Source organism: Vanacampus margaritifer, chromosome 7 (genome assembly GCF_051991255.1).
Source record: "Vanacampus margaritifer isolate UIUO_Vmar chromosome 7, RoL_Vmar_1.0, whole genome shotgun sequence".
NCBI classification, from domain to species: Eukaryota; Metazoa; Chordata; class Actinopteri; order Syngnathiformes; family Syngnathidae; genus Vanacampus; species Vanacampus margaritifer.
In genome coordinates this window covers 19,963,917-20,036,005 of record NC_135438.1, presented here as the reverse complement: position 1 = coordinate 20,036,005, position 72,089 = coordinate 19,963,917, and positions in this window count along the sequence as shown.

Here is a 72,089-nt window from a genome sequence, read left to right as displayed (position 1 = left end):
AAAACGTGTTTGTGGTGCTCAATGAGGAATCAAAGCATATGGACCCGAAGTGAGAGAAGCCTAGTTTGTCTGATTAGGTCCCTCCAGGGAATTCGGAGAAGCTAGTGGGAGGTATGCCACTGCTGTGGCTGTTAAAACAGTCTTTTACACACAGGCGCACACTCACGCTCAAACTAAGAGTAGACATATTTATATATGCACATAAATGCACACGCTCAGTTGAATTTGAATGTCTATGATGTAATTTATTTTGTAGATCAACTGTGCTTTCTCATAGAATGGTCTCAGAGCACCCCGATGTTAATTGCCACAAGAACTTGCTCTACTTGTTTGTTTCTGACAAGTTTAAATTGCTGAGTTACATTAACAATGTTGTAAACACACACACACACACAGGGAAAATAAATCTTGGAGACTTGCAGCAGGAGTAGCAGCAGTGAATGGAATCTGCATTTTTTTTTACAGACAAATTCACACTCCAGTTTTACGAACTGAATATATGTGTAGTGTGCAACATATTGCATTTTGTTATACGACACACTGCATCCATCAAGTCGTTTATCCCGTGTAGTCACAGTGCAATAACAATTCCAATGGAGGACATGAGCCCTGTTGTAATATTATGTCTTTCTTACATGTACAAACAGTGCCTTAGAGGCCGTTCCCACACTTTACATTGTGTACATGTACAATAAATATTTTTTCAGTTCTTTTTGTGCCCTTTCATGCTAATGCATTCCTTTTCACAGCATGTGTTATTTATCAGTTATCCGTTATTCAGATAATGTGACCTGCCAGCTCTCCCTCAATCTGCTGATGGTGTTTTTATCTTTAACCTGTTCTTATATTCTGTTTGGGCGTGGGCTGCTTTGTCGTCTTTCAGGACAAGGCCCAGCATAAATAACTTTGTGACTCCATAAATAACATGTTTTTATTTATTTATTTTTGTTTGTCATTTCAGAAAGATAGAGAGATTGTTTTTGTTTTTATTTTGTTTTTTCCAAACACAACTTTGCTCATCCAAATACCTACCAGTCGAGATGATTCTTTAGATCAGGGATTGGTAACTGGTGGCCTCCGACCACACTCTCAGTATCCCCTTTATTAATTAAAAAAGAAAAGAAAAAATAATACATTTCAACAAAACAGTTATTTTTACAAAACCAAATAATTATCTCTTTGACTGCCAAAAACGTTAAATAACGTTTAGTAAAATCCTATGGAGGAGTGCCAAAGACGTTAAAAGACGTTTGTTTCAAAACACAGGTGAAACTAACCATTTTCTATTGTTGATTACTGAAAAACGGAATAAGGTAGAAACAAACTTTTTTTTCTGATGAAAGATGAGAGTCCAATCTTTCATTTGGTAGTATGTGTGTTTCCATAGTCCAAACACATAATTTTCTGTGGACCTTGAAAGATCAGTCAAAATGCTTAAATCGACTGGCACCCACGGCATCCCTTTTCTGAAAACGTCTGGCAGTCAAAGAGTTAAAAATAACTATAAACAAATATAATAGTAAACATCATTATATGGTTTTCACACAGGAGTATTTGGAAAAGGAATCTCTGAAACAAACAGAAAATAACCAAAATGTATATTACAAAAAAAAAAAAACCTTTAGAATATGCTGTGTGTGCCAAACAGCAAGTATGCAGGGATCGACTGATGTTTTAAGTTGTCAAACCACCATACACCACTAGGTGGCAGACCTGGCTTAATCCCATTTACACTGCCCTGTTACAACCTGAGTAGGCTCAATAATTGTTTTGTGTGGATTTGGAATGATATGCAGGACAATATTAGAATTTTGACTGACTTGTTGATTTTTGTGAAAAAAATGCACAAAATGATTTGGTTTGTTGTTCAGCAGTTTTTTTCAAAAAAAGAAAAAGAAAAAGAGAGAGAGAGAGAAAAAGAAGGGGGAAAAATAGCAAGAAAAAACAGAACAAAAATGAAATTGGACTCCCCGTATTCCCGTGTTTGTGAGAGTTTTCTGTATTCTCTTTTCCTCTGGTTCGTTATAAGTGTGAATGGTATCTGTGCCCTGTGATTGGCTTGCAACAAGTCCTATTTGCTCCCTGCCTCTCGCCTGAAGTCAGCTGGCATAGGCTCCAGTGCACCCAATACCCTAGTTAGGGTAGGTATACTACAGTATAATATGCATAGATAAGTATAGAGTACAGTAATGGATGGAGTGATGAACAGCTGGATGGCTGAGATTCTATATTTAATGTCATGCATGTACAGCTCTTTCCAAAACTTAACACCAACTGATATGTCTTTCTCTGGCCCATCGAGAGTTCAGAGAAGCATATCTAGTTCGAAGTAAAATATTTAGATGAGCTTTTGTTACCTTGCCTGCCAATATGTAAATAACATGTGTTAATATTGTGAATGAATATGAGGGAATATTGGTTAAGGGCATAGCAATAATTTGATTCAGACAAAGTGTATAACACTTGTTTGAAACACCTCATCTTTCCTCTTTTGCAGAAATACAATAACATTAAAGGGGCAGCCTACAATAAATAAGCTCGCACAGTTCTGTCTTGACTTGGCAGACTGCTTTGTTCCACTCATGACAGAGAGCTAGTGTAATGATAAGAAACTACACTCATTTACTTAAATGACTCCAAAGCTCTTGACATGACAGGAAAAAAAGGAATAATAGATGAGCCTCACTGCAATATAACATTTAACTATGTGAAAGAGAATATGCCCGTATCAGCTACCATCAATCTTTGACAGCCTTGTACTGCAATTTGAGTATATACTTTGTTACTATATTTAAGCTATTTTTTTGATTATCCTACTTTCTTATTTTAATTTCTGGCTACTATTAACTATTTTTAGTCTCATATAGGTTGGAAGTAAAATGTATACTTTTACTATAACTATTTTACTAGCAAAATTTTCCTGTGCCAATGGCCATGTTTTTGCCTTTCTCTGAACCAGAGCCTCATCCAGATGATGTGAGAATTAGGGTTATAATATCTGGATTTTAACCTCTGTTGACTTTACAAGTACATTGTAATCTGCTGTTGTTGATATTAATCCCTAACTTTTCCACCTTTCTCTAGTCTACGATGGTAGCAGTAGGATTAATGTTGAGATTATGAATGATTGCCGGTGACGCACTACTGTGAATGCTTTTGATTTAAACATCACTCAAAATGTTTTTCATCTGTCGTTGCCTTAGGATCACTCCTACGCATTGCCTTCTGCTGCTCTTCTCAACCAAAGATTAAGCCCTAGCAAGAGGAGAGAGTCTGGAACAAGAGAGCAGGAATTCAAAGATCAGGGGAAACAGATCCAAGAAAACAGTGTGCTTTCTTATCGACAAACTGAGAGGAGAAGGACCTCATCATTGTAGAAACAAGACAGGCATAATTTTACTCAGGTATATATATGCAGTAAGCATATATTTTATCTGGGTGCTCCAAAATAGTTAGATTGGAACAGATTGCAAATAATGGCAATATTTCAATTTCCTGGTGGATGCCGAACATTCAGCATCTCTGCACTTGAGTTTACCTAAGCTTTAAAGCGACTTATAACTCATTTTCCAGTATTGGATTAGTCATTGTCTATAAAGAATAAGAGTGCAAATATCTCTGGCATCTTATTCCCTGAATTTTATTTTAAACCGGTTATGTATCAAAGTAAGAACATACCGTGGTGAATGCCATTATCCTGGTCACGTGATTGTGATGACGTATCCCGTGCGTAAACATAAAAAAAACTTGGTTCATTTCAATGGGAGTTTGCTGACATAATGGGCAAGAAAAAGGCCATCTTCTAACCCAATTACTTTTAAAATCATTTTAATTTGTCACTAGTCTATTCTATCCTATTTTTAAACATAAATGAGAGACTTTATCCACATTTAGACATCATTTTGACATGAATTCAAAGAAAGCAATCAAAGACATATGCGCCTTTGTGACGCAATGCTGAAGCTCTCTGATGTTACTCTCACGTGACATTGCGCAAACTAGCTTTAGAAAACAAACAAACAAGCAAGCAAGAATTCGACGTATTCAGAATTGACTATTTAATGTCAATCACCATGAAATCGCTGTGACTGGTTCATGCATCGTATGAGTACTTTTTATGCGCATTGTGATTGGCCATGACAGACAAAGGAAGGCTAGGGGATTGGACCACATAAGGGGTCAATCACTTCCCACGTGCTAACTGTTTTCTTTTTTCTTCCTTTAAACTGGGTTGCAGAGTGCTAGTCCATGTGTGCTAACTCAAACGGGCATAAGAATTAGTGAATCTTGTGCGTATTTGGCAGGTTGCAGCAACCAAAAATGTGGCTTTAAAATATTGGGAGGGCTGTAGGCGGAGGTGTTTGTTTTCAAATAGTGAGTTACAATGGCAACCAGCCACGTCGATGTTTTTAGGATCTGATTGGCTTTTCGAAACGTTCATCACCAAAAACTTTCGCTATGACTGGCTCAAGCAACGACGGGAGGTGTGGAAGGAGGATGGATCATTTGACGCACAAAGACGGCCATTGGGTTGCGTGGGTCTTGTGACTGATAAAACATCTTTCTTTTGGACTAACCAAAGTATGATTCGGAAGCCCCTGAGAGTTTGTTGACGAAGCCTTCCGAGGCTAATTCGTGCAGGCAATGTGAAGTGACAAGTAATCCTGGGTCGATGTCGTGCGTATTTTGGAACGTGCAGCACCAAATAGCGGGGCTATATGGATGTAAAGGGTCAGTGTAGGCGAAACAATTTTCCCGGAATACTTTCATTAGACTCTTTTCGAAGTAATTTCGTAGTAAGTGGGACATCTGGTTGGGAATAGCGGTGGCTATACAGGGTAAATTGGATGTTTTCTTTTATTCTAATGTACCACGCAATCGATGAAGACTTTGATAGACGTGCCACACCTGAAAATATTGTAAACATGCTGCCTTCTTGTTGTGACTGTAATTTAAGGTGTGATCAGCCACTGTTTTAATTGGTAGCCATTGTCACCTAGCACCCATCCAATCAAGGCATTGCCTTGAAAGACTGGAGGGATTACAAAACTGGTCATAATGAAAGAATCATGGGAAATTGGCATACAAGTCACCTAGCAGTTTATTCATACATTTTCCAAACTGCTTATCCTTGACATCACTTGGATCTTAATGGAGTGGACCCCCCCACACACGATTCATAAAAGTGGCATCTTGGGAATTTAATGTGCAATTGTATGTGTGTACAATCAGTCACACCCAAAACACTGGGGAATCCATATTCTTCTAGGAAACCATGTTTAGTTCTCAACTGGCTCTCAGGTGACATCGGGAATTGTATGTGTCCATTTGCATGTCGGACTAGTTTGGAGGAAAATGTATGTACAGCCGCACAGCCTGATTTAGCCCTATTACCAAGGCCAAGTAAAAAAAGCCACCGGGAGAGCGCAGGGACATGGGCGGTGCAGGTGGTCGGCGGCCATTACAGTATGTGGCAGATTTGTTGCACCACATCCCTTGACAGGTGCAGTTTATTTATGTGACAGTTCAAGGAGGAGATTAAGTAAGTGAATGGCATAAATAAACAATATGAACACTCTGACAGTTATTTACTTTCCCACCTGCAGCAATGTGCTGACATCCCCAAAAAGGACATATACCGATGGTAAACCAGCTCCCTGTATTGCCGCCGTACTCTCCGAGCAAATATATATCCGTGACTGTAAGAAAACAGAACAAACCCAAATGATCTCATCAGTCGTCTTGAAATACATCATTATGTAATGGCAAAGGGGGCAGCACAGTGGAAGACTGGTTACCACGTGCGCCTCCCAGTGCAGAGGACGTTAGATCGAGTTTGGGCTTCGGCCTTCCTGGGTGGAGTTTGCATGTTCTCCCCGTGCGTGCGTGGGTTTTCTCCGTGTGCTCCGGTTTCCTCCCACATTCCAAAGACATGCATGGCAGGTTAATTGAACACTCCAAATTGTCCATAGGTGTGCATGGATGTTTGTCTCTGTGTGCCCTGCGATTGGCTGGCAACCAGTTCAGTGTACCACGCCTAATGCCCGAAGTCAGCTGGGATAAGGTCCAGTGCCCACCGTGACCCTTTTGAGGACAAGCGGTTAAGAAAATGGATGGATAATGGCAAAGGCAGCATGACTACCTTGTTACTATGGAGGACCAAAATCCTAACCCTATTTTTTTTTCACTTTTGTTTATTTATTTTTTGATTTATTCATTTATTTAGTTTTAATTTGGCCAGTTCTGGTCCTCCATACCAGGTACCAAGATGTAAATGTACAGAACACACTTGACCCTCTCCTCTTCAACTCCAATGACCAGATTGTTTATTAATGTTATTGACAAGTGGTATACAAATGATAACAAAAAATATATATATTCTCATTCATTTTAACCACTCAAAACATCACTTAAGAAGTGATGCAAGTAACAAGCTTGTTTAACTGCCAGCTAAATAGAAGCATCTGTGGCTAAAGCCAAACTCTGGCAGGGTTTTTACTTCCTGGATCTGAATTTTACATCTCTATTGAGGGGTTGGTTTCGGTGGTAGGGAGGTTTTCAATGGGGCAGAGCCCAACCCTTCTCCTTTACCTTAGCTTGTGACTAACATGACCAAGACTGGCTTGACAGAGGTAGAGCCACTGCTTGTTACAGATATATACCAAGACTTTGCAACCAAGTTATTGGTTAGCAAATACTGTATTCTCCAGCAAATCGCTAATCAGAATGGGATATGTGGAACAAAATGAATGGACAAGCCTTACTGATACACTGAAAGTTGTAATTTACAAAAGCTGTAAGAAAGTGAACAAATTGTCAAGACACAGGAATAATGTGTTTTGCTAATTTGTTTGAAAATAAAAGCATGCAGTTAGGGCAGATAAAGGACAAAACACCTGCGCTGCAATCATGTCCTGACCCCTCCCAATGTTTCTGCAGTCAATCTGTTGTAATTACCAACTACGGTATTGATCATAGATTTTTATCTTATCTGAGTGAACGATTTGATAGTAGAGTTTATCAGTGAAAATGACTGGTCAGATATTTACTACATGAAGGATAAACAAGGGTATAAGAGTTTGGGATTTCACAAGATTTGTGGCGAGCCAAACATTCATTCATTTGCCACCGCTTATCATGTTCAGGGTCCTGGAACAAGTGATACATCTTCAGAAACTCCAAGGTTAACAACCACACTAAAACATACAAGCTAAGGCTGTCTATGGGGGGAATCCACCATAATATGAGATATTAAAAGATTAATAGTAGGAAATTTAAACGATACGAAATAATGCTATACACAGCAAAGTTCTGATTCCAAAATGCTTAGGCGTTTCTCCAAAAAATATTGAAGCTGTTCGAGTGATTTGCAGCTGATGCTAAGTTCTTTGCGTTGTGTGTTGTCGTCATCAGTCACTTTTGTCTTAGGTGAGTATACTTGTAGCAATCATGACATGGGCATGTATTTTGAAAAAATTGTCACAATCTTACGTCACAACGCCGTTGAATTAAAATCTTCTCGTGCCTACATGCTTTTGCTTTTGTTGTTTTTTTTACAATGTTTTTTTTTTTTATGTCTGTATATTGGTCACCAACGTGCTTGGTGTGGTTTAGCATCCTCTCTTGACCACTATTGAAGACTTCCAATTACAAAAAAAAAAAAGGTATTTTTTGCCTTGCTGTCTGTTATAACTTTGCATTACATAATAGGTTTACATAATACTTTTACATTTTTTCTAGTCAAAAGTACTCAAAAACGGGGTGTTTTCCTCCCTTCATCATGGCAGTGCCATTCCCAGCGTGCATTTGCATACAAATGTTTTTATATTATAGCCTAATTAATTTTAGAGTTTAGCTTTTAAACCAAGTGATCAAATCTAAAAATGAGCCAATATCTCAAAAGACCAAGTAAAATAATTTTTGTCAGTGATTCGAGTCGACTATTGCCCAACTCTTAATGACTTCAGTCCCCATTCCTGTCCTGCATTAGCTGTCGTGCATTGAAGTAACTGAAGTTACTCGTAATTATTTTTACCACCAAAAGAAGTAGATCTTATATCTTAAATTCTGAAAGGGTATAGGCCTACTATCATTCACAGAAGTAAGTTAATAGTTTTTCAAGGGCAGCATAATTAAATTTGTAGTAACCGCTCCAAACTCTGCATCAGGGGTCACCAATCTTTTTGAAAGTGAGAGCTACTACTTGGGTACTAATTACTGCGAAGGGTTACCAATTTCATAAGCACTTCTGAAATGCCTTAAATTATAATTATGCACTATTAATAATATTATTCATTTATGTGAGAACAGAATGATGTGACACCTTAAGTTAATCTACTACTATTTACTACCAATACTTTCAATATTATTTTTTTAGCATCATATAGAAGAGTGTGAATTTGAGAAAATGGTGATAATTACTGCGGTAAGGAAAGTCCTTTTCTTGAAGAATAATCGCCAACAAGTCCAAAGCCTTCAACACCTTTTTACAGTAGTTAGTAATAACATTAGTCAATATTTGACATTAGCCATTTATATATTCACATGTTGTTGATGAAAAGCCTCACTCTTCAATTTATACATTTTGTATTATAAAATACCAAATATTTAAGCTATATTTTTTTTCAAGTTCTGTTTATTACAACATTTGCCTATAAATGTCTGTACAAGTAGTCAATTTGGGCCAATTCACAACATATAAAGTGGCATACAATTGTTTCTCCCTAATCGATTCATACAAACTTGGGCTCATTTTATCCATACTAACAACTCTGTATCCAATGACATTGTCTATTTTATTTTATTTCTTTTTCTTTATATATAAAACACACTTACATGAAGTAACTTGCTATGATCTCCGCTTTAGGACAGGTGTGATACTGGTTTAGCCGCCGTGTACATGTCTGATGTTGCTCACTGTGGTCCAAGGAATTTACAGAGAGTAAAGGAGGGGACTTTGTTGTCAATTACTTGTGGATTTTCTCTGTATAGTCATGGTCATATGTCAAACTCTAGTACGTGAAAGAATTAATATTTAATACCATATAAGTAGTTGATCATTAGAACGTTTTTTTTTTTAAAATTAATGTTTAATTGATGACAAAGAATGATATTAAATTTTGATCAGGGACATTCTTATATCAAAATTCAGGGTGCCTCATCATTCTGTCATACCCCAAACTTAACCAAATAGCTGAATATTTTCCCGTTTTGGAAGCTCTTAGCAGCTGTTCAATGAACAGAATGTCCTCCTAATTATGATTAATTGCATTATAATGTGAAGGAAATGGCCCCTTTATTTGCTCATTAATATATGTCACATAGTGAGTCCTCATGGTTTGGTTACTTAATAAGTTTTTTAGCCCACACCGTCTTCACATTTGTCTTTTTAATACACTCTTAATTTAAACTACTATTGTGGGATGTGTTTGCATTGAAATGAAACGTCAGTACCATAAATAAAAATCATTGCTGTCGCAACATCCAGTCTTCAGGGAGCACATACTGTACATTAACATTAATAACACTAACATTAAGTGTTATACTGTAACAAGATTTTTGGCGAGGTTACAATATGTGCAAAGATTAACCGCTTCCTGCTGAACCATATGTATGCATAAATACCGGTAAGCGTAATGTGATTGTGATAATGAATGTGTTTATCTAGTGCAACCTGGGCTGGACTGACCATATGGCATATAGGGCAGATGCCCGGTGGGCCAACATCTTTTGGGGTAGATGCAATGCTACTAATTATAATTTTTCCTCCATTTTACCCCAGGAGACCGGCTCACAATTTAGGGTAGCAGCCTATTAATCCATTTTCAATGTAGACAGGAAACTGAACCAATCGTCATCGGTGGGAGATTTATGTGGTAGCTAGAGATAGATTGGGGTCATATTTGAATACAAATTTTATAAGAATCTGTCTCTAGAAAAGAAGAAAATATTTCTTACAATCAATGTAAATTATTTTTATCCATTACGTTCACACCCGACCAGAAGAAATGTCCACCTTTATCCTATAACCCCTCATAGCCTTGCACTATATAGTTGCCCAATATACCATGTTAGGATATAGCAGCATGTAGGATCCCTGACTATTTATTATTAATAAAAATCTGTTTAAACTGTACTTTATTTCCTTTCCTTATATGGGTAATGTATCGCTCCAAAAATCGCGTTTACGCTGTCGCTCTTGCTTTTTTTGTTATTTTTACTCACAATGCAATGTGATCTATATTAACAGGTTGAGTGACCATCGATGTTCACCACTTTTCCAAGTGCATTGTGTATTTTTTTCAAAAATATATATACTATTGGTGAGTCCATAAATGTGTTATTTTTATAAATAATTGACCAATCTAAAGTATTGAAAAATGGCTTGCTCTCTCTGATGATGCAATTGCAATGGTTGAACAAACATGCCATTTTTGTGGTCTCCTGATGTGACCATTTTGAATGTACAAAGCTTCAGCCTGACACCACCAATATATTCGTTCACTGCTAAAATTGATTTAGTAGTTTAACCAAAGAGGCTGTTATTGCTATACAATCAAGTTACCGTATTGTTTGACCAATATATTCATAAGTATTGAGGCATAGTCTCATTTTTTAGCTAGTTTAGCTATTTTAGGCTGCAGAAATTGCACAGCATTGTTTTAACAGTGTGAGGAACGGCAGAACGTGCCGCCTACAGTAGCTCGTCTGTATAAACATCAACATAAGATACGGAATGTATCTATGGTCTTAAGATCGTATAATCTTTTTGGCACTGATATAAAAGTACAAATGTGCTGCGTTATCTATTTAGAGGGGATTTATTGCATCTTACTTGTACCTGAGGGAACATTCTGTATCTGTGAAAGCTGATCTCTTATCGACTTTCTTAATTATCTGCTCTCATTGAAAAACAAGGAAAAGTACAATGAGAGTCGGGGTCATTTCCTCGTGCCAATGGATACTAATCGGTTCTGTTTCGGATAATCTCTATCTAATCAAATGCTTGGCCTTCTTCAATATGTTCTCAGGTGATTTTTGCTGCCTTGCAAAAAATGCATCTTGACTGCTCGCATTACTTATCTGATCTATTTACAAGCGCAATATATATATAATATATATTACGTAATCAGAATATACTTTTTCCCTTATTATTCAGAGAAACTGAATCACTGGCTTGTACAAAATGTATCAGTCCAAATCTTGGTGCTGCTCCCCAAGAAAAAATGAAGTGATTGCAGTATGTATTCATATAATTAGAGGAGAACCAGAAGGGCCCCCTGAGGCCTTTTAGATATTCCAAATGTCTATGAATTAATCATAGTATATTCTTTCCTCTGTACTTTAAGTGTTTCTAATTAAATCTGCAATTTGAAGTTTATCATCTCTGCTATATTCAAATATCTAGAATGTACTGTAAACTTTTTAGGGATTGTGTTAACGCTGATGATTCTTTGTTTTCATTCAATTCCCACATTGTATGGTGAAAACTTTAAATGCAAAATGCAGCCAGTGTTTCTTGCTGAATTTAAACAACTACCCCCCCCCCCCCCCACACACACACACACACCACATATAATGTATATATATATATATATATATATATATAGATATATATATATACATACACATATATATCGGTATCAGGTCGATACCAGACATATTTCATGGTGTCTGTACTCGCGATAGATATCGATACTGGTATCGGTCCCGCTCTTCCGGCCGTTTTTCGGTTAGGAACTAACGGCTTAAAAGGTTATTTTATATTTATTGATCACCACAGGTACCTCGAGTACGAACATTTCAAGGTTTTTTTTTCTGCCTAGAGTACTCGTATGAAGCCAAACCTTTTAAATATGCAGGTGGAGAAGAATAGAGTTGTGGAATACTGCATGTTCAAGATTTTAAAAAATGGTGAGATTAAAAAGGGAAGATTAACAAAGGTGAGACAGTACATGACAAAGTGGTATACAGTGGCAGATTTATCAAATAAATAAAGTAGACAACTGGATGTGATTAAAAGACAAAGACAAAAATTACTGGAGATGAAAGATGATACAGAATAGAAGTAAACAGACTGAAGGACTAAACACTAGATCTCACATTCTTTAGGAATGGAGTAACTTCAGCTCAACCCAGTAAAATCCCATTTGTGGTTATTATATGCAGTCACGTTGTTGCATTTTGGGAATATTACTCAAATCTGATGGAGCAATCACTTTATTTTTCATTTATACACTCACTGGACACTGTGGTACAACAGCACATCATGTTTGTCTGGCCAAGATGCCTATAAGGATGTAAATGCACAATTTTAAATTCAGGTAAACTCAGGCGGTCTGAGGCTGTTGGTGAATGGATTCTGCACCGATTGACCGGGTCAGATCCTGAGAAGAAAAACGTTCTCGCAGGTGTCTACCTGTGGTGCTTTATCTCACTAAATGGACTCTTATGCTGTTTTAACTAGCACTGTACAGCACTATATTATGTAATAAATGTTTCAAGTGTCTGTGATTGGCTGGCAACCTTTTCAGGGTGTACCCAGGATGTATGGTTTCTTGGCACTATGTGTTTATTTTAGTTGGTTTTATTTTAGATGTTTTTTTAGATATATTTAATTCATATCTTTTATATAATGTATTTTATAGTTTTATATGACGTGAATGTTTTTAGCACTGACTGGTTTGGCACTTGAATTTTCATTGTACATGTTACAATGACATTAAAGATTATTTCTACCTACATTTTATTTCTTTGCTTTTGAATGTCTGTTTTGTTTGTTTAAAATGACTGAATGGTTTGGAGTCTTGCATACATTAGAGAACTGCTGATTAAACATAAACCCAGTGGGGCTCTGGTCGATTAGTGGAACCCACAGTTCAAAGTAAACATGGTGAACCTGTATTTAGCTGTTATGCTGCACACAAATGGAATAAGCTGCCAACAGAAGTGAACTCAGCCCGAGTGTAAATGCTTATAAATTCAGGTTAAAAAACATAGCTTTTTTCCTACAGTATACCTTTGATTAGAGTCTACTAAGCTTTTTTAAATCATGCTTTTATCCTTTTCATTATTCTTTAGAAAACTACTCTTTATTTCTTTACTCTTAAATGTTTTTGTGTGTTTGAACGTTGCAAATGTATGTTCTTTTTGTACTACTACTACTACTTTTATTTTCTCTGTTTTTCTCGTTAATGCCGTTAACTGCTGTGTTTGTTGATGCTTGTAGTAGGTGTTTTGTCTGCTTGTGTGAAGCACAATGAGAAGCTGTGTGTATGAAATGTGCGTATAATGAAGTTGTGTTGCCTTGGCCTTTCCCACTCCCCATCGTTTTCAGCCTGGTCATCCTGGAGAAAGAGGGATTCCTCCATCTGTAATAGGTTTCTGTTAATAGATGTCCCACTTAAATCTCACAAGCAGAGATAGGCTGTGGTGCCATAATGCAACCACTTGCATCCGGTTGCCTTCAGTGTCAAAGCAGTCTTCTTTATCTGACACCTAAAGCTGAGCCCATGGTAGCGTCGTTACCTTTAGCTCAGACAGAAATCTGCTGTGGGACTGCTGTGGAACAGTGCGGTATATCAAGAAAGCATCTGCAATGGCTTCATTATCTGACTGTTCGAACACATTTTCAGTCCCACAAGTAACATTTTGGAACAGTGAACGAACCTCCGATAAAAAACAACTATTTGTCTCCAGTTTAACGGCAGAGCATTGCTAAGGACACAGAGCGACGAAGCCTGTGTGATAGATTTGTAAGATCTTTTTTTTTTTATCATTCAGATTTTTTTCTGTACATTTAGAACAGATATACAATATGTGATTAATTGTGAGTTAACTAGGGAAGTAATTTCGATTAATTACGATAAAAAAATTTAAGCACCTGACACCCCTAATTTTTTTAATAATCTTTTCTTTATAAAAAAAAAATGTAATTCTTTTTTTCCAATTTTTAATAATCTTTTTCTTCTTCTTCTTTTTTAAAGAAAAGATTATTAAAAATTAGGGGCGTCAGGCAATTACTATTTTTAATCGTAATTAATCACATGACTTCACTAGTTAACTCACGATTAATCACACATTTTATATCTGTTCTAATACAATAAAAAAATCTGGGTTTCATACTCTTGTTAACAGAAGTGGGAAAAATGTTAAACTAATAGAAATAGTTAAAATGAATTTTTGACATCTATAGCCGTCAATAGCAGTGAATGGGTTAAAATGCAACAAAGTGCTGAGTGATTAAAACATCCATAATACCATAAAAACCCAAACCTCGCTACAACATCCCCATGATTCGAGAGAGAGGGAGAGAGAGAGAGAGAGAAAAAAACTGTTGCATTCTTAATTTGAAATGCTTTTCCAGGCCTTTACTTCAGCCTCTTTCTGTTCTTGTTTGTTTCTGGGGTTTTCTATCTTCAGACTCTTCCTAAAATACATCTCTTTTGGTTTAAGGTCCAGTGATCGATTTGGCCAGTTGAAGACCTTTCACTTTACCCCACTTTGTTGGGCTGGCAGTGTGTTTTGGTTTATTGTCTTGTTAAAGAATGCAGCTTCTCCTATGAACTTGAATGCATTTTTCTGTAAATTGCCATTCTGAAAATTACTTACATCATGGTTCACAGATGAGCTTGTGTGTTTTGGATCATAAGCAGACCTTTTCATTCTTAATACTTTGGCCTTTCCACCGTTCCTGAGACCAAGATTAATCTACCAAAGTGATGTAGCGAATATCATGAAATAAAAGTCAAGGCAAATTTAGCATTTATATCCCCTGATCTTAACCAAAAGAGGGCAAGGAAAAAATAAAAAAAAACACAAAAAACAATGTTAACTAGAATAATGCGAGAGTCCATTCTTCAATAAGTTGAAGCACTGCAAAAAGACGCCATCAGAGAAATGGGTCCTCATCCAAACCAGGTAGAGTTGGTCAATGCAGAAATCTCCATAACAACAACAACTCCAAGGTGGTGGCCTGCTTCAGATCTTGTGCCTGGTCAAGTCTTAAGGTGAGATTTAAGCATTTCTACAGAGGTAGCGGCTCTTATTTCCGAGGGTAGGGCATTCCAGAGCACTGGAGCCTAAATTGAAAATGCTCTTAAACCCGCAAACTTCTTTTTGGCTTTTGGGATCACCAAAAGACCAGCAAGTTGTGAGCAGAGGTTTCGGGTCAGACACAATACGATTAATCAAATGAGAAAGGAAGGCCCTGAGCCGTAGATATCTGATATGTAACAAAACCTTCACATCTCAAGCGGACCGGCAGCCAATACAACTTGGCTAGTATCGGGTTGAACTTTCTTGTCCTTGTCAGAGGTCTAGCTGCAGCATTGTCTACTAACTGCAGACTTAATATTAGACATAGGAAGACCAGAGAGTATTCGAGGTGAGACGTAACAAACGCATGAATTATAATCTCTGCGTCACTACTAGCAGATAGAATAGGTTGAAACTTATTGCGTAGGTGAAAAAAAAGAAGAAGAAGCAGTTATAGAAATATTTAAATGCACATTTGAAAAGAGAGAGTTGAGTTGAATATAACACAAATATTTTTTTACTGAGTCATTATGTTTAACTCTTTCACTGCCACTGACGTTAAAAGACGTCAAGTAAAAACCTACGGAGGGCCGCCAATGACGTTAAAAGACTTCATCCAATTTTTTTTAAAAAAAAATTTGAAATGGGTGGAGTAAAGCCTTGACCAGCTGTGGTGAAAGTTTCAAGCAGGTCTAGTGAGCCTAATGACTATTTTTGGCCCCTAGATGGCAGCAATGACTCTCTTTTGACAAGATTGGGTAGGCGTCAGCAGAAGACGTGAGGCGGGGCTAGAGTGTTGAAGGGACAATGGCTGAAGAAGCCATAATGGCGATCAGTTTGCAAGCAGCTCACGGTCGAGCCATTTTTTTCAAAGGCGAAAAGCATCGACCAACGCTAAAGAGCACATTGATGACGACGATGATCATCATCGATGATGATGATCATCATCGATGATTATGATGGTGACTCCGAGGTTGACGGCGAAGTTGGAAGCATTGACGCGGCGGCTATGACGACGTCATAAAAGGTTCACGGGTTAGCGATGCCAACACCGGAAAACGCGGAGCACAACCGAGCACGCTTAGGCGGACGTTCAATCGGATGACGAAGAGTGCCCCGAGTCCAATGCATATTCATCGGAGGAGTGTGTACAGTCTGCTACTTGCTATTCCCCGGAAAAAAAGGCCGTCTGCACGCGAAACGGACAATGGAAAGTGAAAGTAATCTGTTGTGCAAACCCTGCTCCCTCTCCTTGCACGCAGGAGAGCGTTACAAAAAGAAAAACTGTATTTGAAACATCCACATAATTGTAAATAGTACCACAGTTGCACACATTTGTAAATAGTTTGCAAAATTGTTTTGTCAAATTGTTACAGTTGAATGGAAATAAACGTATTTTGCAAACTAAAAACACTTTTTCATTGTTGGTGGTGGTGTATTACAGAAGTAAAGCACTATTTATGTGTTTGTGGCATCATTCATGGACAAAAAGAAGTGTAGAATTCACTAGAGTGCATGAAATAACATCGTTTCACAAAAAGCTCTTTTTCTCCGCTTTTTGCTTCTAAACAGAGCATTTCGGTGAAAGTAACCATTTTCTATTGTTGATTACTGAAAAACGGAATAAGGTAGAAACAAGCTTTTTTCTGATGAAAGATGAGAGTCCAATCTTTCATTTGGTAGTATGTGTGTTTCCATAGTCCAAACACAACATTTTCTGTGGACCTTGAAAGATCAGTCAAAATGCTTAAATCGGCTGGCACTGGCGACAACCCGTTTCTGAAAATGTCTGGCAGTGAAAGAGTTAATAGCACAGCTCTTGAGATTTAGAGTGGTGTACGCGTTCATCTTTTGATCTGAAACCTAAATGTCTTCAATATACCAAAACAAAGGATTTGACCTTCCAAGGCTGCACCATGTTATGTGATTCTAATAGCACATAGCACCAAATGAGTAAATGTGTTAAATAAATCTGTCTATGATTAAGCAGAAGCATATAAATTCTAGCGACAGATAATGGCAAACACACCGTAGTGCAGAACAAATCCTCTGGTTCCGAAACCCATCTGACCACAGTCCGCTGCACATAAGTGTGTAAATGTATAGAGTTCCTGTTTTGGTTTTTGGTTTTATTGAACATATAAACATAAAAGAGAATAGGAAGAAAGAAAATAGTTTATATGTTCAAAAGGAGAAGGAGGAAGTTAAAAACGTATCTAGTCCTACGCCTTATTCGTTTTATGTTGATAAAATAAGGTAATGTATTTCAACAAAAGGAAATGTATAAACCTGGTCTTATATACAAGTGCACTTTAACATATCATCATCACATATACAATTTGCATTACACTTATACCGATACATCCAAAGAAATTACAGCATATATACATTTTTAACAGCTCATGTCTGATTCAAGTAATTTTTTTGAACTTTGCATTTAAACCATTTTTTAAATTCAGCAAGTGACTGACATCTTTTCAGGTCAGTTCCAAAATCATTCCACAAATTAACACCTTTTACAGAAACACACCTTTGCTTAATATTTGTTCTTGTTTTATTTTTTTTGTAAACACTTGTACCCCTTATGTAATAAAGACTCTCTCTAATTTCAAACAGCTTCTGTTGTGTACTTTATACATTATTTGTGCTATTTTAAATTTAACTATGTCGTAAAATTTAATTGTATTTGATTTTATAAATTGAGAATAAGTTGGTTCTGTATATTTGATAGATGTACAAATCTTATGTCTCTTTTTTGCAGTTTGAAAACAGGATCGGTATTTGTTTTATATGCGTTTTCCAGATTTCCACACAATAGGTCAGATATGGTAATAATAATGAACAATATAATGTGTATAAAGATTTCTTATTCAGGACATTCTTAATTTTAGAGAGTATCCCTATAATTGTTGACATTTTCCTTTTGACATTATCTATGTGGCAGCACGGTGGCTGACTGGTTAGCACGTCCGCCTCCCAGTGCAGAGGACGTGAGATCGAGTCCGGGCTTCGGCCTTCCTGGGTGGAGTTTGCATGTTCTCCCCGTGCTTGCGTGGGTTTTCACCGGGTACTCCGGTTTCCTCCCACATTCCAAAAACATGCATGGCAGGTTAATTGAACTCTCCAAATTGTCCCTAGGTGTGAATGTGAGTGTGGTTGTTCGTCTCTGTGTGCCCTGCGATTGGCTGGCAACCAGTTCAGGGTGTACCCCGCCTACTGCCCGAAGCCAGCTGGGATAGGCTCCAGCACCCCCGCGACCCTAGTGAGGAAAAGCGGCCAAGAAAATGGATGGATGGATGGATGGATTATCTATGTGAGACTTCCAACATAATTTTTCATCAATAACTTCTCCAAGAAATTTATTTTCATACACTTTTTCTATTTCAATTGAATTTACCATAATTTTAACCTGTTGTGTGGTTTGTCTAGGACCAAAAACTATAAACTTGGTTTTGTTTAAGTTTAATGCAAATTTGTTTAAGTCAAACCAGTTTTTTAATGTGTTCAATTCATTCTCCACAGTAGTCAGAAGCTGCCTCAGGTTTTCTCCTGAACAGTAGAGAGTGTCATCGGCAAATAAGACACTTTTGAATATTTTTGAGACACAACATATATCATTTATACACAATATAAATAATTTGGGACTTAGCACAGACCTTGGGGGACTCCATGAGTAATCTTCACGTGTTTTGATTTTATATTGTTAAACTGTAAGTACTGATATCTATTATACAAATAACTTTTCATCCATTTATATGCCAAACCTCTTATGCCATATCTTTCTAATATATTTTTTATTATCTATATTAGTAGATATTGCTTCTTCGAGTTCCATGACTGCCATTGAGGTGGTCCGTTTTTCTCTAAACCCATATTGATTTTTACTTAAAAGCTTATGTTTTTCAATAAAGTTGTCCAGTCGAAGTGTGGCAGCAGTGATATTGGTTTATAATCAGTGAATATATGTCATTCTCTATTTTTATGAATAGGAATAACTTTTGCTATTTTCATTTTTGATGGAAATATACCGACTTCAAACGACAAATAACATATATATGTGAAAGGTTGCACAACATATTCTATAATACTTTTTACTAATGTCATATCAATGTTTTGCTATGCAGTGTGTATGTATTAGCATAACAATATTAGCAATAACATCAGCAGCTAATAAGATGTGTTAATGTGGTCTCACCACAGTTTTTTTTCATGGTGGTCGACTGCTTAACACATTCACCTCACAATACAGAGGTTGTGGGTTCAAATCGGTTCCGGCCTTCCTGTGTTGAGTTTGCATGATGTCACTCTGGCGGCGTGGGTTTTCTTTGGGTAGTCCCAGTTCCTTTCAAATTCCAAAACATGCATGGTTAGTTTAGTTGATTGAAACATGTTAAATTGTCCATAAGTGCGAGTCAATGCTTGTTTGTCTATTTGTGGTCTGTGTTTGCCTGGCGACCATTCCAGGGTGTATGCCTTCTGTCACCAAAAGACAGCTGGAACAGGTTAAACCATAACCTGTGACCTTAGTGAAGATAATGAAAGAATGGATGTAAGTATACAGATTAAACCACAGAGAGGAGTTCATCGTTTTACTGCACAAACGAGGATAATGTGTTTAAAGTTGCGCTATTAACTTGCACTCTTTTTTTGCTGAGGTCTTGTAGCCTCCTAGACGATTATGAGAGCCATCAATGAACACCATATTTTCTTAATTTTGCATTGTTTTATTTATTCACTGGACACAGAACAATTTCTTCTTGTTTATTAAAGCCTTATGACCAATAAGAAAACAATGTCACATGGTTTGTACGACACATTATTATTATTTTTTACTTAAAAACATAAATAACTGCTTGGTCTGAAATCATTATCTGCCAATTGCCCTAAAACATTTTAAATCCCGCTTCTTACTAATATAGTGGGGTCGGAGGTTGACAAAGTGGTCAAGCTCTTATGCTTATCAGTAATCATTACTGGTAATACAGTTGGCTGTGTTTTGTTGACTCCCGCTAGTATTTATTAATGCTTTAACAAATATATCAGTCACAACATTATTTACGTAGCACTAGTGACATTTTAACAGCGTACATTGTACACACATATTTTAAAATAAACACAGGACCCCGAACATTTTAGTTAATAGCCGCTGGCCATTTTGTAGACATTCTAAAGGTCAATAACAAACAAAAGATTAAATATATGACTCACCATACCATAGCTGAACTTCAACGAGTCGTGGCCGTTTATATTCAATGCCGTCGTAGCAATTACTATCCATCCATCCATTTTCTGAGCCACTTATCCTCACTAGCATTAGCTATTTAGTTAAGCAATTTTTTTTCCAGTCGCCAAGCTTGACCAATGGCTAGCTGTTTACTTTTTTTCCCTTTTACTCAAACTCACAAACTCACAAACGCGTTCTCTCAATCGCTAAGCGATCCGGCAGGCCTGCAGGAGGGCAGACGACCGCATCACCTTGCCAACTAGAGCCCAGGCTCACTTTTACTTATGAAGTCCCATACAACGGCACCATTCTGCCTCCGTGATCATGCAGCGGAGGCTTGAGCTCTTAAAGTGACAGTAACCAGAGCAACGTTTGTGTATTTCATATGGCTTTCAATATCGGTCTAATTCTGACCGGTAGAAATGACGTAATTTTCCCCCAATATCGGCTCAATAACTATCGGTCCCATAATTAGCGTGCATCCCTATTATTAATTTAGATTATTATAAATTTTGTTTGGTCCAAAAGGAACTTACATCTCAGTGCATTTGTATTTTTAAAAAATGTATACAAGCAACATTACTGTAAAAAAAATTGTTCCGAATAAAGGGTAGGACTAAATAAGTTTTTAACTTCCTCCTATCACTTTTGAACATATTAACTCTTTTCTTTCTTCCTATTCTTGTTTTTCTTTGTTGCTTCAACTTATATTTTATAATTGTAATGTGTTTTGTTTTCTTTATGTTTATATGTTCAATACAACCATAAACTAAAAAATATTTAGCACATGGTCATTCTATTGAATCATTTTGTTTAATTGTTACTTTGAGGCCGTCTTCACTGTTTGCTGTCATTTATTTTGTGTTGACCTTTGTGTGTGTGTGTGTGTGTGTGTGTGTGTGTGTGTGTGTGTGTGTGCGTGTGTGTGCGTGTGCGCATGCAAGCGCGCACGCGTGTGCGTGCGCATTCGTTTGTGTTGATTAGGGGCAGATATTTTTCTTCTTTCTGTCCCCTTTCATTTATTTTTCTTTTAAAGAATGAATTATATTTTTTCGTGATTATTATTTTTTCCATAATCGAGCAGCCCTACTTTAAAGCCACCAACTTATCTGGACCAGAGAAAGAAAACGACAGGCATGAGGGCACCCTTACTCAAATAATCACTCAGGAGTCTGGGTAGACCCCACAAGTATCTTTCACCTATGAATCTTAAGTTTCTGCATTGAGACGATTTGGACAATTGTATGCTGCATACTTTGTGGCAAAGCCCTTTAATGTTGCATTCCACTGTGCCCCAGTGCACAAAGGACGATACAGAAAGGAATGTGTGGATGAAATTGGTGTGGAATAACTTGTTTTGAATGCCCTGACCATGACCCCCTACCCATGAAACACATTTTATTTGAACTAGAAAAGAGATTGTGCCAAGCTTTTTTGCCCAACATAAGAGACCACTTTGGTTGCCTGAGCAATTTTTATTGATTCATTCTTTACCATAAAAAGTAGAATGCATGTGTTACCTTTCCTTGGATCAGATGCTGCTGAAACATTAAGTGTGGGAGGATACTGTATAATCAGGGTTCTAAATTAGCATCCGCCAACCCACCAAAATTCGTTAAAATCATTTAGCCAGTATGACCTTTGATGTATGAGGCAATCATGCCGGTTAATCGCGTCTCAAGAATCCTAACAATCCGATTTTCCTGGAATCATTCGCATTTTAATGTTTTATTATTTTGTTTCTTTTTTTTTATATGGTACATGTCAGCACCATCCGAAAGAAGCTGGCACGACGTGTGGAAGTTAACAGTATTCTTGTCTGACGAGCTTGGGCTCTCTCCCACTACTACAATATTTTTCAATATTTTAGCGTTGCCTGTGGCCCTATTGAATGATGATTGATTGGATGAAAACAAGGAAGTGAGAGATGAGAATAAACATCTTTGTTTCTCTTGACTTGTCACTCCGTGCAGACGGCAACGATCGTAATAAAATGCAGACAGATGACACGGGCTATGTCAAATGTTATTTTAGTCTGCGCTGTGAGCCGCTAAAAATGAATATCTGTAGTTTTGACTACCAGAAAATAATCAAAATGGTTTGCAACTGTAATTGTTGAAATTCAATCGATGCCCAACCCGAGATATGTTTTGTTCTCGGTCATTTGTACCCCTGGCATTGACTCCGACTTTTCCAATAAACACTCTGCTCTGGACTAATGCTACGTAATGACATTTAATATGCCCATTGGCTGTGTGTGTGTTGGTATTTCACGCTACAGTCTAGAATCCTGTGTGAGAAATGAACATAGATAGAGGTAGATAATACAGCGGAGCTGAAGGTTTTTTTGTTTGTTTTTTTTTTCTTGTTTTTTTTTAATGGCTGTTGGAAATTCTGATTGGCTGGTAACATTAGAGAGTCACAAGCCACATTGGCTGGTGATCAAAAAAGTTAATTTAGAACAACTCAATCTTTAATTTTGCCCTCAGTTTTCTAATGTAGCTCTTTGTCAGGAAAAGCCTTTGAAAAAAAGTGTTTGGGGGTAACTATGAGTCCATATGCTATTACCAGCTGTCTAGAAAATGATTAACCTGTCAGTTCATATTTGGGGTTTAACTTTTTGTTCATGGTTTCAGCCATCTGCTCACACTCAAACATGGTGTGTCTTGCACTCCAGTGGGAAGTGTTCCAGAAATTCCATCTCACAACATGCCCCTCTCACTAAATGAGCATTTGTTGCTCTCTTTGCGATCAGAAAATGTTTAATTGAAAGTGTTCTTGGAAAATGAAGAACTGGTATGTCTGCGGCCTGTTGTGTAAAAGTGGTTTGGATAGATGCACGTGGATGTAGTTGCACTACACTCTCCCAAGAAATTGCCATCTTGCCATCTCGGAATGAAGAGTTTCGCTACTCATGCAGTCATTGTATTTTGGATAGTCGGCACATGATTCATGACAAAAATGTAAAGTTGAGGGATTATTTAACTTTTTAGCAATTTAATTAAATTAAGTTAATTAAATCAGTGGTTGTTAAAACAAGCAGAGCTATTTAGAGATTAAAGACTTTTATAGAAACAAGACCTATTTGGATTTTAAGCAATCTTTCACTTTCAGGTGTTTGTCAATGTCAGGCCGTTCCTATATAGAATGTGTTGCATTTACTCAAGAATACATTTAACTCATTTTCTCCCAAAAACGTATAAACACGTTCTATTTAAAATATTACCATGCTCCCAAAGATGTATTTATATGTTGGTTTTTTTATGTTTATTTTATGCTACAGCATACAGAAGGCTTTGGCGGAGCTTCTGACCTCAAGAGGTCGCTTTAAGCAATGGTAGTTATTACAAAGAACGGCCAGAAGGTGGCAGCAGAGCATAAGAGATTAGCCAGGGCCGAGTTGCAACAAGCTATTTTCCCCAGTGTTTTCAAAAGGTTTGTGAATAATGATGAAACTTGGCTATATTCTAATGCTAATTGCGGCAAAATGGAAACAGATACAAACACAAGCGCAGGGATCTGCTTTGATTAAAAGGGTGATAAAACCTTAGAAGTTTTTACTTTGATATGTTCTTCATGAGAGCAAGCCTTGCTAAATGATAGTTAAATAACACTCAAAAGGCCCAATGGGATTTTTTTTGTGCCTTTTATTTTAATTTTAATCAAAACTAGCGTTACAATAAATCTAAGGAGAAAGAGACAAATATGAGATTCAAGCGGAAAAAGTGTCCTTTAAAAACATTTATTTTACCATCCAAAGAGACAGTATTCAGTAATTGATTGTCACAATTTATAAGAACCGTGCTTAAACATTTGCTTTTATTCTTTCCATCCACTCTTTTTCCTCTTGGCAGAGGTCATGAATTATGTTTTATTTATCTGCTCATTCATAGAAAAAGCAATTTGAATCCATATGAATGCTTTTGTGTTTTGGTGAGTACTTCTACACATATGTGAGTGTTTCTCTGTCAACTATTGCAGGAAACATTATGAGTGGATACAATACGCAATACAAGTGGATTATACAAGCATTTTCTACCAGAGAAAAGCAGCGTAGAATTTTGATGCAATGTAATTTTATGACAGCATACTAATTATGACCGTAAGTAATTGGTAGACAATTTGCTGGGTCATAGTTAAAAATTAAAACGCGTTAAGGGTTAATTGTGGTCATTCATGCCCAAACATGCACTGGGACATTGACTTGGGGGCGGTATTATTTTGAATAGAAAGTCTTTAATGTGTTCACATAGATCAGTGAGTCCTTTCTGGAACCATTAAAGATGCATTTGATAGAAGGCAAACAGAAATACTTCTTGTACACACAATCCTTAGATTAGGGTTGCCTCTAAATTTTATCTTAATGCTTAGCATTAAGTGATGTTTGGGGAGTAATTTGACATTAGTATAGTGGTTGCCCTGTTATTGGCTGGAGTCTAGTCCGGGGTGTACTGTTATGGTTTGGTTAGCTACGTTGTTTTGTGTTTTGTCATAATCTGTGTTTTGTTTAGTTTTAGTCATGTGTCCTTGTTGTCATTGTGCTCGTCATACCGGTCCCCTTGTGTCTTTTAATCAGCACCCTCTGCTCCTTGTGTCATTGTCTAGTTAGTTTTCTCCTATTTAGGCCCCGTCCACACGAAAGCCAGTTTCAATGTATCCTCACAAGTTTCTTACTGTTCAGGCCGTTCGTCCACACGATGGCGCGGTTTCAGATGGTGCGGTTTCAGAGCTTTAAACCGTGCACTTTTGAAACCGGGCTCCAGTGTGGAAAGATTTCAAAATGCGCCCCGTACGAGTCCGTCCGGACACCATATGCATGAAACTCCTCCAGTAATGACGTAATGGTCACAGCTCGGTGACGGTGCGTTGTCGTAGATTGATGACATATGTGCCATTTCTCGCGTGACTGCGCGCGAACCGTCAGTCTGTCAACAACACTGGCGGATAGCCGTGTTGTAGTCGTTTTGCGCAAAATATTTTGCTTCTTTATTCCCATGTTTAAAAAGCGGTGTTGTACTTGAATCACCTGCCATTGTCACTTCTACCATGTTCGTCTTTTCAGGTTGTTTTGATACATGCAAAGCCACGTTTGTTCTGTAGATTGCAATAAAGTTAGAAACAAAAAGTGTTTGTCTTCTTCGCTGATTCTTCTTCTACGCTTTCCGTTAACTCCCTGTGGCTGCGCGACAGCGCCACTCCAGACTTGGCATATACATTACAGCCGTTAAACGTCCTCAGCGTCTTCTTTTGGACACATGCAAGTCTTGAATTGCTTCTGTGTGTACGAGATTTGTTTGAGGAACGAAGCCGGCTTTGCTTCTGTCTGGACAGGGCCTTAGTTCCCTTCTTCCCTGCAATCTTTGTTGGATCATTGTTTGAGTTACAGAGTCCATGTCATTTATCCTGTCCTTGCTTTAGTTTACTTTGTGTGTTTTTATTTGTTACTTTGCATCTGCTTTTGGTCTTTTGTTAGTATCCCAAGTTCCTTGTTTGCCTTTTGGTTGTTCTTTTGGAAATAAATCCCTTTTTGTTGCTCCCTGAATCTTGCATTTGGGTCCTCACCCCCCAATCATAACATGTACTCCACCTGTCACCTGAAGTCAGCTAGGTTAGGCTCCAGCATATCCATATCCCAAATAAGTTTAAGTGGTGTAGAAAAATAATACATATTACTGTGTTTGTGGTTGCCAATGGTAACTGGCATTTTACTGTATATGAAATGGTACTTCATTTATATAGCACTTTTCCATCTTGCAAGGTCCTCAAAGCACTTTACATTCACCTACCAATGACCCAGCATCAGGAGCAACTGGGGGTTCAGTATCTTCCTCAATTGCATGGGACCGAACCTGCAAACTCTGGGTTGGGAGACAACCACTCTCCCACTGAGCCATGCTACCCCCGATATACAGTCGTACAAATCTGAACTGGAGCAAAGAATCGTGATTCCGCTGAAATGAGGCATAAGATTGTGCGGGTGATGTCATTGGTTCATTCAATTTACCTTATTTTATAATAACACTCGAAACCTTATGCCACTTTCCGTCTGTTGATGTTTGCTGTGAGCTTAAGTTAATTGGCGATTTATAGAGTCAGTCTCTGTGTGAGAAAATAATACTTGTTGTGTTAACGTACTCGTGTAGAATTGCCTAATTGGCTTTTTGTACATAATCTCTCACACTGACAAAATAAAGTATGTTTTTTGGTTGAATTTTTTTTTTTCACACGACAAAGTTGTCCTCCAAAGCAAGTAATTTAACAGGGCAAATATATACTGTATATTGTCTAGAAGGCTGTCTCTTTCCAGGTTTCTGTGCTTATAAAATGACATAATTAAGACCGGCAGCGGTATAAATCATGTATGCGAGTGTCCCATTACAAACAGGCTGACAAGTTATTTACAGTGCATATGTTTGCCGGAGTTTTTTCAATTAACCCCAATGCAGCAATAAGAGCAAACTAAAGAATTGAAACAGGTAATAAAATTTACATGCAGTCACATTTAAAAGATTACATGGCGTCGACCCCTGCCAGGACAGAGCAAGCGCAACACCTCAGGGCCCCCCAGGCCACGGGCCGGAGCGCAAACCCAGGAGCAGGAGCACCCCCCCACCCCAACAGGGCCCGCGCCCCCAACCCAACGCAGCAGGACGGGCCCGCCACGACCCCCCTCCCCCATCCACCCCAACCCAGCACCCCCCCCCCCAACTAGTGCAGTGAGTTAAGCGACCAGCGGGGCACCCGCCCAAACCTGCACCCACCCCACCATATGGGAGCAGCCCGGCGGGGTGATAGGGCTCGCCCCCAGGATACTGGGCACAACACCAAGGGCCCCGGAGACCCGGGCGACGGATGGAGCCCCCGGCCCAGGGGACGGGGAGGAAGGCGGACAGGGGAGGGGGAATGGACGGGGGAAGGAGACGACAAGAAGGGCAAGGGGCAGCGGCAGGGCCGCAGAGAGAGGGGGAGAGGAGGAGGAAGGGTGACAAGGGAGAAGGGACAGGGAGGCGGAGGATGGGCGGGGAGAGGCGAGGAGGGAGAGGCAGCAAGGGGGAGGATGGGGGAAGGGAGAGGGAACCACAAGGGAGTCACAAACCCTGTGATTGAAAAAAGAAGAAGAAAAAAGCAACATGTGACAAATTGCAACTTTTTCTGGTGTTATTTGAGACTGAGGCTCCCTCCCAGCTGTAGTGAGAGAAGTAGATGTTCAACCAAGCAAGACTTGGGAGGTTGTGTAAAATCCTTTTGGGAGCTGTAGTGTGTGTACCAAAATTTACCTTCGTCTGATATATTCTTCATTTTATGTGCCAATTTTCATAGGATAAAATTGTATCAACACAGTCCCCATTTGTTTTGCTTCAGAGTACATGAATACAGCATTTATTATTTAGATGCAAGTTTAATGTCATTGACTTTCTATCTACTGTAGTTGTACACCTTTTAAAACTATTTAATTGGACTGTAAATTTTTGGTCTATTGTTGCTAATTTAATCAAAAACTTAACTATTAAATAGAAATCATTAAGGCCTCCATGATCACTTCACAGCCACCTGAGCACAGTAACAGTAGATTATTTCATGCATATTTAATGTACTTTACATTTGCTAATTTAGTCACACTCAGGAGTAAAATAGCATTCAGAAGACTGAGGCAGTCAGCATAAGGTCAAATCATCTTCAATTGACACATACCCCCCACCCCACCCACCACCACCACCAAACAATAAGTGTCTTAATAAAACATACCCTTCTGGACATTCGAATTCAAAACAGAACACAGGTCAGCAAAGCGAGTATGGCTTTGTGCTACCTTGACAACTTAAGACTGGGGCAGTATTAAGCTCTCTATCTGAATTTTACTTACTTTAATTAAGCTAGTGTCAAGCACACCAGAGGTCCTATAAAACCAGTTAAAGCATTGATTGTGTTTTCACTTGTGAACTAGACACTTGGCTCTTTGCACAAATTCACTACCTACTGAACTCAGTACCACTCCTTAATTTCCCGTCTTTCATGATTGGACAAACTGATTAATCCAGGTGTGCCTGACTTCAGTAACCACGACGACAATGGCCAGACACACCTGGATTAATCAGTTTGTCCAATCATGCAAGACAGGAAATGAAGGAGTGGTAATGAATTAGTGGATTTGTGCAAAGAGCCCCTTCCCCTCCCTGAGCCATCACCTTATCGTGGTGGTGAGTTTTGTGTTTCCCATTGATCATAAGCGCTAAATTGTCAATGTTTATGAACTTGGCAGGGACACCCATAGCAAACAATTCCAAGGTGAGGGGCCAGACAAAGCACGGCTCAAAGGACCGCTTTGATGATGACAAATTGTCAAAGACATTTTCCCTTGGTAGGTTGCGGGTCACCAGGGCCCCACTATGGAGCCAGGCCTGGAAGTGCGGGTCAAAGAGTCTGGTGGCCTGACCTGCATCCATGGGATCCGGACGGGCACAGCCAGAAAGGGTCACCTTCATTACATAAGGATAACATGGGTGACCCTTCTGATCGGCTCACCACCTGTGAGATGACCCATGGAGGTTGGGTACAATATGAGCTGGCTGACGGCAGAAGGCAAGGACCAGGATGGTCCAAACTCCGCCTACTATATGAACGTGGAATGTCACCTCACTGGTCGGGAAGCAGCCTGAGCTGGCTTTTGATGCGAAAAGTTCCAACTAGACATAGTCGGGCTTGCGTCCACACCACACATAGCTTGGGCTCTAATGCCAGTCGACTTAAGAGGTGTTGGACTCTCTTCCACTCAGGAATTACCCAAGGAGAGAGGCGCCAACAGAGTTGGGAGGGTTAATTTTAAAATGTGTTCCGTTACAGTTACAGTTACTGCGCAGGATGATTTATTCCGGAGATCTCCAGTCACATCATTGAATCAAACTCAAACAGTTTCAGATCAATAATGCCCCTCCTCCTTCGAAGAGCCAGCTTTTTATTACGATCAAGTCTAAAAGAAAAATACCTCTTCCTCCTCCTCTCATGAATAAGTAAATATGTTATATAAGAGACGAAAACCGATTACAAAAACAGAATTCTCAGTTGCACCTGTGTTCAAGACAAAATATACTTTCAGGGCACTTCTCGTACTTCTTCCCATTAACAAAATCTCACAAACAAGTTGAACTGGACAGCTCCTAATGTAGTAGAGTTGTGGGAGTGCGCGCTCTCTCTCACGAAAGAATGTGTTTTCGCACAGAACACTGAGAAGGAACTTCTAGACCAAACAATGTGTACCAGCTTAGTTTAAGGTCAAATTATACTGAGTTCAAACACTATTTTACCTACTTCACATCTATAAAACATTTCAACATGGTTAATATATGAAATAAAGAATTAAAAATGTTAATAATGTATAACATAACGTAATCCAAGTACTATAATTTTAAAGTAATATAATTTAATTACTTTGGATTACCCGGGCAGCCAACAAATTGCAAAAATCCTTGTGTAATTAAAAAACATGTAGGCTATAGATTGATTGATTGATTGCTTGATTGATTGATGTCCATATGCTGTTTTCGAACTGTCACTGAAAGCATAGATAGATAGATAGATAGATAGATAGATAGATAGATAGATAGATAGACATCCAATGAGGATGACGATGTGTGACATCAACTGCAAAATGAACTTTTATCCCAGTCACAAGTTTAGCCGTGTATATTTGTGTATGATGTTTAAATAGTGAATAGGTGGGAGGAAGATTTGTTTGGAAGGTATAAGTCACATTATGGTTTTAGGCTAGCGGGCTAGCTAGCAAGAAGCTACAGCGTGTAGCATGCCGCTGGACTCTCAGTTCAAACTTTCGCTCCAAGTAAATTCCAGTGAATACCGGTCACCATTTTCTCCTCCCCTCTGTGAAGCTTTTTCAGATTGCCCGTGAGTAGAGGACACGACTAGTCAGTTCGTTTGTCCCTACCTCCCCGACATGTAGCAACGGTCCCACTCGCGCGGGCGTACACGCGCACTCTCACTCTGTTAATCTCTCTCTCTCTCATCGTAGAAATTGTAATCCCCCTTTTTTTTTTTTAAATGTACCTTTAATCTGATTACATGTTTTTTCCTGTAACTGTAAGGGAATACAGTTAAATTGTTTTGTAATCTGATTACAAAACGGCGGTACATGTATTCCGTTACTCCCCAAGCCTGGGCGCCAAGTAGGCGTTGGCATCATTGACTCTTGGCTCTGTGCCTATACGTTGTTGTTGTTCACCCCGGTGGTCAAGAGGGTAGCTTCCCTCCATATTTGGAGTCCTCTAACTCTCACTGGAGGGGTTCACATGATGTACACCTCTTCATTGGAAAAAAATATTTTCACAATGGTCTATACAACTTTTGAAATGCTTTGTTTTGTAATATCTGTTCATTAGTTTTTGCAAAACAAATAAACCGACATAAATGAGCAACAAATAACATTCTAGACATGTGGTAATTATGGTTCATCCAGCATTCCTTACACTGTTTAATTTCGCCGCAGTGTACCTCCTCACCAGAATAACAAGCATGTAAGACGACGCTGTGGGTCAAGAGAAAAGCTACATCATTGCCGCTTCTAAAGGAGTTAACACACTCTTTTGAAGAGTGCCTTAATTGGGTTAGGTTGGGGGGAGATGGGGATCGTGCAGTGCAACAAGCATGCAGTTTAATATGAATCCCCTGGTTAGAGGAGGTGTAAGAGGAGAAAAAAGTTTAATTGATCCCCCAATGGTGTCTTTACTTAAGGTGAAGTACAGTACCTTGCCTATAAAGGTAGCAGTCAAGGCTGGATTTGCACCACTGTACAGTAGAGTCACACATGTCCTATTTTATTTGCTGTTCTTTATTTGGCTGTTGTGAAAATGTATTTCCCCAATTATAAAAGCATCCGTTTACACCGGGTTAAAGCTACATATTAAAGTCCACTAGTAATGTCTACTCTGTCCATAGAGCTCTAATCATACTTAGAAGAAATACATAGCCACACCACTGCAGCAAATTAATGCATTTGATCCACAACCTTGCATGTTGCAATGAAGTGCCAACAAATTGTGCATTACAAGTGGAGGAGGTGTAGATTCTCAAGCAAAATACTGGCACAATCTAACAGAATGACACATTGTACTCTCTACATTTGGCCGCTAGACTAAAGGACAATGTGTTTTTGACTGCATATGGAATGGGTTGTTGCTTAAAGTGAAATTCTTAATAACACACGTACTGTATAGTGTGTAGGTGGGCGAACGACAAAAAGTGGGTGATGTGTCAGTTGGTATTGTCAATAGAATAGCGATGTCAAAGTTGTTTAGAAAATGTGTTTTCGTAACCAGCGACAGGCATCCTCAAAGTCACTTTCTATTTGGGAGACCTGGCCTATTGCGATGGTTATATTTTGTATGGAAATATACTCTTGACACTCAATTTTATGCTAATTTGCTGTATCACAAACAAACACACACTTAAAGAGTATAACTATACAGCATCACACTACTGAGTATCACACAGAACTGCGCAAAGGAATAATCAATTAATAGAAATGTTACTTCTGCACATGTGCACTGTACTATTTTTCTTTTATCCACAGAATTACATGTCCATATACAGTGTGGGTGTGTGCGTGTGTATGATACAACTATAGTGGCATCAAGTGGGCTAATTTCTCCTAAATATCCATATTTCACTTAGACCAGGGTTGTCCCAAGTTATTTCATTCTTGGTACTTTGCCAAGAAATTGTGTGTGTGCTTGATATTCGGTAAAATAGCTGACAACACTTTACTGTGATATCACTGACCTTGTAAAAAAAAAAAGTATTTTGTGTCCTCACTCTAAGTTTGAATAATTCTGTCCTCTGTGAATTCTATTCAATAAACGGTATTTATTGTGTAATTTATATACTTCATGATCCATATGAATGCATCCACAGTTTTCAGATTCTCCATTTAATCATAACTCAGACCATGACTTTTATAGATTGCGTAAAACAATCAGTTAAGCATACAAAAAACTAACCTAAAACAATGCCAACTACTTTTTAGTTAAATATATATATACACAGAGATGGGCAGTTTACAAAATTGTGCTGGTCCATCATTAATCATTGCCCTGGGCGCCCTTCCCTAACCTTTTCAAGCCAAACCAAACTGTAATCGTCCAGTCCGTCTTGTTATTTTAATCATGTTTCCTTCATCACGTCGTCATTAATATCTTTGGACCGACAGACAGAGGCATCTGTCAGTGACACACTGAGAGGCCCGTCGGTACTTGACCCCGATAGTGAGGATTTCACTGACGGTCGAAAACCCACTTCCGTCAGTGCCTTACTCTGTCATATTGTTCAAGTTTCTCATCATTTGTATATCGTTAGTGAAACAGGCTTTGACAGACTGACTGACGGAATGTCCACTCTGTTGTACATCTATGTCTGTATGTTCATTGACTTAAAAAAAATGTGCACTCTTATTCAACTTTGTGTAAGAGGCTTTCACTATACATTTGACAATGTAATAAATAGCCTTTATGATTTCTCCATATATGCACAGACAGCTGTAGGAAGCAACCTTCTATCCCAATCCCTCCATAATTATTGGAGCTGGATTCCGTTTCTGTTGGTGTTGACTCCTGAATGTCATCAACTCCCAATAATTGTAGCCTACAAACAAAGGGCATTTGAGCACTTCCCTTTTGTTGTTAACATCTGTTTTATTTGTAGTCTGAAGTGTGAAGGCGTATGTGTTTGCATGTAGTTCTGCATGGCCACGTTTCAGCGTCTTTATTATTCAATGCAAAGTAGCACCTTATTTTACAATCAGATCATGTCTGTGTTTATCTGTGGCATGATTAATGGACTAGGATAAAACTAAGCAGAGCTCTCAGGATTCATTTGGCTTGCTGACAATTGTGTATGTATGGGCTGTAAATTATCATCCTCCTTTAAATCAGAGTATAGTTCAGAAGGATCCTTCTATTCTAGGCAATAATAACTGCTTTATCGCATGTTGAATGTTTTTTTTTTTTTATGTTTGAGGCATCACAATGAAAACCCAATAATGTCCATGATTTCATAGTCAAATTTGCTGAATTTGTATATTTTCGTCTTAAGTACTGCAAATTGCGAGGATCAAGCATCAAGAACCTTCCAAGACCTAGCCTAAATCCAGGGACCTCGGACATATCCTCTGTGGAAGTCTTGTAGCTCCTCGGTATTGACGTATGAAGTCGAGCATGTACTAGCAGGACTGCAAATTAAATAATCTTCTGATTTTGTTTTTACAATTAAAGTTTTTGTTTGAATATACATATTTTGTTGTGTGTCTGTTCTATTTGGGAATTTGCTCCCAAAATCACTCGGTTTATATTCATACTGCCTCATAGTTACAGCACCTAACCAACCACCTGTTAGTAAGGTTTGTAGTGATTAGGCCGCTATTTTCCCTAAATGAAAACGTTTTGATGGTTCTTCACAGTTGTTTGTATTCAACATAATACATAAGCAACAGAACATTTTATACATATTTACAAGTCATTCAAACATGCGTTGCGGGGGCAAAGGCGGGGAGACTAGCTTTGGATGGACCAATCATGATTGTCTTTGCATCTCAAAAGTTGCGCATCTGTTGATATTTGACTTTAAAGGGTCCATATCATATTATTTTAAGGCCCTCCTCGCGGTTAATTATAGGCATATATATGATTATATGAATCCCACTCACCCTAAGCCACTCTAACCATAACCCTAAAAAGAACGCTTATTTTGTGCTATTGTAATCTTTTTTCATGTGTGTAGCCTGCCCTTCATGCCTGGATGAGGTTGGGCGTGTTTTGCTTGGATGTAGCAGCCAATCATATTGCAGCGGGGCGTATCCTGCCCAAAACTCATACACAGTATCATGTGTAGGCTGCTGCTGGAAACAAAGAGTTGTCAGAAATGCACTGTGGTGAGTCACATTTCTTGAACAGTCTGTGACTAATACATATTGAGGACTTTTAAATGGGAGATTTAAAAAAACAACAACATTCGGCTGTAGACTGATAGGAATGAGGTTAATTATCAAGTAAGTCAGTGTCTTCTGGCTCAGTATTGGATTTTGGCTCTGGTGGGTTGAACATGTTGGGATGTGTAGGTGTAAGAATGTTGCTAGATGAAGTAGCATCCATTTTTCGGGTCATAGTAGTAATATTTGATTAAAAGTTGACGCACCCTGCGATTGGCTGGCAACCAGTTCAGGGTGAACCCCACCTACTGCCTGAAGCCAGCTGGGATAGACTCCAGCACCCCCGCAATGGAATAAGCGGTTCAAAAAATGGATGGATGGATAAATGACGCACCAACAACATTTTAGAGTTGAGACTAAGGACTTTAGGGAATAATTACCAAATTTGTGATATCAATGTGCATTAACAAGAACGTTTATATATTTTGAAGTCTTGACCGTGAACAACATCAAGTGGAAAATAGTTTTGGTGTATATTATTCGTATTGTGTAATTGGACATGCTTAGCCGTTATAGCAAACTATGTTAAATATTCAGCTTTTGTTTTACTCTACTCCACAAGCGTAATATCATCTACTCATGTGTGTAACCACACTTCCTCGATATTACCAGCATTATTTCATGACTCCCAACTTTGACGGTGAAATCAAGCAAGATCTATTCAACCATACTGTACATTTGCAAAAGTATTTTCACTTTTTAGGGTTCAATCCTAGAGGACTTTTGGCGAAAGGTGGAATACATCCTGAATGGTTGTCAGACAATCCCAGGGCACATACTACAGACAGCAACATTCACACTAATAGACAATTCACAGTCTTCATAAGTTCACAAGCATACATGCTTTTCAAATGTAGGAAGAAGAGAACGTGGACTTTCAACAACATGGTATGGCTTGAACCCAGATCTTTGGAACAAAGAGGCAGATGTGCTAAACTTTAGTCCTCAGTGCTACGGATAATACATAAAAAAATACGTATATATATACATACGTATGTACATATCCATATTATCAGACGGCACCTCCGTCTCCCATCGCTTCCCATCGTTGACGATGCCCACATTTCACTGCTTCCCCTTATTTGGCAAATGCTTTATGACGCAAAGCCTTGCGAAAATACAAGGAATGAGAGGAACTCATGTGCTTCAGTCAGTGCTTAGTCTGTGTATTTATTCGAGGTTTTGCGTCATTCTGAACTGGCCAAAAGGTGAGCCTTGTCAGCAACAAGAAGTGGCGGGAGACTAAAGTGCCCAGCTCTGCATATTATGTAGAATCTACGTTTTAACGCAACACAAATTTGATCTGCTTTGATTGTACAATTAAATCGCTATATTTAATCAGGTCTAATGTGAATGAACATTTGTCAAAGAAGAGAATTCACTTTGCAGAGTTTCAGCTATTACAGACCTCATACACTGTAACATACATGGATGCCTGATGGTTACCACAAACACTGAAAGAAAAGGAGCTTGGTGATGGCAGAGATAAGACCTGTGTAGATCATATACCGCAGACCAGAACGCAGTTCACTGGCTGTATATATGCAGAAGGAGGTGTCTGACGAGTGCCCTTGGTAAAATAAGACATTGACCAGCTTTAAACATGGATTTACACCCTCCTTGAATGACCAAAAGCCTGAGATTGAACTTCTTTTTCCCACCCATTTTATAGAAATAAAATCATCACAGCTGGTCCAATTCCCTTTCCCGCTAATCACTGTCTTCCTCAGCAGCTGCTGCTGTATCTTGTCACATGTATAAATGAATATCTTTCTGGTGTTCATTATGTTCTTGTTAGACGATGCATTTTGACTTGTTAGGCTGGAATAAATAATGAAAGCTGACAAACTTCAGCTTGTGTCAACTGCTGCTGTTCAAAAAGTTGAGCAGGATTTTACATTGGCAAGCGTTATAAAATATAAATAATGTGGATAATAAGTTGGCTGCTATTCTAAAAATAAAATCCTCCAATGCGAAATAATGATCTCTCTAGGTGGCTATGGACACACAACGGGGCCATTTAGATTCTTAAAACTGTTGAAAATTGTATTTGCGAATGTGTATGTACTGTGCACACACATGCTGGACTCGTACAACAGAAGCTACAGAAAAATGTGGATGAGCATACAGGTAGGTTTAGCATTCCTTCAGAGCAATTAGATATGGAGTTCCTCTGTGGGGATCTTTTATCTATCCCTCAATTATCTGACCGCCTATCCTCATTAGGGTCACAGGTGTGCTAGAGCCTAACACATATACCTTCAGGCAAGAGGCAAGGGTACATATACAGAAGACAAACAACCATTGACACTCACATTCACACATATGGGCATTGTTGTTGAGTCTTCAACATGAACGTTTCTGGAATCAGGGAGGAATCTGGAGTACCCAGAAAAAAAAAAATTCCTTCACATATAATACATATTAGAAATGTGCACAAAGATGATCATCTTTCAAGAAGTTGGGGACAACACGTTCACACATGCATCACACATCGACGCCAGCATAGTTATCAATAAGAATATAGGACAGGGATGATGGAGGGCTGCGCTTCCTCTGAATATGCATATTGCTTGAGAAGACACTCATCATGGTCACACAGACATACACATATACTGATGGAAACACAAAAGCCTGCCAAGTTCCAGGTGATCTTAGAATTTAAGATTGATGTTGCAGATGTAGTCATCTCTACCTCCACTTGCTCGCCATTTTGCACACTTGTATACATATTTTGAGGCATCCATGTCGTACTTTTTCTCAGTTTTCTCTACACATTCAATTTGCCTTAGCTCATCCTCCACATCAATTCATTTCTATATTTTAGAACTATTTTTTTCTTCACATTAATCCAACGGCATAGCAGGTAATAGATGCTGATGAAGTTCGTGTTTGTGTTTTATTAGGAAGCAAAATGATTTTACTTCCCATGATCCTCCACTGCAGCATCAACTTTCTGAGGAAATTTCCGTGCTTTGGAAAGAAAATTATGTCAAAATAGATGAATGCAGAGATTAACTTGTTTGAGTTTTGTTGTGTGTGAATGGAAAAGTTTGAATGGAAAAGTTTTTTTTTTTTTTTTATCATTAAGAACATTCCAAAATTCCAAATTTGAAGAGCAATTTTCACATGCATTTTCATCATTATATATTTATAAATCACTACCATAACATTAATATAAATTAATGTAAATTATGCACACGTTACACCTAGTTCTACACAATGATGCCTAGATGATACTTCACAAGAAAAAACAGGAAAGTTACGGATTTTGTTGGATTTACCGTCATTATATTGCTGCATAGTTCTTGTTCCTGCATAAATATTGTTTTAATATGGGATTTGCAAAAATAATTGCATGTATGCAGATGCTCCTTTGACTTGATCTGTTGTTGACCGTCTATATTTAAAACCATAAATTTTTACCTTCTTCCACATTTTTTTTGTGTTAAATCAAGGTGGAAGATATTCATGACAGGGGACAGAATGTGGTGTCTGATAAACAGTAGGATAAATTAATCTGGGGAATTTTAGGCAGGTTTGACAGCCTGCTCAGTAGAGCCAAACAGAGACAAGAAATCTCTCAAAATCTCAAGAAATCTGTCTATGAGCCAAAAAATGGCATAAACTAATTTCTACTGTCACACATCAATATAAAGGTATTGTGTATACTTTGCATTATAAGCAAACGCAAAAATATATCAAGATGATTTCACTGTTGCTGATAAGTATGCAATGTGTTTTCAGATCATTTTCATGACTTTTTTCCAGAGGAAAAAGTGTTGCACCATATCATCCACCAACGAGTTAAGATGAACTTTTTCCTTTACGATTAACAGTGTTCAAAGGAGTTGGTGAACTCCATCTCATACTTGCTGGTCCTGGGGAATGTTCTCTATCAATTATATCAATTAAAAGTATCACCCTTTCACAGATGTTGTTTATATCTTATTTTAGAGAAATCCCAATAAACTTTTAAAGTCGATGAGATGCTATGTCTATGACATGTACATTATTGATCCAATAGCTGTGTTAAAAGTGTTCACATGACCGGCATGTATATTGTGTTTTATGGAAGATGATTTACAATAATTTGAAATGTCTCCGTTTTAATTAGGTGGATGCAGAATTTCTCATGGAAAATATCAAGCCTTATTTCAGTGTGAAGTGTTTATTACAGCAGAGAAGTCAACAACATGATTTTATTTCCCCCAAGACATCCTACAAGAAATTCAGGATTGTATGCGTATGGTAGGATTTTGACTGGTTTAATTAATGACCCGTCATTCATAATTTATGTTCTTTATCTCTTTTATCTAACGGGTGAATGTTTTGTGTCAAGTCGCAAAATAACTGTTTAATGTATGCTGCAAACAGCAGTTCCATTTTAACCACGAAAACACCATCACTACAGTTGGTATCCCAACACAACGAGCGCCACAAAGTGTATGGTAGGGTAACCAAACATTCTCTTTTGTCCGTAAATTTCCACTCTTTTACATCCTTTCCAGCATCCGTTTTTTGTGTGCGTTTTTGTAAAATAAATTCAAGAAAATGTCAGTTTTTCATTGCGCGACAAATGGGATGCAGAGTGCACCGTGTTACCGCGATTGGTAGACCATGGACTGCTCCCAAGTCAATCGCAAGGGGTGTAGGGAAAAAAGAAAGGCTGGTTTCATGTGTTTGTGTTATAAGGTTGTTATTGTTATACAGTGTTAGGAACGTTACGTTAAAAAAGTGAATTAGCTATAGTTGTGTTGTGTTTTTTTATTTTTTCCTTTTGGACACATTATTACATTAGTTACATCGATCACATCATATCATTTGCAACATTGACATCTGAAAGAAAGGCTGACAGGTAGAAGCCATGGCTTATTAGTAACCCGTCCCCATCGATTCTTACTATACGCATCAGTCATATACATTGATTATGATCATTCATTTATATCGTTATCAGTCCCAGACTTAAGTCTGCACACTCCTCGCTCAGTTCATCTTGAGTAATGTCTGTGTAAAAGTTGCAGTTTGTACCAATCATTTGGAATTGGTTAATCGGTTCCCGGACGCAACCAGGCGAGCAGCCAAGGTGAGCGCATGCTTGTTCACCAGTAGCCTCTTCGCTGACCTTGGATCAGCTTTGAGGCTTCCAGAAGAGTAGATCGGCTTGCATTATGCCCATTGCGTCTACAGCAATGTTCACTCCATTCTGGTCAGCATCCAGATGATGCTTAGATCTTGACACTCCTTAGCGCCCACCAAGGCCACTCACCAGCTGAGTAGGCCCCACCGGTTCCATCCCAGAACCATGTCTACCAACCCATTGTAAATATTTACAGCAGGTACTATCACGATAGCCTTGCATGTTGCATCAAATGTCCAAACAGAAATATAGCCAGACAATGTTTACATTCTTACAGGAACAGCAATACATATTATCAATGCAAGTCAGCAAGTAATCATATGCTATACTTGCATTATTCAAATCAGAACAGCTTCAATTTGGAGTTAATTAGCAATATGTTACAGTAATTTCATTTGGGTAAGACATCCACAATTTAATGATGTGAGTTACTGATAGCAGTTATTGTCTCTCAAACTCCGCCAATTCTTCTACTTTTTTCACGATCCGTATTTTCTTCTCAGCTTTTGTTTGAATGAAGATGCGACAGTCTTTTGTCCATTACTCATCACTTGCTTAAAAAAGTAACTGCGTTAGTAATTTAATTACTTCATCATAAAACTCGTTACCAGGCAAAGTAAATATTTTCACTACTCTAAAAAAAAGTTTTATATCAAATAATTGGGATTTTTTAAATTATTATTCTTATTATTATTTCTATTATTACATTTTTATACAAGAAATTCAAATTATGTCATATTTTCATTTATTTTTGCGAATATTTATGTCAAACAAATGCCTCACTCCATAATGACATATAATAATAATAACAATAATTCACAAAATTTGGAGTGGTGATATATGTTCTACCACTACCAATTACTATCAATCAGAATAATGTGTAATGTGATTTGGGGCACATAAGTCATCTATAGGTAATTTGTAGACAGTCCCTCCAGGATTTCACGGGCATTTTTCATGATTGTTGCAAGCTAAAATAATCAATAATATATAAAAGAAAACGCCCATGCTATAAAATATACAGTGCTTAATGCTATCATGGCCAAGATCATTGGCATAACTACTACTACATTTCCTCCTGAAAATCATTAGCTTCCACTTGATCTCTCTGAAAAACATACTCTTTTAAAGGAAGATAGTATGGTGATGTATCTTCAGTTTATAATTATACACATTTAAAGACATGTTTAATGAGGGATTTACCAAAACTGCCCAACTCTAGGCTTGCATCATTCACATACAAATGTTATATAACGGCGTACAGTTTCTCACTTTAATTAGTTTGGTGCTCCTGACAGACCTCGACTCCATCGGCGTCAGTGTGATTTGCCGAGACTGGATATTTCTTTCTACACTGTTCACGTGTTTAGCACTCGTGAAATAAGACAAATACAATTGTAGGCGCTATTAAATATACTAGGCGAGCGTGTCGCTATGACTTCCCAAACACTGGTATCTTTTCTTCATCGCTGTTATGGTGCTTGTGGAGTCGCGATGTAAATTGTTCTTGGTGGAAGAGAATCGCTCCTCTCGTGCTGTTTTCCAGCAAATCTCTACTATGTCAAGATTTACTGTTATTTTGATTAATGTCGAGGCACGTGGACTCTTTGCTAAAATGCTAAGCCATAAGGAACAAAGACACGTCCAGAAGGAAGACACGTCCGTCACGCTGTGACACGCTTCCCGTGTCACCTCCAAAATAAAAGTCACTATACATTTCAGCTGTCAAGATACTTTTATTGTGACGAGGTCCGACAACAGCAGTGCCTCTAACTGTGCGCAAATTACATTTTCAGAGCAAGATTCCCGCAAAAGAGCAACACGACTGCACAACGTCTTGTAGCTTACTTCAAGCCTTGAAACTAATAAATGAATTGTAACGCAATGCATTTTACATACAGTAACGATAACGGTGTTTCAAATATGGGGAGAATATATAGTTAGATTAGTCCATTTCGGGGGAAAAAGAATGTTAGTTTAAACACCGTTAAACCCATAACTGTTTTTATAAGTGGGTCATCATTTTACGTACCTCACTTCCTAAGCATTCATAAAAGGTAGTGATGTGCGATACTGCAAATTTTGGTATTAATCCGTTACCAAGTAGACAGGGCCAGTACTGCCGATACCGATATTGATCCATTTAGAAAATTATGAAATTGCTTATTCACAATCAATTGTCAACCTTTAAGTGTTTTTGTATTGTTTCGTTTTTTAAACAAAGCACAACATTAGGACAAAGTTTATCGATAAATAAAAAATACATTAGCAATGTTTTTCCCCACCACAAACATTACAACCACAACATTTTTTTACTTTCTTAAACTAAGTGCACAAAATGATCATTGGAAAAAACTAAAAACAAATACTTCATCATATATTGTTAAAAAACTACAAAGAATAACTACAAATTCTGGCTTCATTGCACTTAAATAAACAATATATGTAACTAAGTTTATCATGCAACAACAAATATAAAACATAAAACAACATGCAAAACAAATTATTTTTCAAGTACAATACTGTATGTGTTCAGGCAATCTACTACAAAGATGATACGCTAAATCACGTGACGGGACACGATTGAAACACAGGAGGGGAGGAGGGAAAGCCGCCGCAAGTCTGCCTGTGCCTGCTGTGACATGCCTGTTATCTGTTTGACCAAACCGTTGCAGTGCATAAAAGAGCCAAACTGAAACTAAACTACTGGATCGATATTATAGTGTACTGACTTGGTATCAATAATATCGATATTTGGATCGACCCACCCACCACTAATATTAGGTCCCGAACTGTATCGGCAGCAAAGGCCACATAACAGTATGAAATCGTATGTCTACAGTACAACAGTATGTCATTATTTATTTGTCATGTAAAATTTCACAAGTGAGTTATGTTTTTGGTTGCCCTCATAACTGTTGGCCACGGAAATGCAAAACATTGTCATAGCAAACTATACTGGGTTTGAGGCTGAGCTGAACATAGCCTTTTTATTTTTGTTGTTTAGCCACACATTTACGAGCAAAGTGAAACCATTTCAGCCAAGCTTTCAACACTTTTTTATAGTCTTGTGATAATCCACCTCAGGCGGTTGGGGTGAGTCTATAATTTGCAGAAGATGGAGACAAGGAAGAGGTAGACGAATGATAAAAGGTGAAGGAGATGGGTAGCTTTAAGCTAGGCCAGATCGCACAGTGAAATCTGTGTTTTACCAGTCAGTGCGCGTTCTCTATTGACCTCTGCCCTTTATTGATTCACATGCTGTTAATGTAGTCTTGTTCGTGCTCTCTAAAAAGGCAAGAGCATGGAGAAACTAAGTTGCAGCAGTATGTGTGTGTGTATGAGTAAATGTGAGTGTGATAATCTTCAATAAGTACTTCCATAACCATAAAAACCAAGAGGGAATATTCTTTATCAGGAGTACATAACAGAAAAAGGGAAAATAGCTCGTATTAGAAATAGAAGTGGGTATGGAGGGAAGGCTGACAAAAATGATGGAAGCTTTTCTCATGGACTATTTTCAAAAACGAGAGAGGCACAGTGATCATTCTGAAGAGGCAGAAGGCTCATGGGATCACCAAACATTTATTACTCCTCTCCCATCTTTCCTCATAAGATAAATTCACACACATATTGTACATATTCATTTTACTTCTCCGCCTTCCAACCATGGAGCATTTTTTTCTTTGTTATTATTATTATTTTATCTCTGGCATTATTCCACAGCTTATGAATTTTAATAGGCCTCAATCGGAACACCCCAGCAGTGTTTTTCTATCTCCCAAAGTAATGGGCTTGAACCACCTGAGAGTTCTTAGACAGTTCTGCAGTCTGGGTAGCGCTGAGGACGTCAGAATGAAATAGGGAGCAGTGGATGAACGAATGATAATCGTGGACGGTATGTGGATGATGGATTAGTGTTGAAAAGGAATGTATATAGTGGGAAGCATGATGACAAATGGGTGGGGGGGCTTGACTTTTAATGGATGTCAACATTCAATAGCACGCATTTAAAATTACGTTTTGATTGTTTTTCAGGTTGCCTAGAGTTAAATATCCAACCACCTCCTTTCCCCACGTTACAATCTGCATTGACAAATGGGCATCCTTGAAAATGCATACACTCTGATGTACAGTGATGCAGTTTTTGCTGACTGTCACTTCTTTTTTGGCTCCGATGTTTTCATGCATTTTTCATTTCAACAGCAGATTTAAAAACAAAACCTCTCCACATTCTTTCAGTGTCCCTATCCCTACTGTCTTAGTAATGACATGTATTTTTGTAAAAATCAAAGGATCCCAGAATTTGATTATTTACTCTTTCAATAGTTTTACTCTCTCTCATTCATCTTCTCCTTTTGTGCTAATGCCTGAATGAGACAAAGCGATTAACAGGAGATTAAAAAAGAAGGGCGAGAGAAAGGTAACAGCTGTGTCTCCACTATCGCTACGAAAAGACTTGCCCTTGTTAGAAAACTCAAAACCTGTCCATAAAAACAATGGAGCTACACAATGAGGTGTTTCACACACAAGCAGAGGCAGTCCGCACTCTCCGCGTGCCAAAGTTGATGGTCTGAAAACAATGCATCATCGCTTTCACCATAATCACTCCACTTTTAAAGATTTCGGCCTGAAAAATAAGAGAGTAACAAAAGGCAAAATCACTGTCGCAGGCGAGCTCCATTCACAGGCCTTGCACTTGTTTCAACTGTTTCAGCCATTCTCATCTCACCACTGCAACAATAGCACACAACAGAGAGAGGCTGAGGGACTCACTGACACAGCGTATGGATGTTTTAATTAGGGCCTGATATGAGAAAATGAGGAGAGAATTTCAACATGTGTGTGCTTGTGAAAGAAATGGAGGTGACAGTCGTTATCTAAGGCCCACAGACACACACTTACCCGCCGCCAAACCCCAACCATTCATCCCAATGGTCCCCTCAGAAATGTCACAAACTGGCATCGTCAATCCATGTGTATATGTGTGCAGGTAAGAATGCAAGCCAGATCTGATTTCATTTTCTTAGTGGCTATTTTTTCTTTGTTATTACTGTTTGCCTGCAAGAACCCATATAGAGAGAGACAAAAAAAACAGCCACACACATTCTCTTAATAACCACTCTTAGGCGACGTATCTGGTTTAGTTTTTGAGATCAACGATCCCTGGTGAGGGAAGACCTGGATCGTTAATGTTTTGAAGTTTATTTTTTCTGAATCTGATTTTGTTTGTTGGCACTCGTAATTATTGCACATTTTCCCAAAATCAAGTTAGCACGCAACGCTACAAATCACGCAATGTTATTCAGCCGATCTCAGACGTCAATATGCAACAGCTTAGCTGTGCGTGGTCACGCAACACGACGAAACATTACACAAAATACGTGCGAAAGGCGCAGCTTCTACGTTTGCAGGTGAGAATGCAAATTTTTGGAAAACACTAGTGATGCTATTTGCTGTATATGTTGTGTAAAGTTTGGCGATGTAAGTGACGAGTCAACGCGTCAACTGTATGTTAGCATATGTGTTGTTTACAAGTCTTGCTCAAGCACTTATTTCTTTGTCGCTGAATATTCATCTCAAATTACTATTACGTTATTCATCACACATGGTGTGGGAGGTAAAACAAAAAACTAAAGTTGGTGGAAGTTATGTGGGTTTAAGTGGCAGATGGCCATGCAGCTTCAGACAGTGAAGGGCTCACGGTGACAAGTTGACGTTACGGTTTAGTTTATTAAGGGTATTTTATTGATCTTACAGAAATGTAAATGGCCATAGAGGGAGAGATCGGGGGAGCAACATGTATGAACAAAAAATATGAAAAAAAAAAAAACTATAATGGAACTTTGTTGGACATAAATAATTGTCCAATGTGATTACACACCCTAGGGATTGTATTTCATCCATTTTAGTAGCATATCAATGAACTAACTATTAATTATATTAAATTAACAACAACAACTTGAGTTAGTTATCTTCAAATGACCTCTTGCCACAAATGGTGCATTGGCACAAGTTTGTACATGGCAGCTGATTCCGTTTTCAGGTGCATCTCCCCTTAACATAGTTTGTTTTCTTACAAGAGCAATGCACCAGCTCGAATATTGTCTCTGGAGCTGGAGGGAGTAATCATCCTGTCCATTCATTCCACATTGCAGCAGACCTGTCCCGGACTACGAACACTGCGGCAATGGTGAAGAAGGCCCAGCAGCGGCTTGACTTTCTGAGGATTCTCAGGAGGGAGAACCTCAACACCCCTTCTTCCGCTCCTGTGTAGAGTCTGCCTACCTACGCCATCACAGTGTGGTACCCCAGCTGTACTGAGGCGGAGAGGGAAAGGTTGCAGAGAATATAAAAGGACAACAGAGAAGATCATCGGCTGCTCTCTGCCATTTCTTCCGGACATCTGCCACTCCCGCTGCCTCAGTAGAGCTCAGAACATTATTAAGGACTCTTTTCACCCAGGTCACCATCTCTTTGACCTGCCTTCAAATGCACGAAATCGGCCCTTGTCCCACCGCCTATCTCTACTTGCAAACAACTGTTATCCTATAACTCTTTTTGTAAAGGCTAATATATTAAATGAATGTGCTATACTTACTCAAAAGAAAGAATTAAACTCCCTCTGTCTGTCCGTCCATCCATCCATCCATCGTTTTATAGATATACTTGATGAATGAATGGAACGCTTATTTAGAATAGATTAAATCAAGTGTGCTGATCCCAGTGGATGGGAAAAACAAGGAGGGATTCGGGCTGTAGTGTGCATGGATCTTCCATGCAGTGTTGAATCTCTCTATTAGCTGGGTTTGCATCCACCAAGTTTTTATTCAATTTTTTTAAGCAATGCAAAAAAAAAAAAATGAATAGAAATGTTCGAGAAAAAAAGAAAAGGAAAAAAAAAACTTTTTTATGCTAGGAGCGTATCGGAAAAAAAGGAAAATGTGAATTTTGGCTAAGCAAACAGGTTTTGTGAATAAATGCTGACAAGACCGGATACACGTCACACGTTTTGACCGGATATTACATCACACGGATGTTTGTAATCACAAAACAACAGCGGACGATAAAGTACGGTAGACCAGTGGTCCCCAACCACCGGGCTGCGGCCCGGTACCGGGCCGTGGGTCATTTGGTACCGGGCCGTGGGTCATTTGGTACCGAAAGAAAAAAATTGCATTCTTTTTATTTTTTTCGAAAATCATGTTTTATTTTGAAAAGTGGCCAGATTCTGTCTGTTACATCCGTCTCACTTGACACACTTCAAGGCCGCTACACCACACGTCACATGATACGTCACGCTAAATTTAATTCCAAGCTAGCAAAATGAGCTCAGGGCTCCCACTGATTCACTGCTGCTGTGATTAACGAGTATTTTCATGCACTTTGTTTTTGTGTTGTGTCTTATTTTGAAGGTATGTTTAAACGCTACCATAGCGTCCAGAGTGTGTTGCATTGTTTTGGGGCAGAAACTATGTTGCACATGTGATGTTCTGTTGTTGGTGCGACGTTATGGACACCGTTAATAAAGTTGCACATGATTACACAGTAGATTTACGTTCATTATTATTATAGAGAAAATACCAGTTTTTTTCTTGTCATTTTATTTTGTTTTTATCAGCTAAACCTTTAGATTGGGCCGTGAAAATATTGTCAGACATTAAACCGGTCCGTGGTACTGAAAAGGTTGGGGGCCACTGCGGCAGACTACGTGTGGGGGGACAACCAAACAGAAATATTTTTGGAATGAATTTAAAAAATGGATATTAATGCAATTTTAAATGTAAAACAGCAAGGAAACTACGGTTCATCAAGAATTGCAAAAGCAAACTCATATGATGTAATTTCATGGCGCAGTCACTTCTTTTATATTACTGTCGGATCACATCGCTATGGTGTATACCACCTAAGTCCCTTCTCAATATCCGCAAAAAAAGAACACATGGAAACGGCATAAGTCACATGTCCATTTCGCACATTTTCAGTAAATTTGCAGTTGGGTGGAAACTCAGCTATAGCCACCAAGGCAGGAGAGACATTTGCATGTTCCTGATAGTAAATGAACAGTGTTGCCACAGTTACCTGCAAAAAGTAACCTAGTTACATCACTGATTACTTGATTTTGAGTTTTTAATATTTAAGCCATTTCATATAATTAGTGATTACTAGACCTACGATTTTATATATATATATATATATATATATATATATATATATATATATATATATATATATATATATATATAAGAGGTGTCAGTCGATCAAAATTTTTAATCGTATAATCGCATTACTTCAATAATTAACTCACGATTAATCACACATTTCATATCTCGGTTTATATTGAAATTTACAATTAAATGTACAATATTTTTTTCAAAATTTTCATACACTGGTTAACATAAAAATGGGAAGAAATGTTAACCTAACAGAAACATGGTTGCATTTTTTAGCCATTGATTCAGCAATTCATAAAATTGTATTAAAATTAAAAATATGAACTGTATTGTAAAAAAAAAAACAAGTGTGACATTGATTTGTGTTCGTCCTTTTTCTGTGACTACATGGCATGATGGTGTTTGTAAGTCAACGGTGACTGCCGAACCTGGAATGGCGGTGCATTTTTCTTTTCATATTAAGAGCTGCCTAATTTTTTAAAATGAAGTAACTTGTAAAATCCTGCATTTTTTTCAAATTGTAAAAAAATTTAATAAATAAAAAAGTTACCCCAGTCCCCACAAATATATGCATTGCTATTTAATTTATTACTGCTAAGTTCTCGGATGCGCATTGCATAGTGACGTTCATGCTTTACTGCAACGAAGCAGTGATGCTGCTTTACTGCAACAAATCAGAAGACGATATCGATGTTACACTTAGCGAGCTATTTTCTGGAGTTGCTAAATAAAATACGCCTCACATCAAAAGATCAAGTGGCTTGGAGTCACTCCAAATGACAACACGACATCCATTTGTCTCTTGGCTCTCACAGGGGTTGACAGGGAAGGTGGAAGTGCTACACAGTCCAATGGCTCCTTCACTCGAACATTCTGCCCAGTAAACATTGTGTATTGTAGCTCCAGTGCAGTTGACAGTGAATTTATTTTGGGTAATTTTGACGTTCTGCTGCATCGCAACTGGAATTCCCTTAGTAGAGGCTTTCCAAATAAGGAGCGGTCGTGAATCGAGCGTTAAAAAAATGAGTGCCATTAAAGGCACTTTAAGTTAATGAGATATTAACGCAATAATATATATACAGTATATATATATGTAACTGTTAATACTTTACTACCGGCACAACTTAAGATTTATATTGTACATTGTTTATAATATAACTACCTTTATAATATAACTACCAAAATTCAGCGTCGTCCTGCATTAGTCGCAGCTCTGCATCACACCACCTGTTGGGACTTTGGAAGCTTCAATGTAGCATGCTGTGATTTCAAAATGTTTTTTCAAATTTTATGTAGATTTTTTTAAGCTATAACACTCTGTCTGTTTTTGATAATAAGTTTATGAATACAATTTAAAATATACATTTAGTATACGTTATGCTACAATCCCTTTAAGTCATTGTGCTGAAGCAATTGTTTCTGCCATCTGCCACATTAGAAAAAAATGTCTAACTGTTCCAAGGCTATAATAATTATCATAGCTCATTGATCCTCTTCTAAAGCAGTCGTGCAAGTCTGTTCATAGCTCCCCAGCTGCCCTACATCATTCTCAGTCAAGGATGTGAGGTTGTTTTTGTGAGTTTGAATGCAATTTTCAATTGTTCCTCCAGTAGACAAAAATCAGCACCTTCCAGAATTGTTTGTAGGTTGTGCATCTCCATGGATCACTAATCCTCTCTGTTGTTGGATACCGGAGCATCATAACCATGCAAACGAATTCTAGAAAGCAGGGGTCACTAATCGATGCAACAACTCTCTGGTCTGTAGCCTCCTCTTTGGCCAAGTCTTCTCCTCTTTGCCGATGGGATCCGACGATATCTGCCTCATCAATATTTTGAAGCAGATGTAATGCCTCTGCTGTTCTTTTTTTTTTTTTTCCAGCCCATGGTGACATTTCTCTTAATGCCTTGCTGAAAAGTGCTTGCTATGGAAATCCCACAGCGTTGTCAGCGGTACAAGAATAATGACTCATATAAATATTTTCATGTTTTTTTAATAATAAAATAATTTTTTATAAAATGGCAGCATACAGTAGGAATAACATACTTACCGGCACATGAAAAGTCAAAACGGCAGAAAGGTCGAAACATAAAATTTTGTAAGCAGAGTAACAACACTTCAAAGTCTAAGCTTCAATACAGCTCTGGTTCTGCTGTTAACAAACGTCGCCCTTGTGTGGTTCGACAACTACAGAGTTGTCCCTGCGAATAATAACAAGTTACAACAAACTGTCTCCAGTGGTCAGCATAAGAGAAAAAAACAAGGCAGAGTTATAACCTGTCTATGTGAGCACACAGCAGTGCACTTGGTGTACTGTCGTCTCTCCTCTTCTTCGATGCCTTAACAAATGCACACAACCACACTCATAAAAAAAAAAATGATGACAAAACACTCCAAAACGCTGACAACTGGTCGAGGTTCTCTGAAGGAAAACAAACAGCGATGGCCATTACCGGAAAAGGTCGTGCAATATGAGTTTGTTAAATTTATTAGAATTAGAAACCCTATATTAATGTAAACAATTAGAAACCCTATATTAATGTAAACAATTAACATTTTGCACTGTTATTTTTAACAGCCATGGAGTTTATATTTGTAACACTAAAAACAAAGATGGACAAATATACTTATTATAAACTATAAATTACTCTGTAATTATCAATACTTGCACTCAATCATGAAAGTAAACTCATATATCCCTTTCTTGAGCACCAGGGACGTGCAGTCAGGACAGGCAGGAAAGGCAGAGCCTCCTTGTCTCCTCCCCTGTATAAGAATTTTTTTTTTTTTAAACATCTTAAAAAATTATGATTATATCTGGTCCGTGCTTTGCATTGATTTTTTGTTCTCTGACGCCAATCGCAGCAGCTGGCGCTGCCTGTTCCACAACCAGCTGAAGGAGGGCAAGGAGATCGTACGCCAGGCTGTCGAACAGAGAGCCAAGCGAAAAGAAAGCAAACAGAAAGACCCGGCTGCAACCAGCCACGTCTGCTCTTTGTGCAGTAGAGACTGCCACTCCTGTATTGGTCTCAGCAGCCAAAGACAACGCTTCTCACACCGCAGCACCACAAACTCCTAGGGCACAATTTCCATGGTTGACTCTGACTGAAGAAAGGATGGCTTGCTAGCCTTTAGTTAGTCTTATACAAAGATGCCTTAAGTTACAACGTGAATATACAGTATTTAAAAGTCCTCCTCTGAATATGATATAAAATAAAAGTAAATACATACTAATATCCAGTAAACAGAACATCTCTTACGATATTCTCAATTCAATAATGTAAATCATGAAACAGCTAATTAACAACCAAAATAAGTCACTCAAGTCTGTTTTTCTTCCATATCCTGAGTTTCTTTTTCATCTTCCTTGCCTGTGCATCCCTAGTTTTGCTGTAGAGCTGAACTTTCCCAACAGTTTTCGGTTGCTCAACAAATAAGCATGAAAGTCTTTGCAAGATGTGACTTTGAAATGGTTTTGCACCAATAGAACTACCCTCGCGCATCGGCATTTTGTGAGAATGTTTTGCCGATATTTTCTCTCTCTGTTCCTGAGCACAGCACAGCAGCACAAGAGGCAGGCTCTCGGGAATTACATCACAAGCACTGGCGTGCACAGGTAGACCCCTAGTGGTGCTCACACCCTTGCCCCTCTGCCCTCTCTCCAAAAAAGTGACCTTTGGAAAGTTTTTTTTTTTTTTAAGAAACACTTTACTGAGGACAGGTCAATATTGACACAATCTTTTAGAAAAGCTGCATGATTAATCGCGTTTGAAAAACAACAACAATATGCGTCCCCTGCGCGCACGCACCCGACCTAGCGCTCTCGCTCGCTTCCTTTGTCACGTGAACGCTAATTACCTATGGTCACGGTGTGGGACAGACACACACACACACACACACACGCACACGCACACACACACACACACACACACACACACACACACACACACACGCATCTCCTTCCACTGCTGCTCCATACCAGCCAGGTAACTGTGGTATGAATCCAGTGGAATTGTATTGTCTGTTTGCCCTCCATTCCCTACCTAGAATCATTTTGTTATGAGGTAGCATGTCTCATACATCACAAACAATATTAGCCACCTACTTTAAAATTCTATATGTTAATTCAAAACTAGATAACGTGATAACCACCACACAGTAAGACTATTGACGGTGAAAGGAAGGTCTCTGTGATCCGTGGATTGAAAAGCATTGGACTTTGGATCCTTGTAATTTGATTTGTGGGGATTATTTTGACTTCAAAATGTGATGAACTGTTGTTTGTGTCTGGTTTGTATTATGCTAGTAGTCACAGGTAAAAACAATCCAATACGTCATTGGTGATCGAAGCATTTGCATTGAGTTGCATTGTGGAAATATCAGAAATGCCTGGATGTTTGGATTTGTCAATTGCCTGTAAAAAAAAATACCCTTTTGCCTTCTTGTAATGACAACGGTCAATTTTATTCATTCTCGTAACCTTGGTCTGTTTGGTTACAATTGGTCAATTTTTTTAGTAATTGTAGCATAATGCCTAGAAAGGAGAAGCTGAAAAGGGGAAAACAAAAGGAGCTACAGCAAGCAGTCAAGTCCAGAGAGAGTTTAGCACCTTTTAAAGATCCCATTTTAATATTAATTTGCTCCTTAATGTTAATTGTATTGAAAAATCTTGTTTTTAACTAGTTTGTACTAAATCAGCAGGCATGAAGCTATTATTAGCTTAATTATTAGCTATTATTTAGTACAAACTATACCTGTAAGTTACTTCTATGCTACAAGTCTTGTAGTCATGTTGCCCTGATAAGCTGTTATTAAAACTAGCTGTGGGGTATTATTAATTATTATTATGTTTGTGTATTTTTTATTTAAAAACTTCTATTGACATTTCCAAACATCCTGGCATATCTGATATGTCCCCAATGCAATACAATGCAAATGCTTCCTTCATACGGTGAAAACAAACAGCAGATTGTAATGCTTTTTCCTGTGACTATCATATAAATGACATCTTATCACATTTTGAAATCAAAATAATCCTCAAAAATCTAATTACAACAATCCAAAGTCCAACGCTTTTCAATGAGCAGATAGATTTCGTTCACCAAATTGACGGCCATCTTGACTGACATCGTGACACATCTCGGAATTGTCAGTAAGGTATATTCCTTGTGCACAAAAATGCCCCCCCCCCCCCCCCCAGAGCACTTGCCCCCCAAAATCTTTGTGCACGCCACTGATCACAAGCAATACAGTATCGTAGTGTTCTGTGCAAAGTGCCAGTCAAATTCAACACATGCTAATTGGTCGCATGAAGACCAATGAAAACGGACATTTTCATTAGTTTATACAGTAAAAAAAACACCCTAGACTAATTGTAAAAGGTGGACATGCCCGAGCAAAACTGAACGTTTGGTCACAGTACCCTATAAACCTGCAAGCTTTTTTGATATATTGCCAATGCAGTCTACCCCAATTGCTATTTCCCTGAATGGAGAAGTCAGTTTGCTTGAAAAACTGTAGTCTATTTAACTCGAAGGCTGAGTCGGGCATGTTGTAGTTAAGCTACATTGCCATCAAACAAAGCACAGAACATTTCATTGGAACGATCCAACCTTAGGCAAACTAAGTGCATTTTATTTTCCAGTGAGCAAATGTAGGCGAGAAAGAATGATGATATCGATGGTTTGCTAGCCTTTAGCTAAGCTAGCCATCCGGCACATTTACCTCACTTTTAATGCCGTGAACAAACCTTTCTTCAAACAGCGGCTCCCTGCGCTGTATACCGCTCTGTTAGGAGTTGCAGTCTGCCGAGAGTACTGTACTTTTCAACGTAGATGAGATAGTGAAATATCTCTAAATTCGTCTGTGTTATACTTTGCCCATGTTATTAGCATTGATATTATGTGAGTAAGTTTGTCACTTATCATGTGAAAATATGGGAGGAGGAAAATGGCAAGTGTGAAGATAGAGCTTAATTATAACTCTGCATATTTAATCTAACACTATGTGATAAACTGTGAAATGATACCTACTGGTACTCTGGACAAAATTACACTAGGGGAATTAAAATCAACTCATAATAATGTAACCCTGACATTTTAACGCTCCAATTTTTGAGCTGTGTACATTTCAAAGAAAGTCCATTACTGTTTGTATGCATTAGAGAGGGTACCTATGCCAATGGAGAAATAAGCTAATATTTGAAGATTTGGTTGTGTGAGACAAAAAGTGTGTCCCCAAATTATATACGCTTAAAACAAAATGTTTGATGTTTGAGGATCAAATGTTCTTAATTATTCTTTGTAACTGATTTAATGTGTTTCAAGTAACACCAGATGACAAAACTCTCAATTACTTTTTTTTTTTTTAAACTCACAACTCACATCTGCCTGACATTTTTGTCTACTTGCCGTCTGTTTCACCAATTAAACATATAGGACAGAGAAATCACACCACACATGATAAAAAAGGCTATTCTGTAGAAACTACATTTCCCCTCATTCAATTGGAATTCATACTTTTAAAAAAAATCATCCAGAGTGTAACTCACCTATTGCCACAAAACATCTCGGTTAGGCTCCAGTTCACACAAAAAAAAAGCACAACCACATGAGCAAGTTGGTTTCATGTAAAGCATGCTACCTACACACAGCAACAAGAGCAACTTGATATGTTCCTGCACCTACAACTTTATTGTACAGTGTGTTGCTCCTCGCTACCTCTCTGATGCTTTTCTTCTGTCATTGTTGGTGGAAAAAAAGGTCTTGGAGGCTAAGTGTCAATTGGAGCAAAGATCCCGAAAGACATACAGAGCAAATTAAATGGTAGATATTCGATACATTACAAGACTGCCTGGGGACTCGACTTTTGGTCAGCAATTTCTAACCATAGTCAGATAATTAATTGTTGAACTTGTGTTTCATCAGTGGTGTTAAATAACAGGAGGGCTGACATGTATAAAATGTATTAATTCCATTACTGCTCCCCAGGTGAACACACTAAGACGGTATATATTCTTTTAGCCTTTAGCCTGTTCTACACAGTACAAGTTCAGCTGACTGAGATGGAGAAATTGCAACCGTGGGTAAAATTGGCCAAAAAACTGTCATCCTGTATTCCACAGTGAGACAGGAGAAAATGTGAACAATGTGAATGACAGATATCAAGCAATACGAGAAATGTAAAGAAATCTCCTCGTGGTGTTTACGCTGTAACGAATGCTGACAGCGAAACCAACTAAGTGGAAGACACTGTGAAATGATGTCAAGATCACTGTCAGTTCCAAACATTAAAGAGATGGAGCAGAACCAGAAAGGGCATACGTTTATGTGGCACTCAAATGTAACTATGTACATACAGTTGGACCATTTTCCACAGCTATTAGTTGAGATAGCAAAAGTATGAGAGATCGTGATTTTCACGATTTTCACATGTTTTTCAATCTTGTGTGTGCAATTTCATAACTTATGCTTGCGAGTTGTCAAATATGTGTTTGTGGATTGTCGCACATTTATTTTTTAGACAACCACAACGCTTTTTTTATATATATACACACGCATCCTCAGATGTTCACGTGTTGAAGGCCCATTCCTCCTCCGTCCGGAGGCAGTGTTGCTGTCTCCAATGAATGGAAACGAGCAGTCTCCCGTTTCTCGTTAATAATCGGAAATTCAAAAACAAAATGCGAGCCTTTATCTGATCCTCTTTTTATGTGTTTATTTTACACAAGTCAGGAAAAAAAATGCAACCTTAATTTGTTTCTCTTGAGCTTATTTTGCCTTCACTCGAAATGCACTCTTCTACTGTTACCTCTTTGGCCGCTGCTGCTTTAGCGGTAGGAGAAGAAAATGTAACCATAGAAGAATGTTGAGGAGAGTGTTTTTTTTTTTTTAAACTTATAATAACTTCAGACACGTGTAATGATACAAGTCATGTGCCGTTTTACAATCGGGGCTTTAACGTAGCTTGTAGGGGTGAGTCGGATATTCGTACAACACGAGTATCCGGTACGGATAATTGATTTTTCCCAGATACAAATTTAACACGGATAGGCTTCATTCACATAATAGTTCATTATTTCCTACTGCATGTGCTGTATTCAGCAGTGTTTTCCCGAGTTTATGAACAACTTGTTATAGTTTAAATAATGTAAATAGTTTCTTTACTATTGTGATAAAAAAAAAAACTGTGAATATTCTTGTTCAGACTATTTTGTAAATATTTATTCAAAGACTTAAAAAGATTCCTGTTCATTTAAAAGTCATTTAAAAGGAACTAATGAACAAGAGTTGTCATAGCAACACAGATTTCTTTGTCTATCGTTTTTTGCTTTCATTTTCAGTTTTATTTATGTTTACTACCTGACAGGTGTTAAGCTGTGTACGTGCATTGAGCTCTAGGATTGGGTAGGCAGGCAGTCGCAAATTGGCATGCGTACACCAATTACAAATGTGTGTGTCGGCAGGTGAGTGTACAATGTATCCTAGGGTGAGCATATTTTCATTTCCAAAAGATGAGGACACTCGGCCCGACCTCAAGTTTACTCCAAGATGCCATACATTCAAACTATTGCAACGATAACTATCTACACAGGTGATCTTCTAGGAACTTCTTTAAGGAGGATATAGATGAAATGAAACCAATAGGCTGGTTAAACTTTTTTTTAAATAACAACTGCCAACATTATTCAATCCACAACTAATTTCAATCACACTTTACTTCCCCAAAAAATGTATTTTGTTCTAAAAAAAAATAAAATGAAAATAACATTCAGAGCTCTGAGAAAATAAACCAAATATTGTTCATCTACCCGGGTAGTGTGTTTTTATGGAGCGAAGGATTTGTCAATTTTTTATCTGTTCGATGAGAAGATTTGAACAAACGATGTCCTCAAGATTGGCAAGATGCTCCACTGTCACTCCTACGTAGGTCGGTCGTAAATCCACTGTCCGACTCCAAAATCACACATTGCTCCACGAATAGTTGTCCATCAAATGGTTTCATCCGCTTCCATTCTCTCTTCTGGTATTACGTAGCTTCTCACTTCTTAACTCTCTCAATGGACTATATACCACGGAGGAGGCGGGACCTCCGGGTTTTCACCCATCAACTTTGTTTCTGTTTCCGGTTTGCGACGTGTGGGCCGCATCCCAGTATTTGCGCTTCCGCCTTTGTGCCCCTCGGTTGCGCGTTCTTGTCGACGGGTGCGAGGCTGCGAGTGTGTAGTGTTTGTCTCAGTGTCCGAAGCATTTCAGATAGCCGAGACGTGCTCCCGCTCATCGGCGGTTCGGGGGCGCAGGGGTGGGGGTGCGAGTGTTGGAACGCGGCCAGCAGTGGCTGGAAAACGGTGCTGATGTGTAAAACTCGGAAGTCGGAAGTCCGTGGCATTTACCCCATTGCGCACTCCAATACTGACTAGAATAGTTGTGTCACTTCCTCTCTCTCTCGCTCTCCCTCTTTGACTTCTTAGACATCAGATGCTTCTGCTCTCTGCTGGACAAAAACTGCTTTTTTTTTCGAGTGGCAAAAATCCCCCAAAGTAGATGTGAAAGACTGATAAGTCACTAAAGAAAGTGTTTGGATGAAGTTCTCATTGCAAAAGGAGGTGCAATGTCCAATTAAGTGAGAGGTTCACATACTTTTGCACCTATGAAATCGGAGTTTTTCTTAAATCAACAACTTTTGCTCAGTAATGAATGACAATATTATTATTCTTTTTGTTCAAGTCCATTATTTTCAATGTCAGCATTGTAGATCGGGGTATGACTAAACATTTTACAAGGTTATTTTAATATTTTATACAAAAAATCTAACCATGCCTGTGACATACCACAAAATATTTTTCACTGACTGGGCCAGGGGTTGGTGGTGTGGTGAGGGGCGCGCCGGTGCGTGCATTAAACTTCCACGATTATGATCGATGCTCCTTTAACACATCCAGTATCGGCGACAGCGGCTGTGCCCCGTTGGGGGACAGTGGGCGGTTTGTCTGTGCAGACGGACCTTTTCATTTTATTTTATTAAAGTTTAAGCCTTCACGATCACAATCTGATGCCCCTTCAACATGGCCATTCAGCCACTATTGGCAACAGCCCTGAAAGTTGATAGCACGCATGGTCATCCTCATAAACAACAAAAACAGCAACAACAGCTTTGTTAGCAAGCAAAGCTTTACTTTACCTCATTCTATCCTCATTGAATGACTTTCTATCTATCTATTTATCTATCTACAACTTTTAAAATTGAATATAATATTACATTCTCCTTATGATAATGAAAAAAACGTATATAATAAAATATGTTTTTTGTTGCTATATGTGGATGCATATAACAGCACAAACACACAACACAAAAACACACTTATACACACCAATTAGTGTAATTATTAATTAATTATTAAAAAAGGTTAGTGGCCACTACAAATAGAACCGAAATGAGAAGCAGAGGGACGACATCCCAGTATGGTTGCGCGCTGATCTTTTGGCGCTCATTCAACTATCAAACCAAAAAATACAAAGTCGTATACAAATTGAAAATTTTTTCACTTTCTATTTTCGAAATGATATCACTTGCATAATGGGTTTGAGACCTAATGAAAAATCCTGCTACGCATGTCAGCACATATTCAGCTGTTTTTTTGTTTGTTTTAGTATATTTTATGTCAGTCTATGTCTTTTTGTAAATGCTTGCGTGGGTGCGCGGTTGTGTAGGTTTGCGTCTGCAAGAGGACGTGATTTAGCGAAACCCAAGTGGCAGAGATAATGAGTGCATGCAGAAGCAGCATTTCTGCGTGTGTGTGTGTAGGAACTCTTTCATCTTCACCCCAGAATCCCCTGCTAGGTCTTCCATGCCAATCCATTTCCTGGTGTTGGCTACAGTCTCGCCCAATGGGACGACACACATACACACAAGCACAGACTTTGCTCGTTTCATCCCACTGTGAAAGCTCCACAATCTTGTCTATACACACAGACAGACACACACACTTGGCCCGCTGGGATGACAGTGAGGAAATGGCAAGCAGCTGCTGGGGGGGTCCCTCTGCTCCTCGACAGAAAACGTAGCACCCCTGAGGCATCCCCTTGCCCTATCTTAACACGTAATGCTTGCATGTTTACTTTGTGTTTATGTGTTTCTGTGCGACTAAATCTGAGCGTGAATATATGTGAAGTTGTCCTACCTGATCATCGCTATCGTACCTCAGGCGCACATACACCTCAGGGTAGACGAGTGTTTCTTTTTAGGCCTCAAGGCAGTGACCACATTACGAGTGCCGTACACGCTAGTAACTTAGGATATATACCGGGTAGTCAGATCCCGGACCTACCAAATGTGGCGCCCTGGGTAGACATTTTTATGTGGGACTCTCCTACACTGGTGACTGAAACACTTACAAAATAAATCAAATAGCAATTCTTTGCAGAACTGGCTTTATTTGATTACAAATATCACCAAATTTAAAATATATATTAAAAAACATGTTGTAATTATCATAGTTTAAAATTTCAAAATATCTCTTCTCCATAATTAGTGGAACAATAAGATAAATTCCTTTGTTTTTTGTATGTACTGAAGACATTTGGGATCCAGATCAAAAGACAAACGTTCAGAAATTCCAGCTTTTGTTTCATGATAATTACATCTTGAACTGTTAAACAACTCAGGACAGAGCATGTTTTTGTTTGAAGCCACCAACTTTTCAAGTGAGCAGATTTATTGGAACAGACATAATTACAGGCCCGGCCCGGGCCATATGGAGAAGCGGCACATTTCCTGGTGGGCCACCAGAGGGCGTAAATTATTTGGTGGTTTAAATTGGCGTAAATTATTTTCATTTCAAAATCAGCAAATACAGTGCTTTTGGTAGACCTAGCCAGGCCCAGAGTGACTAACCTACACCGGCCTGAATTTTCCCGCTTGAAATAGGTAAATAAAGAGCATACATAGCGTGTTATTATGATTGTCCCATCGTTATACAACTGTAATATAAATGCTTCCATTATAGGCCATTATATTACGTACATCACTGACATTTACTGCGTGCCTTTGTTATTAAAGGTGTCATTAAGGCACAATAAGTTAATACTATAAGTAGCTAAACTTTAATACACAAATAGAAACAATGACAATGTAATTATATTACACCCTGTGTGTATAAAAAAATAACACAGTAAAGAGGCACAACACAGTCAACAACAAAGCATGATGGGAAAGACTGTCTTGAAGTTAGCGGCAGTCAGCTAAGTGATGCAACATAAGTGGTGAGAATAGGTCAAAATAAAGCACTGACAGCCTTAATCTTGATGGTTTAACTGCATTTGGCAAATGTGCCCTGTTGTCTTATCCCATTTAAATGTATTCTTAACTGTTGGTTCCTTTTTGTCCTTTCGTCCATTTAATGTTCACATAGTTGTTCAAAGGAACACTGATCATGAACTTGTAAGTGCATTCAATTGTAAAATTGATTTTTGATCAAATGCAATATGAATATCGTTGGAGGGAATGCTAATCTATTTTACATTGATACACTAATAACTGTAAAATGGTATGTTTTTATTCAAACGTAAACAAAAGTGGCGATTGGCTGGCGACCATTCTGGGTGTACCCCGCCTACTGCCCGAAGCGTGCTGGGAAATAGGCTCCAGCCCCCTGATGTTTTTTTTTCTGGATTTGATGGCGCCCCCTGAAGCCCATAATGCCTTTAGCATTTGCCTTTAATGCCTATTGGGTGAGCAAGCTCTGAGCATAGTCGTATTTATACTTTTTTAATTGTGCTTAAATGCCTGTGTGCGTATTAGAAAAAAATCTATAGACCTCTGTGTGCATCAGTCTGTGATAGTAACCACAGGCGTCTAAGCATGTTCATTAGCAGACTTAGCAAGCAGAGGAAAGCAGGGGATGACTGCTATTATTTTAGTTTCTCGCAGCCACGCAGTGCCGCACACACACGAGCACAATGCTGCCAATACATTAAGTGCATGTTTAGAATCTGAAAATATATCAGTTAGAAACCAATTAATTTTGCACCGCACCAACAGCGAGAACAAGGAGTAAAATTAAACATTGACAAAGAGGGACATCTCTCAAAACAGCCTCAAGTTCAGACTAGACTGACGCAAACACATAATGCTAATCATATAAAATATGAGCTGAGAGGGCCACCACGGTCAAGCAAATTTCACACCATATTCATAACAATTAAAAGAATAGAAATTCGCTGAATTAGAACATATTCCTTAAGGCGCGTTTCCACCGCAGGAACTTCTGGGTAAATTTACGGGGCCAGCCCCGTATGTGCGGGTCTCCACTGCAGGAGCCTTCCCAACCGGGCCACATTTACAGGAATTTACGGGGACGAGCGGAGGTCCTACTCGAGGGTAGGTACTCCGCCGGCCCGATAAACTCCCGGTCGGGCTTTCGTGCTGATTGGCTAAAAATTATTTAGTATAAAAAATTGTCTTACCTTCATGCGCGACAATGATGCATTCTTGGATTAAGTCTCTTCCACCAAAACAATTCTTTCAATAATCCTTTGCCTATTTTCGTTCCACTCTACTGTACTGTTAGCCTTTTCAAACTCTTCATCTAGACGCCGTCTCCTCTCACTCAAACCATCCATCCACGCCAAGTACATTTAAAAAAAAAAGCAGAAAAAAACGGCAACCGCCACCAGTTTTTCTCTTTCCTCGTTCTGATTTTTGCGGCGCCGTGCTTAGGTGACGTCACAGAAATCGTCGCAAGGCGATTACGTGTCGATCGAAACTTGTGACTTGCGAGTCAGCCTTTTCAAATTCTTTATCTAAACGCCGTCTCCTCTCACTCAAACCATCCATCCAACCGGCAAGTACATAAAATAAAAAGCAGAGAAAAACAGCAACCACCTAAAGTTTTTCTCTTTCCCTGTTGTGATTTTCGTCGCGCGGTGCATCACGAGAGAAACCGTCGCACGGCGTTTACGTGTTCATCGAAACTCGTGATGTCGCGGAATGGGACGTACACCGCAGTGGAGACACAGCCACAAACGGGCTGGCTGAGAGGACGGTTCCTGTGAAAGTCCCTACCCCCCTCCCCATAACCGAACGTCCTGCGGTGGAAACGCGGCTTTAGTAAAGACTTAATAATTAAGGATGCACATTCCTCCTGTGTGATGATAGATGGCGCCCGTGATTTGGCAGCCTGTTCTAACAGTTCCGACAATTTTCTCATTAATTTGTACATTTCCACCCATTCTTGTCATTTAATGGTTATTGTGTGTTAAGTAAATGTGTTGTGGACTGACATTTATTCACAACAAGCATTGGCACTTTCATGCACCTTCAGCAGTAGAGTGGAGAATATCACTACTATTACTTTTGCTACTTGTCTACGATGTTCCAAACCATGAAGAGTTAAAACCGCAAGGAGGATCACCTTCCAACATGAAGCTGTGTGTCCGGGGGGATATATGGAAAGAAACAAGTGGTGCTAAAATGAAATGAAGTGGCGTGAAAAAGACAAGTAAATGGGACAGGAGAATTTGGACCAATCATTCGGTATATGTGTTAACTCATCATTGGACAAACTGTACTGGCCATTGACATCAATGATCCTAGCGCCCTCAATGTTTAAAATAGTGAAAAATTAAGAGATTGTTGTGCCGCTGTGATTTTTATATACGGTATGATTTAAATGAATAAGCTGTCGATCACCAGTATGCAAGATGAGGTCGGAAGGGACACAAAATTGCATTATCTAGTAAATTAAGCCCAGATCCCCCTGAGGTATGAAGGTTTGTGATGCTAGAGAATGTTGATTTCATGTCAGGGATCACGGTCAGAACGTTTCCTAAATGTTCTCTGACATTCTCTAAACCGTTCTCTAAAAAGTGTTAATGGTTTTTCTTCAAGAAAATTTTGAACACGTAAAAAAAAATCCACAAATGTTTGCCCTTGAGTAGGATACAGTCTTAAGATCAACAAAACATTGCTTTTTACTTGGATTTGTTCGTGTTTGTATTATGAATATGTTTGTCAAGGTTCTGGATATGTGTGCATTATTTTTAATGAAACCCTTCCTGTGGATGGCATGATAAATAATGACTTCTCAGCCACTTAGCCAAGATAGACAGGCTTATGATTGTGTGCGTGTGTGTGTGAACACATGCACATGCGCAGATGATCTTATGGCCACCCCACTGAAAAGTTTCAGGATCCTATTTAATGTCTAATTAACACCAATTGTTTTGTTTTACTGTAAACCTGCTCTAGCCTTACTGATGATACAAACAACTGCTTGTTTTTCAATAATCTACAGATGCTCATGTCATGTACACTGGCAAGTCATTGCAGCACTTGAAATTATAGGATGTAATTCCCTTAAGGATGTTTGAGCACAGCCAGTTTTGATTCATCACAGGGTGCCTGTGTGTATTCATGTGTAAGTCTCCTTCAGGATCTCATAGCTGTGTTAATCATCGTCCCTGCCACTCACTCTCAAGGTTTTAGTGCCCCACTGTTGAAAGCTAAAAATCTGTAATTGAAGTAGAAACAGAAAAGGGTGTTCTAGACACAGCTCAGTGATGCATAAGTCTGAAGCAGGGTATTCAAAGTTGAGATGTCATTACTTAGCTAATCCTTAAGAAAATGTGTTTCATAGGTTAAAATCAATATTCGAGCTACAAGAGTATTAGCAGTCAGCAAACGGAATTGTGTTGATAATTATAGGACAGATTTAAGGACAAAAAGACAGATAACGTAAACAAAGAAGGTGTGATGACAGTTTCCCATAAAGAAAGGCATGAATGAAAGTTATCAGATTTTTTGTTTAGGCCAAATCATGATGCTTTATTCACATCAAAAGCGGGGGCAGGCGTTTTGGCGGCACGTTTGCATTGTAGTCAATGTACTTCGCGCAGACCGGAACGAAAATGCGTGGGGCGGCGCGGAGGACGCGTTTGGAGCGCTGGGAAACGGTGTGGCGCAGCGAAATCCGTACATTCGTGATGAAAATCCGCACACTCGCATGTTGACCAAAGTTGAAAAATTTGAACTTTTTTTTATACTCGCCCCGCGGTAGCCAATTGGCTTCGAGTACCGGCTACGCCTCACATAATGTCCTGTCTGTTGTCACCCCGAGCGCAACAACACGGCCAACCGGGACCGAATGTTGAGCAAGGAAGTAGCATAGAGTGTTTATCATCAGCAGCAGTGTTTATCATCCATGCCAAAGTTATTTAGCGCAACTGCCGGCCGCCAGATTGCCACTAAAAAAGCGGAAGTGCTATCACGTAACTTAAAAACCTCTTGCTGCTGGAGAAAATAGTACCCAGGAAAGAAGTGGACGTAGTCGGTGGTGCTCTTTTTGTTGACTCGTTAAGTGCTCTACAGTCGTTCACCAAGGAACACGCCTCCTCCTCTCCGGTATGTGCGAATGCATGAATGAGCGACAATCGTTCCAAAAAACTTTACGCTGTGAAACAGTAGGAAGGAAGGAAGCGTTTCAGATCGTCTTTTCGATTTTCGTGTGAATGTAGCATGAGAGAAACCCAGTTCCTAACAATGGAACTTTAAATATGCTTTTGAGCGTTATCCTGTCTTCCCTGCCTGCATTTAGGTCCACCACAAGTCAAAACCTGTCATTTTACACTAATAAAACTATTTAAAAGTAACTCTAATTATAGCAAAAATTTCCTTTGCTTTCATCTTTGTCAATTAATTTCATACATGAGCTTTTTGGCGTTCATTTTAAATCGCTCGCTTGTCCACGACATTCACTGATGTGTTACGTGTTCACTGCATGCCGTATCCTATTGGCCCCTGAATGCTCTGAACCAATGGCAGGGCAGCTTTTTCATATTGAGGGGTTGGGGCTGGGGAGAGAGAAAACGTTGGCGATTTGGAAATATTTTAGCATCGAAACTCAAGCGACTACAACAGCCACATGCATGATTTGCGGTATGAAAGTTGCAAGAGGTGGAACGAAGCCAAGTTCAACACCTCAAACCTTATAAAGCATTTGAAAACGAAAAAATATTAAAGAACACCAAGAGTCTGTGGAGGTGGCGGCGGCAGCGAAAGCTACGGAGAGGAATGTGAATGGACTGCAGCAACAAACAATGGTTAGTTCACTTAAGAGGAGGGAACAATGGGACAAGAAGAGTAACGCGGCAACAAAGATGTCCGAGAAAATTACGGAAATGATTGTGCTCTGTAACCTGCCCATCTCCTTTGTTGACAATGTGGGATACAGGCTTTTTATGGCTCTTGCGGTACCAAAATACAAGCTTCCTGGCGCAAATACATCGCAGAGACTACTATACCCACACTCAAAATGAAAGTGACAGAGCATGTTTCAAAGAAGCTTGAAAAAGTGCAGGCCATACATAAGCTTCACTACGGGTATTTGGAGCAGCGATGCCTCCCCACTTTCCCTACTTAGTTTTAAACTAAATCGTTCAATCTAGAAAGTGTGGTGCTGCACGCAAGTGAATTCAAACGATCCCACACTGGTGAAGCTTTTGCAGGAGCAATAGAAAATATGCTGCTTAACTGGAACATACCAAAGGCAAAGGTAATTTCCCTAATATGACTAGAATTTGCTATAATTGCAGTTTTTTTTCTTGTTTTTTTTACTAGAAAAATTACAGCATTAAGTTGAGGACGGTTTCAAAAGCACTGTACAAAAAGCTAATTTTATAATGTATTATTTAGAGCTGTCAAACAATTAAAGTTTTTAATCAGATTAATCACATCTTAGAATTTTGATTAATCATGATTCATGATTAATCGCTTAATTAAAAAAATAAAAAATATTATAAAAAATGTTCCCCCCGCCAAATTTCAAGAACACCTGTTATGTGTTAATTATTTTGACATTTAATGTTATGAGGACGCTCATCCTCCTCTTTTTCTAATCAGTTAATTCCGTGCATAATTTAAAATGGAAAAAATGACCCCGATATTTTGACAGGAACATTCTAAATGTGATATACAAACATTCATAATATGCTTTACTTTAATGCATGAAATTATGTTTATTGCTCAAACACAAACTGTGCTACCTTAAACGTAGCCATCAGCTGTCACGCTATAGGCTAATCTATGGTCAAAATTAATAGTGAGATTAATCTGCGTTAATTCATGATTAATGCAATACTTTTTTTTTTTATTAATCAATCAACGCTTTAACTTTGACTGCACTAGTATGATTATTAATCTTTGTTAAAGTTCGATACCATCATTCGTGACACCAGTAACATGAAGAAGGCGACGAGAAAGCTTGGGATGTCGAGCTTCCGATGTTTTTCCCACTTAATCCAGCTAGTGGTGCTGAAGGCTTGTTGTCACAGTGTCACAGTGTGCCCACCCCCTGGAACAGCACGTTCTATATGACAGCAAGCCTATTAGAACAAAAAGACTGCCATCTCAGTGTATGCAGCTGACTACCAGTTGCCAGCGACCCTGACTGCAAACAACTGGACACTGCTAGAGAAAGTCAACACACTCTTGGCTCAATTCGAGGACATCACAAAGCAGACCAGCTTTGTCACTTCCACCATCTCAGAGGTTATCCCCACTGCTGGCCAAAAAGACTCCAGAGGACAGTGGGATAAAAACAATGAGAGCAGCTGTGAACACAAGATTCCAGAAATATGAGGTAGAGCTCCTGTATGCAGTTGCCACTCACTTAGACCCGTGTTACAAAGACAGGTGTGTCTAATTGTGTGCTGTTAGTGTAAAGTAAACATTTTGTGCAAGAAAAATATATATTTTTTCACAAATGAATGTTGTTCTCCTCTCAAAGTACTTGAGTCATATAAATTACAATCACAGAATATAAAAATGTAAATATCAAATTTCAGATGTCCAAATGTTGCTCCACGATTACAAAATTAATGTGAATATCCAGCCCATGCCTCACTCTCTCACCAGCATGAAGAACAATGGAAAGAGGCTGTTTATTCAACACCTGCATTCTTTTTACCGTTACTGCAGATACTTCACAAGTGCAGAAAGCAACACATTTGCAAAGAGTGCACTGACTCAAGAGGTGGGGAAGAATGAAGAGTCCATATTGATGCAGACAACCTCAACCACCACTGCGGTGGCAGGCCCAGCCAGTAAGGCCCGGCAGATGGAAGAAAAGCCCAGCACAGGTAGCAAGAGCGGCTTTACAGAGCTGTATGAGGAAGTCCTGCAAGAATATGATGCGGAACAAGGTGGGACTAGCAGCACAATCACACAGATACAGATAGAGACGTATTTGGCTAAAAAAAAATCATCCACCGCATGGAGAGCCCATTTGAGTACTGGGGAAAGAATAAAGAACGGTTACCCTCCCTAACTACTACTGCTGCAAAGTTTCTCTGTGCTCCCTCTACTAATGTAGATAGTGAGAGACTGTTCAGCTTTCAACATACTTGATGTAAAAAGGAATAGGCTGTTAGGAGAGAAAGTAGAAACACTCATCTTTTTAAAAAAAAAAAAACCTGCCAATGTACTTGAACTTCAAGGACTCGAATCCTCAGGAGGACTGAGTCAACATTATACTAGGGTTTGCTACTAGTGTGTGACATGTTTGTCACCAATGGAAACTTTATTTTGCCACTGCTCGTTTTTGTTTTTTGAAAGTGGATATTGGAGTTGAACTTGTGAAAGGAGTGGACACTAACATTTAAAATTGCATTTTATTTATTTTAAATTCTGGCTGCACTTTAGAGGAGCGCACATCAGCCTAGACCTAAGTTTACATGAGGAATACTTTTTTATAGCAATTGTTTTTCAATACGATATGTTCTTACCTCAAACAGGCCCTAATGCCATGCTCGCAAAGATAACTTGTATGTTATTTCTTATTTTAATAAAATTTTACTCTTGTTGTAACTATTGTTATGCATGTTGGAATTACATGCACATTGCACTATTTTGGCCTTTGAGAGCCAAAACTCGCAGGTTTTATTAAAGTTTGATCACGCATTCAGGTAGGCAATGAAAAAGTTCTACTGGATTATTTCTGTATTATCTTTTTTCCTGTTTCACAAAGTTTTTTATTTTTTTTTAGCAGTGGCTCATCCAAGTGAGCATGTATTTTAGAATTACAATTAAAAAAAAAACTATTTTATTTATTTATTTATTTTTAGACAGTGTGGTATCGGCATCGGCCAAAATACTGCGAATCTAATCGGTATTGGGATCCAAAAAATGGTATGTGAACTACACTAAAATCAATTAAGGACGGAATAAGCACTGACTGAAGTGGGTTTTCGTCTGTCAGTGTAATTGTCACTCGACTTGACCGTTGGTCCTAAAACAGTGGCGGCGGAGTGATTACAGAGGCGTGGTTAAAATAAAATGACGAACTGACGACTACAATTCAGCTTGAAATAACGTATTGACTATGACAGACAGGTAGCCCAGCCGTTGACGAATGACAGACTGTCAAAATTCATTCATCAAACTCATAATAATTATTATTTTTATTTATTTTTTCCGGGGTAGAAGTAGTATCAAGCATTTGGTCAGATGTAGTCTGGATCCAAGTTATCTAAAGCAGTGGTCCTCAACCCTAATCCTCAGGGACCGGTATCCAGCCTGTTTTCCATGTCTCCCACAGCCAACACAGGTGGAGATCGTTATCAGCCTTCTCCAGAGATTGCTGATTAGCTGATGATATGAATCACCTGTGTTGGCTGTGGGAGGCATGGAAAACAGGCTGGATACCGGTCCCTGAGGACCAGGGTTGGGGACCTCTGATCTAAAGGACTTTAACGGACTGACGATGATGGAAGGTGCCAAGGGCTCTGACAAATGACAGACCAGCCAAATTTTGTAAAATGCCTACCTCTGCGAAATACTGTTCATGCCATAAAATTTGTACCATTGGTATCATAATAAATAAAAATACACATATACAAATGCATTGTAAAAAGATGCCAATTATTCAAAACTGACTAACCTAAAAATGTAAATGTAAGAAAATGCAAAATAGATCAAATTAGGTTAAAACAAAACTAAGTTAAATAGTAGGTCTGGGACCAAAACTTTTTCCGGATGGGATAGGCTCCAGCAACCCGGTGACCCTTGTCAGGAATAAGCAGTTAAGAGAATGGATGGATGGAAAAAGTGCAAGTGTTCCATCTCATCCCCCTTTGATATCGATGTGAGCACGTGCCTGCATCATGTGCGAACGTATTATTGGCCATGTGTCGCTCTTACAAGCTTTGAGATCTTATAGAAAATGGCCTTTGAAGTTCTTGAGTAAGGAGGGACATGTAGAGCAACAACACACCAGAAACTCAACACAGTAGTGTGCACGTTGGGCATAATTAACTGGATAGTGCAGATTAGGGCAAAGCACCTCTGAAGCACTGTCAGACCATACTGACCTTGACAACAAAGGCTTCTTGCCCAGAGTTATTAACAATAATTGGATCTAATTATATAAGGTGTAAACGGAGCAAAAAGATGTAAGAGGTGTTCATTATAAGCCATTTCAAAGCATGAAAGAACAGAATGCTGCAGTTTTATTCCACTGCAGTTTTGTAAACATTTGTTGTTTTTGCAATGGTGACTTGAGATACCAGTTCAATTTGATCCTCATGTTTAAAATGGTCTTTATTTACTGAAATGAATGGAAATGAAATTAATTAATTCCAGCCAAACCCCGCCCCCATTTTCTAATGTGTTTTAAATACCATAGGCAAACCCAGTCAGCATTATTTATAGAGCACATTTCATATACAATGTAACTCAATGTGCCTCACGTAATTTAAATGGCAAATTTTAAAAGCATTTACAAACAAAATAATTTAAGACAGTTAAAAGCAAAGTAAAAATAAAATAAAAAGTAGTTTACAATTACTGAAAGAATGTACAGTGCAAGGGCAAGATTTTGTCAAAATTTATTTAAATACTATAATAAGTACCAAAGAAAAATAGCAGTTTATAATATTGGTATATATAAAAACAGAGTACAGCATTGCAGAGTACAGAATTAAACAATTTTTGCCGTGTGTTTGCTTCAATTCAATGGATATTGTGCAGCTCCTTCCTTTGTGTGTGTGTGTGTGTGTTTGTAATAATATGCAATAAAAGATATTAATAATGAATACAAACACAAAATGCATACGTACGTATGTATATCTGTACTGCATGTATGCATGGATTTATGTGTGCAATTAATAATCCATCCATTTTCCGAATCACTAATTCCTCACAAGGGTCAATATATGTGCAATAAAATTATATAAATAATGAATATGAACACAGAATGCATCTAATGTCTCTATATGCATGTATGTCAAACTCCACTCCCTCAGTCATGATAATGACAAATGTGAATGAAAACTAACTACTGACTGGATTCAATTTAGAGCAAAATAATAGCTGAGAGTGATCACAGATTCCATTGACTATCATCCCATCCTTTCAGAACAAACAATTATCTTAACTAGAGAATATAAAGAGCATAGTTACAACTTTAAGTGCCACAATTAAAGCGTATTATAGAGTATTAGAAAGTCAGTCAGCTGTGGAAATAGAGAAGCGTGGATTCCCCACAGCGCTGAGAGCAGACGTGGAAGGACAGTTTACCTCATATATGATTGTTACTCTCCTCGTCTTGCTCTAAAATTGGGGGCAAATCAATGGAACAGGATAACCTAAAGACTTGAACGTTAGGAACCAGAGAAGGTCATTGAGAATCTCTCTGAGTCGTATTTTGCATGGAACACAGACTGCTACTTTATATCAGTTTTATTGGGAACACATTGCTGTTGCCACACAAAGTTATGTCATCAAGGAACTATGACAACTGATTGTCACTGCATCAAACTGTTTCAGATGCTGGAGAGCGGACACATCTATCAGGGGAAAACTCAGTATGTTTACATACATACATTAATCAAGTTACTGGCATGGTTTGTTTCGTCCACCTCTGCCTGGGCTTTTTTAAAATTTAATAATTAAAAAAACAAATTTTCAGCTACTGGTCATTTTGTGAAATAATTTTGTACGGAAAATTGAATTTGACATTGGGTGGCATGGTTCAGGTAATAGGGTGGTCATCTCCCAACCCAGATATTGTGGGTTCGATCCCTGGCCCTTGTGACCTTGTCAAAGTCTATTTGAGGAAGATAAAAAAAAAATATATATATATATAATAATAATAAAAATGTATCCTGATTACTGCATCATCAGTAGGTGAATGAGGAGTCAATGTGTATAGCAGCTAGAGTGCCTTGTAAGTGGAAAAGTGCTACACAAGTGACCGTGTTTCCAAAATGTTTGTAGGGATTATTACTACTATATATTAGAGGCAGAGTTGAAGATAATTGTTTGTTTTGCATCCATCCATTTTCTTTCGCTTATTCATGGTTGGGACGTGGGCAATAGCTTTAGTAGGGAAACCCAAACTTCCCTCTCTCCAGCTACTTAGTTCAGGTCTTCCAGGACAATACCAAGGTGTTCCCAGGCCATCTGGGAGAAATCGTCACTTCAGCGTGCAGCTGTTGTGGCTTTTTCAGTTTATTTAAACAAAAATCTAAACAACAGTCCCAATATCAGGGGTTTCAAACTCACATGCAACTGTAGTACGTCCTGTGTCTCACACACACTCAATAGATAGAGGAGGGCCCGTTTTAAAACACCCTTTCCTAAACCAATTAATCCTAAAAATAATAATTTAAAAAAAAAAGCTGTTTTCTTTATCAAAACCTCATTTTCATAGTAAATATGAAATAATACAACCATTCAAACAGTCATAACCCTGCACTCTACGATTACTCTGGAACAAAAAGAAAATTAAGTTGACTAAAAACCCAGTCTTTCACAGTGACGTCTCACGCCGGCATCCTGCGCATGATACGAGAAAACCAGGAAGTTACAGTGTCGCTCGGTTTGAGTGAGCGGCGGTCTAGTGTGTCCTCGAGACCAAAACAGAACAGGGCACATGGACAAAACAGGTCCGTGGTAGCATGTGTTCAGCCACTCAGTCACAAGAGAGCGCAGTGGAAACTCATGTCAGAACTTTTTCTTTCAGTCACGTTAGAATAGGTCTCTTAATGAATAGGTAGGTGACTTAAGGTAGGCCGTTGTGTAGCTGTGACCTGTCCAGGTTTGGCGCCTTTCTATCTCTCTGCACTCTGGCACACTTATCCAGTTGAAACCAGTTAAGACCATCATTTCACACATTTTCACATGGGCTAGGCCGTGTGCGTGGGTGACCAAAAAGAGTAGAGACTATTTTGAATAGATTGGACCTTCTTCCGCATTCAGCAGATAAGGCTCCACAGCTGTGGCATCCAGTAAATCAGGAGTGTCAAACATACAGCCCGCGAGCCAGATTAAGCCCGCAAAGGTTAAGGGTGAGTTGATTTTGTAAAGTAAAAAAGAAAAAAGAAAAAGAGTGTTGTTTGACCAATTAATCAGCCGGCCACAATCAAAGCATATAAATTCATAATTTCACAAGCGATCCTCAGATGAACAATGCAACTTGTACACACAATTGCTATGGGTGTCATTGCACAATACGACTTTTAAGTTAAGGTT